The following is a 64,704-nucleotide window of genomic DNA, read 5'->3' on the forward strand; positions in this document are numbered from 1 at the left end:
TCTGTTGAAACCTAAGTTCCCCTTCTCAGAATAATGTCTCTAAATGCAAGAAATAAAATACATATGATTGCCAAGGAATCCAATTACCAATGTAGTTATCAAAATAAATTAAAAAAAAAAACCATGGATAAGACAGCTAGAGCACAGCAGAGAATCTGTGCTCAAATTCCTTGTTTCATGATTAAGTCATGAAATCCCATTGCCTAGCCTTTACTGCTCTTCTGTCTTAGAATTGATACTTCTTCATAGAAGGTAAGGGTCGGTTTTTTGTTTGTTTTTAATGCACTTCAGGTTAAGAACCCATCCTCAAGATTAAGAGAATCTGGGTTCAAATCTCACCTCTGACACCTTCTACCACCTATGAGCAGGTCATTCCATTTCTCTGAGTCTTAGATTCCTCATCTGTAAAATGAGGAATTTTAACTGTAGAACCTATGATACTCCTTGAAACTCAATCTATAATCCTATGAGATCTCAGATCCATTTGAGTATATTTTAGGTGGTTTTAAAATCATGTTTCTTCAAAGGCAAGGAGTGACCCTTATACAATACTTAGCTCTTGTTGTTCAGTCGTTTCACTTGTACCCAACTCTTTGTGACCTTAATTGATGTTGTCTTGGCAGAGATACTGTAGTGGTTTGCCATTTCCTTCTCTTACTCATTTTACAGATGAGGAAAATGAGGCAGAGTTAAATGATTTGCCTAGGGTCACACAACTAGTAAAATGTCTGAGACCAAATTTAAGCTCAGGAAGATGAGTCTTCCCCACTCTAGGCCTGGCACTCTACCCACTATGCCACCTAGTTTGTGCATAGCACTTAAATGAATATGGCATTTGAGTTGAAGAGGTTCTAGTCTTTTCTTTTACCACAAGAATGGTGTCTGGATGTGTCTGAACCTCTTCCTGTGTCTCTCTTTTTCCCCTTTTCTCTCTTGAGAAGAGCCTCCTCAAGAAACCCCCACTATGCACACAGTGCCCACCCCCCACCCCCAACACACAATTCATTTGGAGGGCAAAAGAGACAAAAGTCAATGAAGAATAGGTTGGACTTTTTGCCTTTATAAACTTTGAACCAAACTATTTACAGTGATAGCGTGGGAAGGATTCAAGCCAGTCCTGCCACCAGCAAAATACCACACCTGCTGGCTTGTTTTAGGTTACAAAGCAATAGTGTTTGGGGAAAATGGGAAAGAGATAGGATTAAAAGTAGCTTGATTTGCATGTACCCAGGGTTAGCAACAAATCTTTTCCCAGGTTTAAAGGAAATTGGGAATAGAGTCTACCCTAGACATTTGCTGTCTTAACCAGCTATTTCCTTGAGGATCACTAAGAAGTGTATTCCTGTCCTTGTTAGTCTTCAGCCCACTTAAAAGGTGTCATTTTACCAAATCTTCTACAACAATAAACGAACAGAGAGATTAGTGGAGGCAAACGTGAGAAAGAACTGAAGAAGCTACCTGGTAGATGATGTCTGTCATGTAGGTTTTTCTCTCCATTCTCCCAGGATCTTCTTCTGCACTTAAGTTACCTTAAGAGCTTAGGCTGGTTCCTGTACCTTAGCAGTCCCCTGTATTTTCTAACCATTGTGGTGTTCCCCACTCCCCCGCCCCCGGTCCTTAAAGGGTAAAAAAACATTTACTTGAGTAGGTAAACGTGAGAGCAATCTGGACTCTTATGTAAAATTCTTCATAAACCTTAGAGTGCCATATGTGTTAGTTATTACTTCATCATTCTACCCCCAGTGCCCAAATACAATTCCTTCCACTTAATAAAGGTTTGAATTGACCTCATTTCCTGAAGTCTACAACTCCAGCATCATCTCTGCCTTTCCTTAAAGTAATAATAATGTTAGAGCAATGGTGTCAAACTCAAACAGCAACAGAGACCACTAAACCATATATAAGGAACTGCATATTGACTTAGAAAACCACATATTAACATTATCTGTATCCTATTGTATTTTTATGTATTTTGTTAAATATTTCCAACTTATATTTTTGCATGGCAGCATGTTTGACACCTCTGTACTAGAGAATCATAGAAGCTAGTCTAGAGTAAATGAGTAGAGGTTATTTGTTCCAAATCCATATCTAAAAAGGGATCTCCTTTACAGTATCCTTTTTTTTAAACCCTTATCTTCAGTCTTGGAGTCAATACTGTGTATTGGCTCCAAGGCAGAAGAATGGTAAGGGTAGGCAATGGGGGTCAAGTGACTTGCCCAGGGTCACACAGCTGGGAAGTGTCTGAGGCCAGATTTGAACCTAGGACCTCCCATCTCTAGGCCTGGCTCTCAATCCACTGAGCTACCCAGCTGCCCCCTACAATATCCTTAATACCTACACTTCCCATGAAGATTCTCTGTAATGTAGAGCTTACTCTCTACCAAAGCAGCCAATTTTACTCCCAGACAGTTATTGGGATACTTTTTTTCCATGTCAGTCTAAAATCTTCCTTCTCATCACTTCTACCCATGACTTCTTTTTCCGCTTTCTGGAGCCAAGCAGAATAAGTTGAATTGCTCAGTCAATATTGACAACCCTTCAAATATTTGAAGACAAATTTAGGATGTCCTCTGTCATTTTTTCCAGGTTAAACTTCATCAGTTCTTTCTGTGGGTCTTCATATGGTCTTAAATTTTAAGCACTCTCATACTGGTTGCTTCCTTTTGATACACTCTTGCTTGTCAATAATTATCACCTGGTTCTCTTCTAACTCATCTCCCAGGCTCTCCCTTCAAGGTCAGATTGGAACTGAGCTTTTGGTTTTAACCAAGGCTGACCTTCAACCTATCTCTCTTTCGTTCCAGTGTTCTTAGCTATAGTCAGCTCAAGTCAACAGCACAACTCATCTCTGGCCAACATCTGGTTGCTGACATAGAATGGCAGTATCAGTGCTTAGACAGCCATGGTTGGTCATGTTTGGTATGGAGGGCAGATTAAAAAAAAGCTAAGTATCCTTGACTTAACCACCAGTAGTATACACTGAGACAAGAGGAGAGCTGGGCAGTGGTAACTACTGATTGGTTTGAGACCAATGAATCAAGAAACTTCAGATGATGGTCTCCAATTAGTCTTCCTTACATAAGTAAATAGAAAGATGGACATGCAAACAGGAATGGAGTTAGGCAAACAGAGCCTTTAGCTTTGCAACATTTCTGTGATGCATCTATTTTTTTCAGCCTTACTTTTTGTCTTAGAATAGATACTGAGTATAGGTTCCAAGGCATAAGAGTTGTAAGGGCTAGGCAATTGGGGTTATGTGACTTGCCCAGGGTCACACAGCTAAGAAGTGCTGAAGCTAGATTTGAACCCAGGACCTCTGCCCACTGAGCCACCTAGCTGCCCTCTCTGTGATACATCTTTATCCCTGTCTTACAAACTGAGAAATAAGGCACAGAAATATTCATCTACTTACCCTAAATTACATTGAATGTTGACAAAAAACACTAAAGACTGTCTTCAGCCCTAGGTTGTCATTAGCAACAGTAAGTCATGCTTTTGTCAGATGTGAAATTCAGTTTAAAAAAGTGTTTGTTGGGGAAATTACTGAACATCTAATATATATACATATATGCGTGTGTGTGTGTGTGTGTGTGTGTGTGTGTGTGTGTATTTCTAGCACTGGGGATGGATAAAGAGGAAGTATAAATGCTCCAGTTAACATGATCTCTCCTTTGAAACAATATAAACACATCTGGCAGTTAAAATAACAGGGTAGTTCATCAAAAAGCATTTATTAAGCACTTACTATGTGCCAGACACTGTACTCAGCAATGGGGGATACAAATACAGAGAAAGAAAGTTCTTGCCTCCAGGAAGCTTATGTTTTAATACGTTCAAAAGGTTTCAAGATTTTCTAACTATTCAGATGGAAGGTAAGGATTTTTTTAAACTGATACTAAGACAGAAAGTAAGGATTTAGGGGTGGGAGGAACCAAACAGCATGACCTAGTATATGATTAAGTTAATGTGTTGGATGGAAGTGGGATGGTATGTTGGAAAGAATCTTGGAACTTTGAGTCAGGAAACCAGGGTTCTGGTCTTGGCATTGATACCAAATATGTATATGACCTTGGTCAAACCATTTCATTTTTTCTGGGTCTCAGTTTCTTCATCTATAAAATGAAAGAGATTAAACCAATTTACAGCTTCTAACTCTTAGCTTCCCATCTTGGATTTCGAAGGAAGAAATTAGGGTGGAATAGGCTTCATTGAGGGGAGACTTTAGCGGGTCCATAGAGGATGGGTCAAAAATCAGAGAGGCAGAGAAGAGGGAAGAGACCAATAGCTAGTAATGTCTAACAAGCATGAGTTATGAAATGGCTCAGTTGCTGGACTTGGAATGCGGTGTATTATTGGGAAGGGCCAGTGAGAAGACATACGTAGCTGGAATGTAGCAAGAGATAATAAGAATACTGATTTGGTAAAGTGAATCCAGATTAGGGAGAGCCTTGAGTGCCAGACCAAGGAGTTTAATTTTACTGTAGTCTAATTAATGTATATTCTTGAGCAAGATAGTAATGGGACAAAAGCACTTTAGGGAGATTAATCTGGCTGCAGTATGTGGGACCCAGTAGAAGCTGGTAAGGGCATCAGGGAGTCATGATATGGGGAGGGCCTGGACTTCGGAAGAGACAGCAGGGGCAGAGAAAAGGAGACAAATCCCAGAGACATTTGGAAGGAGACTTGGTGCAGCAAAAACAGCACAAGGGGAAAAAATCATTGGGCCCAGAGGCCTGTATGTATGAGACAGAGGAGTTTTGTTTGCAGACTGCTCTGGGACAGGTGGGAAGCATTTTGTCCTCAATCCAAGTTGTAATGAGGCAAAGACTGTCTCAGCAGGGCCTGGTCTTTCTTTCTTTCTTTCCTTCCTCTTGGGGAAAATGCCATTTGCTTTCCTTGGCACTTCATGTCCTTGGGACCTGTTGAAGTCAAATTATGTGATGCCAGAGGCTAAGAATTTGAGTTCGCTGTTTGTCCAAAGGCTGGTAACTTGGTACAGATCAAGGCAGGCAAAATATTTAATCAGTGAGGTCATTTGGGGGAAATGAGACTTGATCAATAAAAGTGTTTGCTGTTTTCCTTGAAGGGTGGCTGGCCTCTCTCAATTGCTTCTTATTGCCCAAGGTGGACAATACCACAGACTTTAAAATATAAAGAATAGCGTCTTTTTCAAACCACAGAAACTTATTTTTAAAAATCGTTATTCTGATCTAGCCACCTTGGGGTTTTACTCAGTAGGTTCAGTGAAGGTTGTTGGGTCATGCTTTCAGATCCTTAGGGTAGCTGTCTTTAGGCCGGAGGTTTTCTAACAGATGTTTCTCTTGCCCTTCCCCCCTTCAGAAAGAGGTTTAAAATGCATCATTTTCTTGAGGGCAGGGGGATAAGGATGTGATTATATAATTACGATATACATATGTATAACTGCTTATATTAACACAAGCCTGGAAAGTACTGCTCTTTATTAAAGGGGGGGGGGTCTACTTTTAAATGAGCAATGCCAAATAGGAACATTTCAGTTTTGTACAAATTCTAGCACAGTGTGTGGCGGTAGAAAGAACACTAGATTTGGTAATCAGAAGACTTGGTTTTTAATAATGGATCAGGCATTTTTCACTTTGGTTCTGTGGGTATATGATTGAGTGGGGGTTAAATTGTTTTTTTTTTTTAAAGATCACACTATTACAAATATGAATAATGTGGAAATGGGTTTTGAGTAATAAGACATGTATAAACCAGTGGAATTGCTTGTCAGCTCGGGGGGAGGGGGGGAGGAGACAGGGGAGGGAAACAGCAGGAATCATGTAACCATGGAAAAATATTCTTTAAAAAATGAATGAATGAATTAAAAAAATAATAATGGATTTGGCACTGTGTGTGGCCTTAGGCAAATCGTTCCATTTCTCTGGGCCTTGGTTTTCCACCTCTATAAAATGGGATCAGGAGCACGTAGCTGATTTGATCTCTAAGGTTCCTTCTCAACCAACAACCACCACCACCACAGCCCCCCAGGCTTTTTTAGGTCTTTATAAGTGTCCCTTGACTCTGTCACAGGAGGACAATATTGGGGAATAATTTAGCTACTGTTTAGGTTCTCAAGTAAGGTGGTAGGCAGGAAGATGGCTGGGGAGCCGTGCTTGTAGCATTGAATGTCATGGACAGAAATCGACACTTCATTTCCACACTGAAGAAGGGAGTTCAAGGAGTATTGGGGTTGTGTCTGAGGACTTGTCTAGAAGACTATTGGACTAGAGGACATACTCAACTAGAGGTCATTTCTTGGTATATCTCCACGTAATGTTTATGTAGCTAACTAATGTTTATGTAGCTAACGAATGGCAAGACTTGCTGGTTGTTAGAGACCTGTAGAGAACTAGGTTTCCTCTTGAGGGGGGCTCCTTGATCTTTGGCTGCCATGACTAGCCTTTTCAGCAGTCAGCTCTGTGATGTTGCCTGGGAGGAGAGGTGGGTGAGGATCTGGGTGGGGGTATGTGGGGGTGGGGGTGGTATAGCTTGAGAGAATAAGCCTGAAGGATAGGATGAGGAGAAAGGACCTTTGTGTACAACAGCGTTATGCTGCCAGGGCAAGTGTGGGGCTTTGTGGCAGCTGCTAGCCTCTGTTTCTAATATTGTAGAACGCTAGGAATCCTTGGGCCCCGACACCTGTTAACTGGAGGTTCTCCTAAGCTGACCTCTCCCTGGGCTGTCACTCTAACAGAAGTGTTTGCCTCCGAGTGCCAGACCCTGCCCTCCACGCATTATTTAAGCATTCTCCTGCCCCCTGGGTAACAACAAGCTGCCTTCTTCCAGTTTGGGGGGGAAGGAATACGGGCAATGCTTTTCTTTGGGGCAGGGTGTGTTCAGCTGCTGTAAGGGAATAGGACAAGAGCAAGGTAGTACTGAAAAGGGAATTGGGGGCCATGTCCCCCAGGAAGTGACTGCTCTTGGCAGTCAGCCAGTAGGCATGGGGAGAGAAGATACCCTGACTGCGGAGGGATGCTGGGTGGGGAGGAAAGAGCCTGGGATAGCTAGCCTTTTTCCCTTAGGATTGAGGGAAATGAAACGTGAAATGAAATGCTTAATGCTGCCGCAGCTGCTTTCTAACTTCTGCTTTTTTCTTCCTAAACTCTGAGAGAGTCGGTTGGGAAAGAGGTGGAGAAGGGGATTCTGGTCCCTCGAGCCAGCGGTTCTTTGGATGCCATGGCTCACACTCAGCTAGTGTAATGCCCTTTGTCTCTTCCCTTCTTCCCTTCCCCCCTTCCCTATCTCTCCCTCCTCTTCTTTCTCCCTCCTGCCTCTGCGGGTGGCGGGTGGCGGCAGCCCTGCCCTGGGGAGCCCCCGTGGAAGTGGAGTCCTCTCTGGCGCACCCTGGTGACCTGTTGCAGCTTCGCTGTCGGCTGAGGGAGGATGTTCAAAGCATCAACTGGCTCCGGGACGGGGTGCAGCTTGTGGAGAACAACCGCACCCGCATCACAGGGGAGGAGGTAGAGGTGCGGGATGCCGTCCCCTCGGATTCCGGGCTCTACGCCTGTATGACCAACAGCCCCTCAGGCAGCGACGTCACCTACTTCTCCGTCAATGTCTCAGGTTGGTAGCAGCGCACAGCCCCGCTTCTCAGAGGGACTCATGGGAAGGTGATGTCCCCTTACCCTTTCATGGTTTCCTGCCTCCCCTCCCCATTCTGCTTCAGAGCTGCTGACCCAGTACTAACCTCTGCTGCCCGCCTGCCCACCGCCTGGCTTAGCTCTCAGGTGATGAGAGCCCCATGGAGGAGACTGAGGGGCCCAAGATCTTCCATCTTTCTTAGAACAGTGGCTGACCGGTCCTAAATAGCAAGCATCTCACCAAATCCTCACTGCCACAGTGTGCCCAGATTTCCAGGGTGCCGGCTGGCCCTCAGCTGCCATTAGACAGCTGACATCCTTCAGCCTTGGTACCCACAGTGCAGCGACCCCATCTCAATAGAGCTGTCTGAGTGACAGTAAGAGGAACCTGGCCACATCCATAGCCTCTCCTTGCCAGGCTATAAAGAGAATATCGGTGGCCATTTCCCCCTGAGCTATTTATTGCAGGAATCCATAGGACACTGTGGCATTGGCCTCTTTAAAGGTCACAGTTCTGCCACCACCAAAGTACAAGTGTGAGACTTTCACCAAAGCAGGGCTTAAGGGGGCATGATGAGAACTTCTGTGAAACATCCATGAATCTTGGGAAAATAGGCTTGTACCTCCCAAACAGCAGGCATCATTGAAGACATACATGTATCCTAAAGCCAGCTCCTCTCAGAAGCACTAGGAGGAATTGGGAAAGTATCTGACATCACCTTGGATGGTTTTTGAAAAACTGACCACCAGGCTGGAGCTAGAAGGTCTGTGCTGAAGACCCTTCTTGTTCCTGCTCAGGGTGTGCTTGTTGGGGAAGGCAACTGGCAGAGGCATTCGTACAAAGTGGGTTTTTGCTCTTAAAAAAAAGCAGCTCAGAAAGCCCAAATTGTGGCTAGAGGAAGGGGGCACTACTTACTTACTTACTGTGTTGTTGTCACAGTGGTCTTAGCTATAAGCTCCAAAAAATATTACAATCTGCCTGGCAGTCTCTATTCTGATCCAGATCATCAGGAATAGCTGTGGTCCCTGGAGTTAAGGTTGAGAATGAAGAGAGATGGTTGACATATGTCACCACATTCGTCAGAAGGCAGTTGCTATAAGTCTATGTCATTGATGATGGGGAGCTTTTCTGGGCAATTTGGGCATGAAGGCAGGGCCAAGGCATGGAGTGAATTTGAGTGAAGGGATGAGGGTGGGCATGTGAACTCCTGGTAACTATTAAACAGTTGCTATTACATTGGAAGGGTAAGTTGCATTCAGAGGTCATCTATATTTATGTCAGTCTGGAGACTATGATCTGGATAGGTATGGGGTTTAGTTCTTAGTATGATTTAGAGAGACTGAGGAGCACCCTTCTTCCTTGGAAATAACCCCAAATGCTTCTTCCTCTTCCTCCACAGATGCTCTTCCTTCCTCAGAGGATGATGATGATGATGATGACTCCTCATCAGAGGAGAAAGAGTCAGATAACACTAAGCCAAACCGTACGCGTGAGACACTGTTTTCTACTTTATTACCTGTGGAAACTAGGGGTTTGGGGAAGCTCAGGGTGTGGAGCAGGGAAGGGTTAAAGAATTGTACTCAGAGATTGTTAAGACTGATCAGAATCTGCAGGAGCCTCTGTGGAAAGGCTAGAGAGGCACTGGGTGCCCCCAAATGCAGTTAGTTGCCTCAGACCCGTGGCAGGGAAGGATGGTGGGCTTTGATGGAACAAAGCCGTGAAACAATTCTTTGACTGATCCAGTTGGGAATAGTTTACTTGGGGCCATGTGGGCAGTGCCCAGTCATTTTTCCCAGAGAGTATGCCTGGCATCAGGGTGGTTCTGGAAGATGTATCACGTAGCACTGACCCAATATTCTTGCTCCCTGTTCTGGCTGATTTCCCTTCTATTGCTCTTGGTTCACCTTTGGCCTTGGCAGCCGTGGCTCCATACTGGACATCACCAGAAAAGATGGAAAAGAAATTGCATGCCGTACCAGCAGCTAAAACAGTGAAGTTCAAATGCCCTTCAAATGGCACTCCTAACCCCACTCTGCGTTGGCTGAAGAATGGCAAAGAATTCAAACCTGACCACCGAATTGGGGGCTACAAGGTATGGCTACATGGGGGGTCGTTGGGAAGATTAACAGGGGATACAGGGACAAGAGCTTGAAAGGGGGGCTGGAAGAACAACCAACAAGCATTTATGAAGAACCTACTATGTGCCAGACACTGTGCTAAGTGCCAGGGATAAAAAAAACAGGCAAAAAACAGCCTTTGTTCTCAGAGTTCATTAACTAACAGGGAGACACCATGCAAACAACGATATATGCACAATATATATGCAGGATTTTTTTTTCCAAAACCTTACTTTCTGTCTTAGTAACAGAAGGGCAAGGATTAGGCAAATGGAGTTAAGTGACTTGAATGAGGTCACACAGCTAGGAAGTGTCTATGGCCAGAGTTGGACCCAGGTCCTCCTGACTCCAGGCCTGGGACTTTCTCCAGTGTGCTACCTAGCTGCCCCAATATGTAGGATTGGTTGGAGATAATCCCAAAGAGAAGGCTCTAACATTAAGGGAGCTCACAGAAGAAAGACTTCTTGTAAAAGGTAAGATTTTAGCTAAGACTTGAAGGAAGCTAGGAAAGTTAGAAAATGGAGAAGAGGAGAGAGAAATTCCAGACTTAGGGGACCTTTTTTTACAAGAAATAGTAAGAAGCTCAGCATCACTGGATCAGAGTATATAAGCCAATTGAAAAGAGGTAGCTAAGTAGCTCAGTGCATACAGAGAGCAGTTCTGGAAATGAGAGGTCCTGGGTTCAAATGTGGCCTCAGATACTTCCTAGCTGTGTGACGCTGGGCAAGTCACTTAACCCCATTTTCCTAGCCATTACTGCTTTTCTGCTTTTGAATTGATACTTAGTATTGATTCTAAGACAGAAAGTAAGAATTTTTAAAAAAGATAATTGAAAAGATAAGAGAAGAAGGTCTTTAAAAGCCAAAGGATATTATATTTGAGTGTTCAGGTAATAAGGGAACCACTGGAGTTTATTGAACAGGAAGAGGCAGGGAACAAGGGAACATCATCAGACCTGTATATTAGGAAGGTTGTTTTGACAGCTGAGTGGAGTATGGACCAGAATGGAGAGAGAAAGGGAGAGCAGCCAAAGGCTACTGCAATAGTCTGGACAGGAGGTGATGAGGATGAACACCTGAATGGTGGGTGACGTTTTCAGAAGAGAGAAAGGATCATATAAGAGAGATACTGCAAAGGTACAAATGATAGGATTTGGCAACTGATTGGATTTGGGAGGTGAAAGAGAGTGAGGAGCCAAGGATGATGGATGCCTAGGTTTCAAGCCTGAGTGAATGGAACAATGATGGTGCCTTCGAAGTGATTGCTTCTTTGTAGTCAGTAAGGAATAGGAAAGTTAGGAAGAGGGAATGGCTTGGTGGGAAGGAGAATGAGTTTGTATCCTCCTAAATATAACACAATACAGTATAGGTAAGTACTTAGGTTTTGTCTGAAGTTTGAAGAACATAAAACACAGGGCTAGGAATGAATTTATTTGAAAAGGTATGTCAAGGCTCTACCCTGGAGATTGAGAAGCAGAACTGGAATGGTTAAAAATTGAGGCATTTAGATTTATGTATGCTCCAAGTATAGCTGTTGGATGGGGTTCCTACCCTGACTTCCAGCAAGGCTCTTCTGAGGGTAGGGAAGAGTAAACTGGAGCATTTTACTTTTCTTACTATTGCTTAAGATGTATAGAACCTAGAATAGATCATCCCATTTCAGCAAAAACCTTTGTGTCAAGCCACAGAAAATACTTGTATTCTGTCACAAGAGTGACACAAGATTGTTTCTTCATCATGGATAGAAAACTGGACTTGAAATCAGGAAGACTAGCTGTGTGACCTGGGACAAGCCTCTTTTTGCCTCAGTTTCCTCATTTGTAAAATATGGATATTGATAGCACCTACCCTCCTGCTATTTTTGTTGGGCTCAAGTAAAATAATATATGTAAATTACTTTGCAAACCTTGAAGAATTATGAGTGATTATTATTATTCTTTCCATTCCTTTTCCCTGGGCCACAAGATTTTAAGTTGGAGGGATGAAACTATCAATGGAGTAGGCTGATTTCATGCCCTGTTTATATCTAATCTCTCAGTGGTTCACTCTTGCTTCCTTTTCAGGTCCGCTATGCCACCTGGAGCATCATAATGGACTCGGTGGTGCCATCTGATAAAGGCAACTACACTTGCATTGTAGAGAATGAATATGGCAGCATTAACCATACCTACCAGCTGGATGTTGTGGGTAAGGAGAATAACAAGAATGAGGGGCAGATTTGAGAGCTAGATTCTTTGAGGAGAAGGCCAAGAATTTAGGAGCTTGGGGGAAAATATGACTAGAAGTAGAAGAGATGGTTTCTGTGTCTACTAAGGGCTATTGTAAGCTCCTGAGGGCAGAGACTGGATCTTCTGCATCTTTGTGGCTCTCCTGTTGTCTAGTACAGTTTCCTACATATAATAAGTATTCAATAAATATTTAGTGATAGTAGTAAGCCATTATTTCCCATTTCCACTGAAGATAGTACAGACATGGGAAATAGATATGTACAGGAGACAGTATGAGATATGAGCTTGAGGTGTGAGGCAGAGGTGAGTTAAGATCATGCCTTCTGAGGGTTTTCCTAATTTCAAATTTCCAGAAATTAGCATACTGTCTAAAAAAGCATGTACTTAAAATTTTAGGAGTCTCAGAAACTGGGATTGTTTCAAGTTAATCGCCTTTTTCTGAGGGCCAGCGGGAGTGAAAATTTTTCTGACTCCTTGAACTAAGATGCATTGGGAAAGCCCTGCTCATTGCTTAGGGAGTGCTGCATTCAAATTCTAGGATCCAGGTGGAGATCAGTGAGTGAGTCAGGAATGGTGTCCAGGCTACAATTCTCTTTGCTTTCTTGTGAGCACTAAATTGCTTTCAGGCATGACCAGCATTTTCCTGTTTCTCCTTCCCTTTCTTCTCTGTAGAGCGGTCACCTCACCGGCCCATCCTGCAGGCTGGATTACCTGCCAATAAAACTGTAGCTTTGGGCAGCAATGTGGAATTTATGTGCAAGGTGTACAGTGACCCACAGCCTCACATCCAATGGCTAAAGCACATCGAGGTGAATGGAAGTAAGATTGGCCCGGACAATCTGCCATATGTGCAAATTCTAAAGGTAAAACTGGTTCCAGGACTTGGAACCACCCTTCGTGGGCATGTAGTCTAGGAAGGAGGCAATGTCTCCCAAGTAAGGACTCTTTGACCTGCTGGTTGAGTCCCTTTACCACCCTTGAGCCCAGGTCCCTTTCCCTCTAAGCATCCTCAGTCTTATTCAGAATAAAATTCTCTTTTCCTAGGGTTTACAGTGGAGGGGGGTGGGAGGGTAGACGAGTTGGGGCTCCAAGGTGGGAAGTGGATCAGGGAGAATAACTTTTCTGTGACTTGAGAGCCAGCCATTCATGAGGCATTTTGGTTCCAGCTTTAGCCTCAGCCTTTGGACAGGGTCTCCCCAGGACCTTTCCCCATTCTCTCCTTCAAACTGGTGTCACTTTCCAGGAGTTAGGGTTGAGCAAGGGCACCATCAGATAAAATATCTAGTTCGGGCTAGCAAAATACTACTTACAAATTCTCAATCACAGAAATGCCATCTCTCTTCCTCTTGCTCCCAAGGACTGATTTCCTTAAAGTCTATTATGTCCCTTCTCTGCCTCCTCCCTCCACCAAATTCCCTTCACCCCTAAAACTCTATTAATCCTAGGGAGGAAATTGCTAAAGTCTCCCTAATGGATCTTGTAATAGGAAGCCACCAGAAGTCAAAAATGTTCCTACCGTTGTCCTTGAACTAAACATCCCTCATCTTTCTGCAGCCCATCTGTTCCAGGCTTAAACCTGACCTTGCCATTGGTTCTGAAACTGGTCCTGCATATAAATGGGACTGCACTTGAGTCACAGCCATTATCTCTTTCCACTGAACCCAATCCAGTCCTAGAATGATTTATGTACATACATATACATAAACAGACAGACAGACAGATAGATAGATAATGGACAGATAGCTGGTACAGTGGATAAAGTGTCAGAACTAGCGTCAGACTCGTCTTCCTGAGTTCAAATCTGCCCTCAGACACTTATTAGTTATGTGACCCGAGACAACTGTTTGCCTCAGTTTCCTTATCTACAAAATGAACCAGAAGAGGAAATGGCAAACTACTCCAGTATCTTTGCCAAGAAAACCCCAGATGGGGTTATAAAAAGTCAGACATGCCTGAAAAAAACAACTGAATTGAAAAACACACACACACACACATACCTATATATGTGTATATAGGGAATATAGAATAAAGGAGAAATATTTTATTGGGGGGTAGCTAGTGTTTTGTTTTTGAGGGATTTTTATGTTCTTTTTTTTTAGTGAGTTTGTCTTGACCGTTGAGGGAAACTGATCTTATCATGTATAAATTAGAAAAGATGACAAATTTCATTTAATCACCCTTTTCCCTTAGCTCCTTGCACCTGCCTGGTAGCCACCAGGGGCTAAGCATGGCAGTGCACACGTGTCTGCCCAATTGACTGGTGTGTAATTGGTTTATTCCAGCATTCGGGGATTAATAGCTCAGATGCGGAAGTGCTGACCCTGTTCAATGTGACAGAGGCCCACAGCGGGGAGTATGTGTGTAAGGTTTCCAATTATATTGGTGAAGCTCGCCAGTCTGCGTGGCTCACTGTCACCAGACCTGTGGCAAAAGGTAACCGGGAGATGGGGCCATCCTATACCGGGAATTTGATTTAGGCCCAAACCGCTGGGGCAAATGGAAAAGCCAGCCCCAACCTCTCCCTGTTTTCCTATTGTGTTTCTGGTACCCAGAGCCATGGAAAAATGCCTGGCATGGGCGGCTGGTTTGGTTTGGTGTTATGTTGGTTCCTGCTGGTCCCTTTGCCTTATGTGTTGTTCCTTTGCTGTGTGTGTGTGTGTGTGTGTGTGTGTGTGTGTGTGTGAGAGAGAGAGAGAGAGAGAGAGAGAGAGAGAGAGAGAGAGAGAGAGACTTTGTAGTGTATTATGAATGATACTAAAGGCAGTGTGGTGTAAAAGAAAGAACACTGGACTTGGAGTTGGTTTGGATTCCACTTTACCAACTGTGCAACCAGGGGCAAGTCATTTAAGTCTCATTGAGCCTCAGTTTCCTGCTTTATAAAATGGGTGTGATATGCAGCCATTGGAACCTACCTCAAGAGGGCTTTCGTGAAGTTCAGAGAGCCCTTTGCTAACCTTAAAATTGTGATATAAATATCAGATTAGAGTCCAGGGGACATGCCAGAAAATGAGATCAGGTACTACCATCTCAACCCAGCCTTCATGAGCTGTGTATGAATCCAGCTACCCCCCTTTCCTCATGTGTGTGCTTTCTCACCCTGTCTCTCCATTAAACCAAACAGCCCCCCCACTGCCTACCAGGCCCCATTTCTCCATGCCACCCATTGCCAGCATGCTTGGATGGAGCAGGGGATGCCAGCATCCGGTGAAGGGTTATAACTAGCCATCTTCTCCATAGGTCTGCCAGAATTCTCCGTCTCTCTCTCTCTCTCTCTCTCTCTCTCTCTCTCTCTCTCTCTCTCTCTCTCTCTCTCTCTCTCTCTCTCTCTGTTGTTTTGCAAAAACGAGAGATACTGGGGAGCATTCTTCATCTTCCTCCTTCTGCCTACCTTTTTTCTTTCCTTCCCTTCTCCACCATCTCTTCTTCCTGGAGGTCTCATGCTCTGTGCTTGTCCATTTTGCCTCTGTTGTCTCTTTTAGACGGCCGGTGTTAATACCACTGACAAAGAGATGGAAGTGCTACATTTAAGGAATGTCTCCTTTGAGGACGCGGGGGAGTATACATGCTTGGCGGGTAACTCTATCGGACTCTCCCATCACTCTGCATGGTTGACCGTTCTGGAAGGTATATACTGTACTTCTCCTCTCGATGTCCCGCCCCTACCACGGGCACGGGGGGAGCATGCATTGCAGGTCTTGGAGAAGCCTAATGCCATGAGGAGAAAGAGGAGGGGGGGTGGTATGGAACCAACAGGCAAGGCCTTGCCCCATGCCCTACCTTGGCAGTACCCCACCATCACCAACACCCCCAGGCTCTTTCCATTTCCAAATTCTATGAGAATTTAGCCCTCTGCTGAGACAGAAGCTTTCCTGTTTCACAAGAACAGGGAATCTCCTGTCCATATGTCCATATCTGGCTCTCTCCTTGGCCAAAGCAATGCATGCTTGTGGTCTGGATTTAACCTGCAGTTGGGTGCCCTTCCAGAGTAGACTCCTTCCATTCTTATGTCTGATACTCACCCCCTCCCCCAAATCCCTAACTAAACATTCCGCTCTGGGATTGAGGATCCTCCAGACATATCCAATTTCCATTCTCTACCCCCCAAACCTAAGTGGTTTAAAGGGAAGAACCACTACATGCCAAGGACTTCCTTCTATCCCAATCTTCTCTGCATTTGATTTACCCATTTCCTATATTATACCCATTTCCTAAATTTACCCATTTCCTATATTAAACACATTGACTTCAGCAGTCTAAAGCATGGTCTTTCTCAGACAAGCTATACCCATTTTCCTATTTAACTAAGCCCCGAAGAAGCTAGGTGTGACCTGATGTTGGACAGGAAAGGAAGGAGCCTGTTCAAGGTGGTGGGATGGAACCCTGTGTCCTGGGAATGGAACCACTTGCTGCTGCCTTTGGAAGTCTATTGCATGGGGATTCTGGAAGCTTTTTATTTTTACTGTCACTGCTGCTGCTGCCGCCACTGCTGCCACTGCCGCCACCTTCTTTTATTTCATGCCATGCCAGTATCATAGGTCCAAGCAAAAATTGCCAATATCCCACTTAGAAGCAGGGAAGCGTTCACCGTTTATTGTGGCTGTCATTGTTCTGTCTGTCCTCCTTATGTCCCTCTCAGTTGATTGTTTATGTCTCTTGACCTTGAGGGAAAAAAAAAACAAACTCTTCTCTGTTATTGGCTTCACTTTGGTGAAGCTTTGTTCCAGGCTCTGTCCTAATGAACCAAGGCTGGGCATCCTGATTTTCTAGGGGAAGGTTCTCAGAGGGTGTCCATTTCAGGGGTGCAGGGGAGGTGTGGAGAGGCAGGAGTGGTAACTGTGTGTATGGGTTTGGTTTTTTTTTAATGCTCCATAATCTGTGTTCAAGATGAAAAGGAAAGAGTTGAGATAGATTGACTGATGAAAATAGTGTAAGGAGATGTTGAGGAAAGTATGAAGAGGGAAAAGAAGTAGATCTTTCCCAACTCTCCTTCCTTTGATTGTGGGAGATGGCATTATTAAGTGGAAGTCTCTCAGAACTATGGGTTGGGAAGGGGACATCCTTTCCAGAACATTTTCTAAAGTTTATTTTTTAAATCCACATACATGAGTTTGATCCAGGATTAGGGTAGTTGAGAGTGTAAACATTGTTATTTTGGTTTGATGTGATATGAAGGCAATAATAAATAGCAGGAATGGAAGATGAGGTATTAGATCTATATTCAGCAGCAGAGCCAAGACGTGTGTCTATGTCCTTTTTCCTGCCTCATCTGTTTTCTGAAGAACATTGCTAGTCAAAAAGAGCAGCCCAGTTTAGAGAGCTTCCCCCTTCCTGGGGATAGGGCATGGAGCATGAAGCAGTTATATTAGTGATAGTAGTCTCTGGGGAGTCTCAAGAGTTGGGAGGTGCCTAATCTACTCAGTGACTGGGGCCAGGGTCTGACCAGCCTCCATTCTTGCCTGTAAGTCCCCCGGGGGGGAAAAGGGAAATAGGGAAGGGCCATTTTTTTCTTATGGAGTTGGGGCCCTAGGAGGCTGGTACCCCCCCAGTGCCTGCTGACACCCTGTTCACACCGACTCAGCCCTGGAGGAGAGACCAGCAGTGATGACCTCGCCTGTCTATCTGGAGATCATCATCTATTGCACGGGGGCTTTCCTCATCTCCTGCATGGTGGGGTCTGTCATCATCTACAAGATGAAGAGCGGTACCAAAAAGAGCGACTTCCATAGCCAAATGGCTGTGCACAAGCTGGCCAAGAGCATCCCCCTGCGCAGACAGGTAACAGAAAGTAGATGGGGGGTTCACACTGTCTCCCACCTATCCCCAGCATTCTTTGTCTCCTCCACCACTCTCCAAGTCTAATCTTGTGCCCTCGACTTCCCTTACCATTTCCTAGTTTTGCCTCTCTACTTCTGCGGCCAACCCAGCTAAGGTTCCAAGTTAGTTATAACTCTGCTCTAGGAGATGGAGCTTATCTACCTACTGCTTTTCCTACTAATCTCCCTTTCAAAGTCCTAACTCCAAGCCTTTGACTCAACTTTGTACATGGATTGTGTTGTCTGGACCAGACAGTCCAGGATGACTCCAAAGGTCATGCCTAAAAAGACTTCCAGCTACATATGTGGAAGACCACAGCGGGGACAAGTCCCTAGGGGCAAATCAGAGGTGCGAGGATGCAAGCATATATACTGAGATCTCCTTTTCATCTAAAAAAAATTTTATAGAAATTTTGTAGAAGGAAAAAATATGAAATGGGCTATAACTCTGGGAAGAAGAGATGTTTTAAAGGTTAAGAATCTCTCATCTGGGCTGAAAGATCATTTTCAGGAACCTGGTGTGGTATATGTCCCCTAATGTGGTATAAAGGTAGAATTGCTACTGGGGTGATGGGACAGACTTGTATAAAATGCTATGACTGTAAGGGATCTTAGAGATTATCTAAACCCTACCTCCTCATCCTACAGATAGAAGACTGAGGCTCAGAGGGGTTAAACAATTTGCAAAACGTCATCCAAGTAGACAGGGGGTAGTTCTGGGTATAAAACGTGTTTTGGAATCCTAGAACTCTTTCCACTCTCTTATGCCATCTTGAAGGTAGATAGGTAGATAAAATATTGAAGAAGTCTGGTCATAAGAAAGAAATAACTTATTCATCCTCCAAACGCAAAACTATCCTACCTTTTACCCCCTTTCTACTTCCTAGAAGGGTGACCCCACTCTTTTTTTACAGGTGTCCGCTGATTCCAGCGCCTCTATGAACTCAGGGGTCCTGCTGGTTCGGCCATCGAGGCTTTCTTCCAGTGGGACTCCTATGCTGGCAGGTGTCTCTGAGTATGAACTTCCTGAGGATCCCCGATGGGAACTGCCCCGGGACAGGTAATTCTCCAACCTCAGCTTCCTATAAAGTTCCTTGGCTTCTTATTTTAGGACTTATTTTGAAAGGTAAAGGAAGTGTCCACAGGAGAGTTTCTCTTTTCCTTGCTCTGCACTGGATAAAACCAATGAGTAATGGCCTCTGAGGAACTGTACCATGACAGTAAACTCCATCCCACTCCACAATCTTTACTCAACAGGTTGGTTTTAGGCAAACCACTGGGAGAGGGCTGCTTCGGACAAGTAGTGTTGGCAGAGGCCATTGGGTTGGATAAAGACAAGCCCAACCGGGTGACCAAGGTGGCAGTGAAGATGCTGAAATGTAAGTGACATATTATTCTAAAGATGCTTCTTTTCATTTCCCACATTTCCCACAAGCCTCGGGCCAAGAGGAACTCTCCAGTTTAGACTGTTGTCAGATTATTTAAGATCCTTTTGTTTCCTCAGCTTTATTTCTTTTGTTTTCTTTCCTACCTTCAGCCCCATCTTGGCCACCTCCCCATGTATTCCCTATGTATATGCATAGGGAAGGAAAGCGATGTGAGGGAGGGGGAAGAAAGAAGGGAATCCTGGGGAAAAGGAGCTCCTGAAGGAGAGATAAAGACTCTTTAGCCCACTGGGCCTGGTGGGCCTAGCTCTACTCTTATAAGTAAATGTCTTGCCTGTCTTTCTGATTTATATTAAAGCGGATGCAACAGAGAAGGACCTGTCAGATCTGATCTCAGAAATGGAGATGATGAAGATGATTGGGAAACACAAGAACATTATCAACTTGTTGGGGGCCTGCACACAGGATGGTATGACCCAAAGCTCGTCAGAATAGGTTTAGGGAAGTATCTATGTGGACATATCAGCAATAAGCTTTCTGAGCCATGCTTGGGGAAATGGAGACAATATTGCCTAGCCAGGCCAGGATTCAGATTGCTGGTGTGTGTATATGGTGGAGAAATGAGTGCTATTTCTCATTTGGGCAGCAGTCATTTGTGGGGGGAGAAGGCTTGGAGAAGGCTAGATCTGCCTAGGATTTTGAGGTGGGGAGTGAGCTGGAGAGATGTGCTGTTTACATCGTTCATCTGTGAAACAAGACTGTATTTCCCCTGGTATCCTTTGTTACTTTTGCGTTAGGGTTTTGTCTCAATTTGCTTTGTGGGGTGCCCAGGACCATTCTGGGTCTTTGAAAGATGGTGCTTCATAGAGTGGCTCAAACGCCCAATGCAAAGCAGCATAGTGCTGACCTCTGTGGAATTTTTTAGGAAGAGGAACGGAGATAAACATGGGACCTAAAACCTATTCTTCTAGCGTCTTCTTCTTTATGCTTACCAGGCCCTCTGTATGTCATTGTGGAATATGCCTCCAAGGGCAACCTTCGTGAGTACCTGCAGGCCAGGCGGCCCCCTGGACTCGAATACTGTTACAACCCCAGCCATGCCCCAGAAGAGCAACTCTCTTCCAAGGACCTTGTGTCTTGTGCTTACCAGGTGGCCAGGGGCATGGAGTACCTTGCCTCCAAGAAGGTGTGGAATCTCAGGCTAAATGGACTATGTGTAAGGGTGGAGGGTGGAGAGTGGAATAACTTTCTCTAGTTCTTAATTGAGCGTATCAAGTAGCTTACCTAAGCTTCAAATATTAATTTAATCCTCAATCTTCATGAAATACACATTCATTAATTCTCTCAAATTATAATTTATTAGGTACCAACTATATACACTGTATTTGAAACTTTGAAGAGATAAAAGGGTAGCAGAAAGCACAGTTTATGGTCCCAAGTGATATGTGATATAATTGGGAACATGTGATATAATTGGGAAACAGGGTTTATGCATATATATGTGTGTGTGTGTATATAGCATATATACATATATATTTGAATTATTAGGGATCATAAAGCAGGAATGTTAGCATTGGAAGGGATCTTGGGAATCAACTAGTCCACGCCCTTCATTTTACAGATAAGGACATTCAGACCTAAAGTGATTAAATGACCTTCTTAAGTTGACTGAGTTAATTGGCAGAAGAATTAGGATTTAAACTTGTGTTCTGACTTCAAATACGACCCTATTTCCACCATATACACAAACACATGAAGACATACACAACAAAATGTAACTATACTGCCTAGATAAATCCTAAATATTTGTGGGAAGGTACCGATGAAGGCTAGGCCTCCTTGAATAAATTGCAATTGGCATCATCAACAAAATTGGCATTTTGTTTTGTTTTTACATGTTTAATTTTACAACAAAAACACACCAATAACAATTTATACACCATGAATTTTGAGAATGTGTTCAAATTTTTACATAGTCTAGTCTTTACATATTTGGTTTAAATTTTTTTCAATCAAATCCATCTTCTCTCCCCCCCCCCAATATTCATATATGGGAAAAGTATATATGGTAATCCCAATTCTAGTATCAGTTTAGTACTGAAATTTCCATATTTTTGCATTCTTTGACATTTTTAAAGCAATATCAGACCATTGAACTATTTACTACTTAAGTGGTCACAGTCTATATATAGCCAGTTTCCAGTTGTTCACCAAAATTAGGCTGTGGAATCAAGACATATAATTTCAGGTCTTGCCCTAAAACTTACCAGCTGTTAGCATTAGCAAATCATGTTGCCTCCTCTGTAAAACAGGATCAATAGTAGCACTTACCTGTTCAAATGAGATAGTATCTGCAAAATGTTCGGCAAAGTTTAAGGCACTATATATCAGCGATTATCTGTAAAGCAGTGGTAATAACTAGGCTATATAATGATAACAGATTGCCAAAGGACGGGACCAGGTGTGTGGCTTTTGTTTTATGTCGCCAGATTATGTTCCCCAAAGTAGCACCGGTTTGTAATGCTACCACTAGGGCATAACCTGTTTTCCCACGACATTGAGATTTCACACTTTTTTTTTTCTAAATTAATGGCTCTAGTGGTGGCATCCTATTGTTTTAATTTGCATTTCTTTATTAGTGAAGTTAAACATGTTTCCAAGAGGTTAATCACTGTATTCCCATTTGTCTGTTGACAACCTTTTACCACTTATTCAAGACTGTATACTGCCTTTGTAGATTCGTTATTAGCTCCCTTAAATTTTGAAGGTCAGGAATGAGTAGAGTTTTGGAGAAGCAAAGGGACGGTATGATTGAGTAGAGGGAGGAGAACATAGGATATAGGCATGTGTTATCTATATTGCCTTAGAAGGGATCATACGAATAGGAGTATGCAGAGAGCTGAGGGAAGGAGGCAGCTGATTAAGGGGTTTAGAAAGCCAATAGCTGCTAAAGCCTCCCTTCTTCTCACCCCAGAATTTTCTTTCTGCTTCCATCTTTAGTGCATCCACAGGGATCTGGCAGCCCGGAATGTCTTGGTGACTGAAGACAATGTGATGAAAATCGCAGACTTTGGTCTTGCTCGGGACATCCATCACATTGACTATTACAAAAAGACAACCAATGTAAGTGATGAAGATGCCTTTTTCCCATCTGTATCCCAAATAGTCTGTTTTTCCCCTTCTAAGTTTCTTCCTCCCCTCATCCACCTTGACAAGCTACCCTTCTACTCAGCCTTCTCTGTATACCTGTAGAACTGCAACCTTAGTTCAGTCTTCCCCTACAGGAGGTTGCTCTTCCCAGATGGTATGGAGAGAGGCACTCTGGATACTCCTGATCTCTGTACATCTCTGCTGCCTCCTCACATACCTCTGATTTCATTTAGTTATTTCATGCTCACTGTATTACATGTAGGGTCGGCTGCCTGTGAAGTGGATGGCTCCTGAGGCACTCTTTGACCGGATCTATACACACCAGAGTGACGTGTGAGTTGGAAGTAGTTGCTAGAATGTGGGATGCAGAGGTATGAGCACAGGGAGGTCTTGCCTACCCTCAGAACTAATAAGGAACCCCCTGGACCTTAAGTAGAATCTAAGCCTGCAGATGAGCCTGGCAGGGAATAATTTACATCAACTCCCTTTGGAACGGGGCAGCCATGTCAAATCTAAAAGTAAGGAATCACCTTCTAGTGCTCTCAGAAACCTCCTAAATTTGGTGTGATGGGCATGTGGTACTTTAGAGTAAACAGTCCTGGGAGGCACTGTCCACCAGTTAGTTCTATGCCTATACAAACCCACTGAATCTATGCTCATATACAGGTGGTCATTCGGGGTGCTGCTGTGGGAAATCTTCACACTGGGTGGCTCCCCTTATCCTGGTGTACCTGTAGAGGAACTTTTCAAGCTGCTGAAGGAGGGTCATCGAATGGACAAACCCAGCAATTGCACCAATGAACTGTGAGCACAAGGGCCAAAATGGGGGAGCCATGGAGGGAGAATGAAAATACCTGGGGGGATGGAGAAGCTGCTGGGTCCTAACAGGGTTCTGGGAAAGAAAGTCCTTTTCTTTCTAATCATTCCCTTCTTCCTCTTCCACCCAAACCTGCTTGGTTACCTCCCATTCCCTACCCTTGCCCCAGGTACATGATGATGAGGGACTGCTGGCATGCAATTCCCTCTCAGAGGCCTACCTTCAAGCAGCTTGTGGAGGACCTGGATCGAATTGTGGCCTTGACCTCTAACCAGGTACAACTATCCCCTCTTGGGCTACAGGAACATTGTAAGACAGCAGCCCACATGAATGGCTTCTCTCCAAGATTTAAGCTTTCTTCATAGCTCTTCAATTTTCCAAACTTTGGTATCCCTTGCCCTTCCCCTCAATTCCTTCAAATGTGTATCTTAATTTTTCCTTAGATTTGTCTTATCTTAAGGAGAGGAAAATGCCACACCTCTCTTACCCTGTACTCACTGAAATTTTTCTATACTCATCATAGGAGTACTTGGACCTGTCAGTGCCCCTGGACCAGTATTCACCAAGCTTTCCAGACACTCGCAGCTCTACTTGCTCCTCTGGAGAGGATTCAGTTTTCTCCCATGACCCTCTGCCTGAGGAGCCCTGCCTGCCCCGACATCCCACCCCGCTGGCCAATGGGGGACTTAAACGGCGCTGACATTCCTCCACAAACTGATATCCTCACCCCTAACTCCTGGTTGGGCTCATCTCCCTTCCCTTTTTCCTTCTCCCTGCCCACAGGAGTTGGCTGCCCACAATCCAAGGCCTTCCCTTTGTTGCCAACTCTATCCCACTGAGCTGATTTCCCTTCCATCAGTTAATGTCAGCCCCTTTGCTGGGAAAAAGGGAAAAAGAGGTACTTCCTGTTGGTTACTTCATTCCCCTCGGACCAGGAACTCTCCCTGCCCCAAAGGCAGCGAGGGTGGGGAATGGGAATGGAAGTTGAGGCTAATGGGGCTCTCTCTGGTCCTGTTTTTATTTTACCCTACTAGCCTCCCACATGCTGATGGCAGATGCTTCATCCTCAGGCTGCAGCATGGAGAGGTCAGTCAGTGCCTCAGGCCCCCACTGTAGGTGACCTCAGCTCCAGAAGGGTGGTACTAGTGGCTTATTAATTCCAATACTAATTTGCTTTGCTGACCAAACACACCTGGTACCAGATGGTGGGGCAAAGGCTGGGGGCAATCTGGCCCTGGGGTCCAGCCCCATCCTGGGGCTTTGTATATAGCTATGAAGAAAACACAAAGTGTATAAATCTGAGTATATATTTACATGTCTTTTTAAAAGGGTTGTTACCAGAGATATACCCATTGGGTAGGGCACTCCTAGTGGCTGGGAGATATCAGTTGCTATATATTGAAAAAAAAAGAAAAAAGAAAAAAAAAAAGGAAAAAAGTTTAAAAAAAAAGGTCATATATTTTTTTGCTACTTTTGCTGTTTTATTTTTTTAAATTATGTTCTAAATCTATTTTCAGTTTAGGTCCCTCAATAAAAATTGCTGCTGCTTCAGTTTTATATGGGTTGTATGAAAAGGGAGAGAGGAATTTTGGGAATTAACTGAGAAAAAGAGATTAATATGCACTGGGGCTGCACTGTCTATGTAAAGGGCATATGCCCAATAGTTCCTATTTACCCTTTCATTCAATTAAGTTTAATTCAACAAACATGTATTAAATACCTACTCTATGTGCAAGGTTCTCTCAGGCCCCAAGGACATCAAGAAAAATCTGTCCTATGTCTTCTTCTGAATGCTCTCAGAGGCCACCAAGGTTCTGGGATGGTCTAGGGGTAGCCCCAGTACCTAGGAGCAGACAGGATCCTTCTGCCAGTACACCAAGTGGGGTTGGGCACCAGGCCCAGGCCAGAGCAGCCCTTCACAACAGATCATTTCCTCCTAGGAAGTTGTTGATTCAGGCAAGTGCTGGCTGCTGACTTTGGGGGGGTTGAGAGGGGAGGCACAGAGAGGGGTGGATGGAGGGTAGTCTGTGTGAACAAGGCTATGCAGGCCAGCTCTCTGGCCTAAAGTTTCTGGGAATCCACAGCTTCCTAGGCTCTGGGGCTCACCACTCCTTAACCCACAAGCAGGAACGATTCTCTCAGGGCCCTACACACCAAGTCCTGAGGCTGCATCCAAGCCTCTCCCTTGGCAACATCACAGTTCGATCTCTGCCTTCCCAAGGCTTTCTATTTAAAGTCAGGCCCACTCCACGGGGATAGGGGATCCCTGCCGAGGTTTCTGTCTGCTTAGAATTGTGTTTTCTGCTGCCACCTGCTGGGCCATTTCCTGTGCAACCCCCTCTCTGCACCTCACGTGGCTCCCCGCCCAATGAAACGGAAAGGTTCGGATGTTGCCCATACCTTTGATTTCTGTGGGGAAAGTGGAAACAGCTCCTTTCCCTTTTTGTCTTTGACTTGGTCATTTTGTGGATAGCTCAATGCCTACACTTTGTGCAGTTGTTTCTCTGTTATCCTCGATTCCTCTCTGTAAAACTGTCAACCTTACTGCAATTTGGTTGTGTGTGTTTGTGTTTAAAAGAAGCATGATCTAGTGGACAAAGCCAGGACATTAATCTCAGCTCTATTACTATTTACTATGGGACTTTAGACTGGTCCCTTTCCTCAGTTTTCCCATCTGTAAAATAGTGATGATAATCTCTGCCTTGGCCCTACCTCACAGGAATGTTGTGTGAATGGATGAAAGAGAGTCTATCAAGTGCTTTATGCTCCTTGGGGAGAGGTGCTGGAGAAAATACAAGGCACTATTACTATAAAATTGATGTCCTTGCTGTTATTACTTAAATCACCTATGAATTTCCCCAGAGGACTGAGCTAGCTGTCAAATGAAAGACAGTTCTATTGAACTGATAGGAAATGAAACGGTCGCTTCATTTAGATGATCAGATGGGGTCTCCTGGGACACAGAACAAAGTTTATCTAATGAAGACATTGGATTGAAAGAGGAACCTGTCAAGGTGCTGACTATGTTTAGTCTACAGAGGGTTAAAAGATTTGAGTCTAGAATCATAACAGCACTAACTGGCATTAATCAATACTGCATTGGGGCCTTTCCAGTCTCTTCTAATTGCCACAACATAGGGACCCCTTTGTCCCTTGATGCTGCTAATGCAACCTATTGATCTCAGGTAAGGAAGATTCAGCATCAAATGAAGCAAGAAGTCGATTTCATCAATAATAATAAAGTTGTAGTGTTTACCAACGACAACCGTATGAAGTCAGCAAGCCCAAATCTCATTCACATTAAGCAAATTGCCTCTCTGAGCCAGACATCTAACTGAGCTTACAGGTGGATAACAGAGTGGGAAATCTTTTACCTTACTGTTTAACATTACATATAAGTTAATCCCATCTGTGTGACAGGAACCTTAATGACAAAATATAGAAAATATCAAATATAGAAAAAAGGTGGTAGATACAGATTCCTAAATAGAAACAGCTACTGAAAATCTCACCTACTTGAACTATCCTAATTATCTCTCCTCCCCACATCTCCCCCACTCTCACACATACACCATGGGCCAAGCCTGGCCAAATATGAGGGTTATAGGGTCCTTTTTATAGAAGATGCCTATAATCAACAATTTAAGAGTACTGGGAATGGGTAATTCTAGATAAATACTACCACAAACAACCTGGCTATATCCACCTATCAGAGGCAGTAAGAAAGGAGGGGGAATAAAAGACTTGTTTTCAGCCTTTCTCCTTCCCTGGAAATAATGGGGGTACAGAGGGTACTTAGAAACTCTGTCAAGAGAAGACTGCTTCTACTGACAGTTATAGCCATTCTGGAGCCACTTCCTTAATTAAATGATAGATGTCTTGGCTCATCAGAACCATACATTTTATTTAAAATGCAGCCAACTAGTCTAATAAGAGATTAAATATAACCTTATATTCCTTATTTCAGAAGAGTTGTGTTTAAGAATAAGGTTTGGCTGTTGCAACATGGCACATTTTAAATAAGAGTCCCATAAGTTAAATGGCTAAGGAAATGTCTTTGGTTTTCTAAGATCCAAATTATGAAACCTGTTAAGAGAAGTTGTGCTGAGAAGAGAGTCTCTTAATGCCCAGATGCAATGACAAGTTTAAAAGTGGGCTGCTGGCCAGAACCAACCAAGGACTCCCCCTTGGCTTAATCATTCCCACCCTGCCCTGGGAAAGTACAGAAAAAAAAGACTTCTATCCTACTAGGACCTATGAATCACTGGACAGGAACAGGATTGAGCAAGTTAACTAACTGGCTAATCTTTCTCCCACATTCAACCTTTAAAATGTGAGCTAAGTAAACTAAAATAAAGAAACACCTCACCATTTTAAAAATGTGAAAGTTTATTGTGAATCACCTTGCAAGGCTAGTGGCAAGACTTCATAGAATGTTGCATTAGCACAGCAGGGGATTCTTAATGCTCAAATAACTAGTTGATTAGGAGTACAATATGAAGATCATCCCCTGCTGAAAAAGAGTCAGAGGAACCAGTTTAAAGTGCAAATTATTTCTAGTTTTGAAATAATAATATAAGTTACTCATTCAGGTGATCCCAGCCAGTCTGGAGAACCAAATTTGTTTCACTTGGTTTTTAAATGGTACTCAACTAACTGCTTTCAATTTCTGGGAAATAAAAATAACTAAATGTTACCAGCAAGCCTGGCAACATTTTTCATCTCCCCAATCCTGGAATGTCTATTCCCTCCCTAGCCTCTCTAAAACTAAGAGTTATTGGTCATCTCTGTGGTGACCTTCCAGCAAAGGAAGTCACCACTAAAAGTTTTTAAGTAATAAATAAGTATCTGAACATAATATTTGTTATTGGGTAACAGACAAGGACAATTAGACCTAAACAACCTCCACGACTAACAAAAAAAAGTCTGATTTGTGAAATACTTAAATAGACCAGGGAGAAAAAAAACACCCAACCCAAACAAACAGTTAAGCCTCAAACCCTAATTATGTTTCCTAGCAAAATGATGGCTAATGAAAGCCATATGTGTAAGCATAGTAGCAGCTCCTTCCCAGCCCATCATGTAGCCATTTCAGGCCCAAAAGTGGATATCAGACAGAATGGCTACTCAGCAGCCAAGTCTTGCTGGCTGCCAGTGTATTTTAACTCCTCACCACTCTCTAAGAGGTTTTCTTTTCTCTCCATCAATGCAGCACCTTTCCCCTGTCTTATAAGTTACTTGGTTTTGAGGGCTTTGCCCCCATTGTAAAAAGACTATGAGTAAGGAGCATCAGCATTTCAATTTGAATATCCTTAAAGTAAAAGTGCATATCAAACCACTAACAAATCAAAGATTACCTGAAAAAGTAGGGCTCTAACAGGTAAAGTCCTGCTCACTGGTTGCTGTGATTCCAAAGGTCCCAGCCAGAATGCAATGCTATAGGAAGGGATGGTCTTAAAGAATCAAAGCAGGAGTCATTCCATATAAAAGATTTTTCCTCTAGGGTGCTGAACAAATTGCAGCTATTTAAAGACATGACCAATGCAAATGCTACACATTTAGCCAATAATAAACAGGTGTCTTTACACATTTACAGTTTGTGGAGTTAATTTACAGTGGGAGAGGACAGTAGCAAGAAAGTGGACTGTCTGAAGGGCTGTGAGCTTCAATTCACTGCTAACATCACCTGGGGTAGGTTTCAAGGCCTCGAGGAGTACTGCTACAATGGTAACATGTCTATTCCAGAGATGATATAGACAATCCAGTCTGGAGATCCTTTACCTACTGAGGTAGGGAGATGGAGTGGGTGAATGGATTACAGCAGCAGCATCTTCAAGTGGCCTTAGACTCCATTTGCACTAGCCTTGCTCTTTTGGGATGAAGTTTGTGATTTAGCCTGAAAAGTCTAGATCAAAATAAAACAACATTAGGAACTAGGCTATGGTTTTAATGTGAATTCCTCTAAGAGACACAGGTTAGTTTCCTTAGGTCAAGTCATACCAAACTATTCTGATTTTGTAAGCTAATACAACAAGCATCTAGGCAATTGCTATGTGTTAAGCTGTGGGGGTAGGGGGAGTGGAAACAGCTATGAATGGGAATATGAAGGCAAAAATTCTGAGGAAGCTCACATTCTAAGAATACTAAAACAGACTTACTACCTGGGGTATCTGTGTGCTTGAATTACCATTACCTGAACCTTTTCTCTCTATTTGTCCAGCCCAGAAATATACTGACCTTCAAGGAAAGGGCTGCTATACTGTCTTCTCTTTGCTCCTGTCACTAGCTTCTGTCCTATCTTCACTGTTAGTCCTGTGCTATGGTCCCTACTTCCTATTACCTACTATTATTTTAACTGGGGAGTTTAATCATTGGTGGAAAAGAGGATACCCAAGTGACTTTTTACACTAAAGGTCTCTGGAAAATGGCAGGTGTGGGGGGAGCACTTATGTGACATTTAGGTTGTTTTCCTAATATTTCTTAGCATAAAGGTCCTGTGTAACATTCACCACATGTGGAAATAATTTCTAAGTGGCAGAAGAAAATAATGATGTGTCTGTACTGTAATTAGTCTTAGACTTCATATATTTAAAAGTTTTATACTTGATTGCACTGGTGGATAGTTTACTTAAAAAGGTCAAAAATGTAGTGGTTACAAGATGACTACACTTCAACCTACAACATCCTGTTTAGAAGTAAAGAAGGATTATGCAGTGTTTCAGAGTTGTTCTAAGCCTAGACTTTACGTACCCTTAAAGATAAACAAAAACACAAACAAATAAGCCCTTTCTCTCTGCTAAAAATGCTTACAGTTCCTTTGGAAGAAGAAGAAATAGGTCCTTCAGGTAATGAAACAGGTGGTGGTGGTATAATAGGCGGCAATTTTTTTAATTCTTCAACCTGAAACAACAGAATCAAAGGTTGTGTAAATTAATTTAACAATTTGATTCAGAATACAAATGTCTAGAAGATGCTGGGTTCAGTCCTATACATATTTGTGACTACCAGAAAGTTATGAAAGCCATTTTTCTTATTCTAGCGGTATCCAAAAGATAAAGCCTGGAGGCAAATTAAATACAGCTGAAATGTACTGCTTTCATATGAATGAACCAAACACTTGATTAACTCTTCTTTATTAAAGAAAATGACTGTTGGGTTATGATTTCAATTTATTCAAAAGGCTTTTATGTAAAGTAAAAACCCTGCCAAATTGTCTAACCTTTGTTCCCTGAAGTTGAGGTGCTGAGTCCACCAGGACCTCTTTAGATTCAGGTAAAGAAGCTGGTGTTTCTACAGGAGCTTCTGCCTTTGGAACCTAAAGAAAAGTAAGTTTGGTGTTAGTATTTTATGCTCACTATAAAAAGTCTATTGTCCTCCTAGAAGTCTAGAGAACACCTCAGCAATAGTCAAAGCTTTTTAGCACTATTAAAGCACCAAATTCCTCCAACTACACCCTTTGCCAGCATGAGAAATGAGGCAGAGGAATATAAATTTAACTGCAGGTTTTTATACACTCAGTCAAATCATATACCAATATTACAATTCTTAAGCATAAAAAGGACATTAACAATTCCAGTTCTATACCTGTTTCCAAAAGAAACCTTTCTTAATCAAAATTTCAGTATTTTTGGTCTATATGGGCCAAAGAGAAACTTGGAGAGCTTTCTGTTTTTGTTTTTTTTTAACAAATTGAGAAGAATAAGAAAATATGTATAAAGCACTTAGTACAGTACCTGGCACATAGTAGATACTGTATAAATATTTATTCTCTCCCCTACCTTATTTGACAGCTTATGGTCGCTATGGTCAGTTAAGATACATAATAGCCAATGCAAGTCATCTGAATATTTTAAACAACATTATTCTAGTACACAGTCTTTCCCTTCAATAGTTAAGCAGGGGGAAAAAAACATGCTATTTTCAAGAATACCAATAAATGAAATAGAAGAATACATTTTTATATCCACCCTACTAATACTGATTATTTGACAAAGTTGCCTGATTTATTAAAAGGGCAGATGGAAGTTAGCAGAAACTCCTGCTGCATGAGAACTAGAAGACAAAAGGAGACAATGGGTCTCTCCATTCCAATTCATTAAAAAACTATATGCCAAGGGGCACTGGGTAGCTCAGTGGAGTGAGAGTCAGGCCTAGAGACAGGAGGTCCTAGGTTCAAACCCGGCCTCAGCCACTTCCCAGCTGTGTGACCCTGGGCAAGTCACTTGACCCCCATTGCCCACCCTTACCAATCTTCCACCTATGAGACAATACACCGAAGAACAAGGGTTTAAAAAAAACAAAACTATATGCCAGCAAATACTAAATGTCTTATAAACCATATTCTGGGAAAAGATTAATCAAACTGGTGTTCATGATCATATTCTGGGAAACTTACATTTGAGATGCTGTATAAATCCAAGGTAATGGTAATATTAGCTTGTTGCCATAGTCCTCCAAGGGCAAAAACTATTATTTTATAACTAAGGGAAGCTAATGCTGAAGACGGACAAGAAAACACCTATGTTGGATTATACCAGGGATGTAAGTAAGTTTGGCTCAATATTAGAAATCATAGAAATACGATAGACCTTAATAATTTAAAAATCACATGATATTCACAAATATAGAAAAAATTCACAAAATGCAACACTCTTTTCTCCTAAAAACACTAAAAAAACATAGTAACAAATGAATTTTCTTGACTATAATAAATAGTATCTACCTAAAACCCAGAGTCAACATTATATATAATGAAGAAATACTAGAGGCAGAGCCAAGGTGGAGGTGTAGTAGCAAGGAAATCCTAAAGCTGCTCTGAATCTCCTTCCAAACTGATGATTAAAAAGCATCTCAAAAGGACAGAAGTCAAAGTAGGACAAGCAAAGGGGTTCTCCCACTGAATACAACATGAAAGATAAGCAGAGAAAAGGGATTTCCACATTATAAGAGGGCAAAACTTCACAAGGGAAAGCGCAGGCTGACTACCCCCACCCCGACCCCACCAAATGCAGAGCCAGGACTTCTCCAAATTCTATGAGGCAGGATACACTAAAGAAAAAGCACCGAAAGACCTACTCCTGGAGGCTCCAGGCCCTGGCAGTGAGACTCAAAGCTTGATAGCACTGGGCTCACTCAGAGGCAGTAGTGGTGAAAGCTCAGAGGTGGTAGCAACAGTGGCAGGGAAGATAGCCTCAGAGCAAAACTCTGAAAAGTGTGTTATACCAACCAACCAGAAACCACCACAGACCTACACCTAGAAATCCTAGGCCCTGGAGGTGAAGATCAGAGCTCTATAGTACTGGACTCACTCAGGTCTCTAACAAGGAAGGGAAGATAGCCCCAAGGCAAAGCCCTGTGAGACAAGCTAAGACAGAAATGACCAACAACATGCAGGACTTCCAATCCTCAAGTGGGAAAATGAGTAAACAACAGCAAAAAAAGCTCTTGCCCCTAGAAAATTTCTTCAGAGAAAAAGAGCAAAAAAGAGATGCAAAAGGAGAGGGTGAAAAACAAACAAACACATGTAAACTCTCAAAAAAAAAAAAGGAAACTGGTCACAAGCTCAGGAAGAACTCAAAAAGGAGTTCAAGAAACAAGTAAGGCAGATAGAAGAAAAGTGGGAAAAAGAAATTAAAGTAATGGGGGAAAAAATAACAGCTTAAAAGGCAAAACTGGCCAAATGTAAAGAGAGACACAAGACTCAAATGAAGTAACAAGCAGGGTAAAAAACAGTATTGACCTGATGGAAGAACAGGCAAAGAGATCCAATGATGGAAAGAGTGCCATGAAAAGTAGAATAGACCAAATCAAAAAGGAGAATCAAAAGATAATGGATGAAAATCAGTCTTTAAAGACTAGAATTGGGCAGGTAGAAGCTAATGATTTCACAAAACATCAAAAAATAAAACAAAATTAAAAGAATGAAAAAATAGAAGAAAACATGAAATTTCTCATTGAAAAAATAATTGACCTAGAAAATAGATCCAGGAGAGACAATTTGAGAATTATTGGACTACCATCATATTTCAAGAAATTATCCAAGAAAACTACCTGATATTCTTGAACAAGAGGGCAAAATAGACATTGAAAGAATCCACAGATTATCCCGCTACATTAAATCCCCAAATGACAACTTCCAGGAATGTTATAGACAAGTTCAAGAGCTTTCAGGCCAAGGAAAAAATACTGCAAGAGGCAGAAAGATACAATTATGATATCATGGTGCCCCAGTCAGGATTACACAGGATCTGGCAGCCTCCACACTGAAGTACCACAAAGCTTGGAATACGATATTTCAGAAGGCAAGAAACTGGGTCTACAACCAAGAATCACCTACCCATCAAAACTGACTATATACTTTCTGGGGAAAGTATAGGCATTTAATAAAATAGAAGATTTCCAAGCATTCCTGAAGAAAAGACAAGAATTAAACAGAAAAGTTGATGTCCAAAAACAAAATTCAAGAGAACCATAAAAAGGTAAATAAGAGAAAAAATTTAAGGGCGTCAATAAGGTCAAATTGATATTGTGGTCACCAATTTAAAAATATTATAGCTCAGGCCAAAATTACTTTTAGTAACTTTATTTACAAAAATGTGGAAAGAATGAAAGTAGAGGAATACAAGAAGAGGGTAGAGAATATGTCTAGCCTATCAGGGCTTATTAACCCTTGACTGAACAAAGGACCCAGAGTTCCACCTTCAGGGGAAGGCCTCTCTGGAACTAATCTCTTCAGAAGCCAGGAAAGGAAGGCCAGCTACTCACTCACCCAAGAAACAGTCCAAGAGCCAAGGTACAAGTCCAGTCACCTCCAAGAGGCAGGTCACCAGCGAATGCTCCAAACTGAAGATTCAAGCCAAAGACAACTTGAAGACTCAAGCTGAAGATGACAATGACAACCTCCTGAAGGACTGCTTACAGAAGATTTTCTCCAGCTGAAGAAGTTCAAGGCTTTTATAGTGATTTCTTGTCCCTTACCCTCTTCATATGGGCCAATCACAGCTTCCAAATTGCCTAGCACTGCCCAAGGGGGTAGTGTCTGTGGGATCCCCTTCTTATCTCTGAAGGTATTAACTCTTATCATAGGCCTCTGAAGGTGTCAACTTTTTACCACAGGCTTCTGAACATATCAACTTTTATCATAGAATTCACAAGTTTCTGACTGATTGAATTATCACCCACTTTAGCAAATGACTTATGAGCACTCTTATTTAGTGTTAAGTAGGGGTGCTTTGAGTTCTGGAGTTATCACTCATTTTAGCAAGTGACTTGCGAATTCTCTTACTTATTCAAGTAACTAACTTGTGAATTCTCTTACTTGATGTCTAACAAAGTGTTAAGTAGGGGTGTTTTCAGTTTTGGTTGATCAATTTTAAAAGTTGCTGATGCTAGACAAAGAAAGTCCGATTCACACTTTACAGAAGGTAATTGCGACCTAATAAAAAGCAGTATAGACAATGAAGAAATATTAGTATTCAACATATATGCATCAAATGATATAGCATCCAGATTTTTAAAGGAGAAACTATTAGAGCTTAAGGAGGAAATAGATAGTAAAACTATACTAGAAGTGGACCTCAACCTTCCCCTATCAGAACAAGATAAATCAAACCAAAAAATAAATAAGAAAGAAGAGAAGTGAACGAAATTTTTGAAAAATTAGAGTTAATAGATATTTAGAGAAAAGTGAATAGGGATAAAAAGGAATATACCTTATTTTCAGCTGCACATGGTACATAAACAAGGATTGACCATGTACTTGAGCATAAAAACATCACAAATAAATGCAGAAAAGCAGAAACAACAAATGCAACTCTTTCAGATCATAATGCAATAATAATTCTATCAAACATTTAAAGAACAACTAATCCCAATACTACATAAACTGACAAAATAAGCAAAGAAGGAGTTTTACCAAATTCCTTTCATGACACAAATATGGTACCGATACCAAAGCCAGACAGACCAAAAATAGAGAAGGACAACTACAAACCAATCTCCTTAATGAACACAGATGCAAAAATCTTAAATGGAATACTAGCAAAGAGACTCCAACAAGTAATCACAAGGGATTATTCATTATGATCAGGTGGGATTTATACCAGGAATGCAAGGCTGGTTCAATGTTGGGAAAACCATCCATATAATTGACCATATCAACAACCAAACTAATAGAAATTACATGATTCTCTCAATAGATGCAGAAAAATCCTTTAACAAAATACAACACCCATTCATATGGAAAACACTAAGAAATAAAGGAATAAAAGGGACTTTCTTCAAAATAATAAACAGTATTTATTTAAAATCATCAGCAAGTATCATCTAAAATGGGGATAAGTTAGAAGCCTTCCCAATAAGCTCAGGAGTGAAGCAAGGATGCCAATTATCACCACTACTATTTAATATTGTACTAGAAATACTAGCAGTAGCAATTAGAGAAGATAAAGAAATTGAAGGGATTGAAGTAGGCATTGCGGAAACTAAACTATCACTCTTTGCAGATTATATGATGGCGTACCTAGAGAATCCAAGAAAATCAACTAAAAAGCTAGTAGAAATATTAATAACTTCAGGAAAGTTGTAGGGTACAAAATAAACTCACATAAATAATCAGCATTTCTATATATTTCCAACAAAACTCACCAGCAAGAGTTAGAAAGAGAAACTCCATTTAAAATCACTCTAGACAATATAAAATATTTGGGAATCTATTTGCCAAGACAAATTCAGGAATTATATGAAAACAACTATAAAACTCTTATCACACAAATAAAACTAGATCTAAACAATTAGAAAAACATTAATTGCTCGAGTAGGATGAGTTAATATAATAAAAATGACAATTCTACCTAAATTAATTTATTTATTTTGTGCCATACCTATCAAACTACCAAAGTTTTTTTTTTTTTGCTTTAAATTTATTTATTTATTTAGAATTTTTCCCCATGGTTACATGATTCATGTTCTTTCCCTCCACTCTTCCTTCCTCCCTCCCAGAGCTGACAAGCAATTCCACTGGGTTATACATGTATCATTGTTCAAAACTATTTCCATATTATTCATATTATCAGTAGAGAGATCTTTTAACATCAAAACCCCAATCATATCCACATTGAATCATATGATCCATCATATGTTTTTCTTCTGCATTTCTACTCCCACAGTTCTTTCTCTGGATGTGAATTGTGTTCTTTATCATAAGTCCCTCAGAATTGTCCTGGATCATTGCATTGCTGCTAGTAGAGAAGTCCATTACATTTGATTGTACCACAGTGTATCAGTCTCTGTGTATAATGTTCTCCTGGTTCTGCTCTTTTCATTCTGTATCACTTCCTAGAGGTTGTTCCAGTCCTCCAATTCATTATTCCTTTCAGCACAATAGTATTCCATCACCAACAGATACCACAATTTGTTCAACCATTCCCCAATCGATGGACACCCTGTCATTTTCCAATTTTCTGTCACTACAAAGAGTGAAGCTATAAATATTTTTGTACCAGTATTTTTTCTTATTATCTGTTTGGGGTACAAACCCAGCAGTGGTATGGTTTGCCCATCACTGCACTACAAGATTTGTACTTCAAAGAGATAACAAAAAAGACTGGTACAAAAATATTTGTAGTTGCGCTTTTTGTGGTGGCAAAAAATTTGGAAAATGAGGGTATGCCCTTCAATTGGGGAAAGGCTGAATAAATTGTGGCATATGATGGTGATGGAATACTATTGTGCTATAAAGAATGATGAACTGCTTGATTTCTATATGAACTGGAAAGACCTCCATGAACTGATACAGAGTGAAATGAGCAGAACAAAGAGAACATTGTACACAGAAACCGAAACATTGTGGAACAATCAAATGTAATCGAATTTGCTACTAGTAGCAATATGATGATCCAGAACAATCCCAAGGGACATATGAGAAAGAACACGAACCACATCCAGAGAAAGAACTGTGGGAACAGAAATACAGAAGAAAAACATATGATTTATCACTTGCTTATATGGGCACATGATTTGGGGTTTTGGTTTTAAAATATTGCTCTGTTACAAAAATGAATAATATGGAAATAGGTATCAAGTGTTAACACATGTATAACCCAGTGGAATTGCTTGTCAGCTCTAGGAGGGGGGACGGAAGAGGGGAAGGAGAGAAAATGAATCTTGTAACCATGAAAAAATATTTTTTTTAAAAATGCTAGAAGCCTTTCCAATGAGAAAACAAAAATGTCTATTATCATCACTATTCTCTGAATATGGTACCAGAAATGCTTGCTATAGCAAGAAGACAGAAAAAAAAAACCAAACTGAGGGAATAAGTATAAGCAGTGGAAAATATTCAGTCTTTGCAGATGATATGAAGGTCCAGATTCAGCTAAAAAATTAATTGAAACAATAACTCCAGCAAAAAAAGGCTATATAATTAATACACATAAATTGTCAACTTTTTGCATATTACAAAAAAGAAAGAGATAAAAAGAGAAATTCATTCAAAATAATTATAGAAGATATAAAATAATTAGAATCTATCTACCAAGATGCACAGTGGAAATATATGACTACCACTATAAAATACTCTTTAGAGACATAAAGACTTAAGAAATCTGTAATAGTAATTGCTCATAGTTGGACTGTCAACATAACAAGAATGATAATATCATCTAAATTTACTTATTTAGTGCCATACTAAACTACAAGGTTACTTTTTAGAACTAAAAAATAAAATTTACCTGGAGAAACAAGCTCAAGAATCTCAAGGGAAATAATGGGAGGAAAAAGTAGGAAGAGAGGAGTTCTTGTAGTACTAGATCTCAAATTATACTGCAAAAGCAATAATCCAAAGTATTTAATAATAAAAATAGAAAAGTTGGTCAGTGGAAAAGATTAAATAAACAATACACAGGAACAAATATAATGGTAGAATTTGGTCAATAAACCCAAAGACCCTAATTACTGGGATAAGGATTCATTCCTAGACAAAACTGGTGGGTTTAGGTCAACCCTGCACACTATGTATTACATTAAGATATAAGTGAATACATGACAAACATAAAAAATCACATTATAAACAAATTAAAAGTATCTAACTATAGCTTCCTAGCTACATATAGGTGAAGAATTCTCAACAAGATAGCGAGAGAATTATAAGAGGTAATAATCTAATAAATATAAGAGATAATTAGACATAAAATACAATTTTGGTTATAAAGTCTGAATATCTACTCAGTAAAAACAAAGAAAACTAAAGACAATTTTCTCTAATAAATATTGCTGCAAAATTTTTAAATTAAAAAAAGTGTAAGAAGATTATAGCAATATATCACAAAGATCATACACTATAAACAAGCTTGTTTTGTCCTAGGAAAACAAGACTAGCTTTATAAGCATAATTGATCATATTAATAATAAAAATCATATATGAAAAGATGCAGAAAAAGCTCTTGCCAAAAAACAACACCCATTCCTAATAAAAACACATGAAAGCATAGGGAAAAGGGAGCTTTTTAAAAATAAGGAATATCTATCTAAAATCAAGAGCAAGCATCTAAAATGGGGATAAATTAGAAGCCTTTCCATTACGATCAGGGGTAAAGCATGGATGTCCATTGTAGCTATTATCATTCAATATTGTACTAGAAATGCTAGCTATAGCAATAAAAAAAATATCAAAAGCACAGGCAATGAAGAAACAAAACTATTACTTTTTGTAGACAATATGATGCTATACTTGGAAAACCCTGAAGAGTCAAATAAAAAACTAGTTGAAACCTTTAACACCTTGAGCAAAGTTTCAGGATATAAAATAAACCCAAATTGCCGGGAGCCACTCAGAGAAGGGTCAACTATCTGGATCCCATTAAAGTCAATAAAACTGGCAAGGCCTTGTACTGACTTGGTTGGCCTGAAAAGCTGGGCCATAAGATGGATGGCTTATCCAAAAAAATCTGACCCCCCTCTCTGTGACTCCTTTTTGATCAACACCTTTTATTATTGAAAGCATTGTAATCTAGTTTTTTAGGATAGCCTCAAATCCCATAGAAAACTCCTAAGTACCCTATAGTAAACCAGCTTTTAATGAGTTAACAGCACTTTACCTCAGCCTAGAATAGCAGAAATTAGCAGAAGCTGCTTGTATCTTTTCCTTTCTATTTCTATTTCTATTTCTCAAGGACACTGCAGGGCAGGTCCAGCCAAATTCCACTCTCACTTAGGTACTTTCTAATGACAAAATACGTCCCACAATCTTAAAGGCTCATTCTTTAACATATCTTTTAAGTATGAAAGCTTTTACTAAAATAAAACTTAGATAAAGTAAGACTCCTTTAACCTTGGACCTTGTCTCATCCAGACATAATCTACATGAGAGAAATTTTTTGTAAGCTATATACCAATCGTGAGGTAATTCTTTAACCTTGGGTGTTTCTATACAGCTGTGATTTCAATTGTGCTTTGTAGAAAAAAACTGTTCTTGGAAAAATATATAAAATAAACCTCATGCCCAAGGGCTGAGAAAGCAGTCATGAGCTAACATATTAGACTGACAGTTCCCAGTTTCTGCTTTGTTCTTTCTCACCTAAACCATACACCTTTCCAGACCCCTGGAGCTGCTGGACAGCTTACAGCACCAAATCATTAGCATTTCTATATATTACCAATAAATACTTTTTCCCTCATTCCCCTCTCCTCCCCTCTCCCTGAGAGGATAAGCAATCTGATATAGATTTTACATGTGTAATCATGTAAATCATTTAATCACATAAATCATGTAAAACAAATCATGTAAGTCATGTACTGTATAACATTTTTCCATATTAGTCATTTTGTAGAAGAAATCTCAATTTTTTTTAAAAGAAGAAAGAAAGTCAAATATAAAGGGTTCCATCTGCATTCAGACTCCATCAGTTCTTTCTCAGAGGGCAGAAGACATTTTCTATCATGAGTATCTGGGATTGTCTTGGAACACTGTTAAGAATAATTAGGCCATTCACAGTTGTTTATGAAAAATTTTGCTTTTGTCACTGTATACAATGCTCACTTCATTTTGTATTGGTTTATGTATGTCTTTCTGGATTTTTCCAAAATCATCCTGCTTATTTCTTATACCACAACAATATTCTATAACTATCATATACCACAACTTGTCCAGCCATTCCCCAACTGATGGACAACCCCTCAGTTTCCAATTCTTTGCTACTACAAAAGAGCTGCAATAAATATTTTTGTACAAATAGGTCCTCTCCTCCCCCCTTTTTTTTGTCTCTTTGAAATTCAGACCTAGTAATGGTATTGATGGATCAAAGTGTATGCAAGCAGGTTCACTTTTAAAAAAAATAAACCTGAAAAAACATGGTAAGGCTTATATAAAATCATGAGAAGTGAAAGAAATAGAACCAAGAGAACAGAACATTAATATACAGCTATAGAAATAATGCTTGAAAAATAACTTGTAGGGATAGTTAGATGGCTCAATGGTTAGAAAGCCAGGCCAGGAAGCAGAAGATTTTTGGTTCAAACCTGGCCTCAGACACTTCCTAGTTCTATGACCCTGGGCAAGTCACTTAACACCAGTTGTCTAGCCTTTACTGCTCTTCTTCCTTGGAATCAATACTTAGTATTAATTATAAGAAAGATGATAAAGGTTCCCCCCCCAAAAAAAGAATAAATTGTGAATTTCCAACTCCAGAGAAATAATAGAAACCCAAAGACATAATTCATTTTATACATATGTGTGTGGATAGATAGATAGATAGATAGATAGATAGATAGATAGTTAGATAGATAGATAGATAGATAGATAGTCAAATGATGCCTTCTCTAGTATGGGGAGGGGAAGGAAGGAAGGAGATACCTGGAAATTTTCATGCAACCAACCAACAAAGAAATTCTTTAAAAAATTAAAATTTAAAGGAGGGAGAAGGGAGGGAAAGTTGAACAACAACAACAAAAATCCAGTGCAACCAAAATGAGGAGGAAAGCAGGAAATTGGGGTGGGGGTAGTTTTACAATATATTTCTCTGACAAAGTTCCCATTTTTCTAATATTTAGAGAACTGACCTAAATTTTAAAAAATAAGAGCCATTTCCTAATTGATTCCCAAAGAGCCATTGATAAAGGGCCCAAAAATGTAAACAGGCAGTTTTCAGAAAAAGAAATCAAAACTATCAAAAATCATATAAAAATGTTCTAAATAACTAATAATTAGAGAAATTCCAATTAACAACTCTAAGGTGCCACCTCATACCCTGCAGATTGGCTACGATGACAGTAAAGGAAAATTACAAATGCTGGAGGCAACATTGAAAAACAGGAATGCTAATGTACTGGTAGAGCTATGAACTAGTCCAACCATTCTGGAGAACAATTTGGAACTAGGTCCATAGAGCTATAAAACTATGTATACCCACTGACTACAGTAATTCTGCTATAGCCCAAGAGATTAAAAAAAAAAAAACAAGGAAAAGGGCCCATATATATAAAAATATTTATAACAACTCTTCTTGGAGTGACAAAGAATTGGAAAACTGAGAGACACCCATCAATTAGAGAATGGCTGACCAAGTTATGGTATATGATCGTGTTGAGAAATGGCTATGCTAAAAGAAATTATAAAGGGGATGGTATCAGAAAAAATTAGGAAAACTTTATATAAACTGATTAAAGGTAAAGTAATCAGAACCAGGATAACACTGTAATCAGAACCAGGAGCAAAACTGTAAAGATAATCATCTGTGAAAGACTTAGCTACTCTGATCAATATAATGGTACATGAAAAATCTAAAGGACTCATGAAGAAAGATGCTATCCACCTACAGAAAGACAACTGACACACTCAGAGTGCAGACTGAAACATATTTTTTCTTTTTATTTTTCCAGAACATGACTAACATGGAAATGTGTTTTGTACAACTTCAAATAGAGTATTGTATTTCTTGCCTTCTCAATGGGTGGTGGAGGGGTTAGAAGGAGAGAGAAAATTTGAAATTGATATTAAAAATAAGATTTTCTTTTGAAGAAAAAAATCTTCCACACAAACAAAATCAATACTTTTCAAATGAAAAGGAAAATAGTTTAACTGGTAGAAAAAGAAATCTTTAGAGCAAGTTTTTCTGATAAAGATTTAACATCCAAATACAAAGTGAAATGATTCAACTATACAAAACCAAAAGCCATTTTTTTTAAACACTTACCTTCCCTCTTGGAGTCAATACTGTGTATTGGCTCCAAGGCAGAAGAGTGGTAAAGGCTAGGCAATGGGGGTTAAGTGACTTGCCCAGGGTCACACAGCTGGGAAGTGTCTAAGGCCAGATTTGAACCTAGGACCTCCCGTCTCTAGGTCTGGCTCTCAATCCACTGAACCACCCAGCTGCCCCAATAGATAAGTGTTCAAAAGATATGAATAGGCAGTTCTCAAGAGAAAAAATTTAAGCTATCAATTACCATATGAAAAATGCTCTAAACCACTAATAATAAGATAGTAAATTAAAGCAACACTAAGATTCCCTCTCATATTCATCAGACCAGCAAAGATGACAAAAAAAGCAAAATTGTTGTGGAGCTGTCAGAGGAAAGGAATACTAATGCACTGCTGTTAAAACTATGAATTGGTCTAGTCATGCTGTAAAGCAAGTTGACACTATCCCCAAAATGTCACTAAAATGTGTATACTCTTTGATTCACTTGTGCTACCATTGAACACGTACCCCCCCAAAATCAAAGAAAAGTGGAAAAGGACCTACATAAAAATACTTATAGTAGAACTTTTTGTGGTAGCAAAGAACTGGAAACAAGTATTCATCTGTGAGGAATGGTTGAACAAATCATGGTATATGAATTAATGCAGTGGTTCCCAAACTTTTTTGGCCTACTGACCCCTTTCCAGAAAAAATATTACTTAGCCCCCTGGAAATTAATTTTTTTAATTGTCATAGCAATTAATAGGAAAGAGAAATGCACCTGTGGCCATCACCGCTCCCTGGATCGCTGCAGCACCCAGCAGGGGGTGGTAGCGCCCACTTTGGGAATTACTGAATTAATATATATTATTATGCCACAAGAAATGGCAAAATAAATGGATTCAGAGAAATTTGGAAAGACATGTATGAATTGATGCAGAATGCACAGAACCAGAATAATTTATACAATGATTACAACATTGTAATAGAAAAAACCTTTAAAGACTTAAGAACTATAATCAATGTAACAATGGCCAACAGTTAATTCAAAATACCAGTGATAAAGCACGATAACAAATTCTTGAAAGAGATGATGGATTCAAGATGCAGAAAGAGGCATTTTCAGCCATGGCCAATATGTGAATTTGTTTTATTTGAATGTTTATTTGTAAAAAGTAAGGGATGATTTTTTTTTCCTTGTTTCTTGAGGGGAGGCAAGAGGATATGGGGAAATGACAGGCTAATAATTCTGATACAAAAGAAAAGAAAAGAAAAGAAGAAAAGAGAAGAGAAGAGAAGAGAAGAGAAGAGAAGAGAAGAGAAGAGAAAAGAAAAGAAAAGAAAAGAAAAGAAAAGAAAAGAAAAGAAAAGAAAAGAAAAGAAAAGAAAAGAAAAGAAAAGAAAAGAAAAGAAAAGAAGCAAAAAAAAAAGAGGGTCACTGAAATATTTTTAAAGGATTCATATTTTTTCAGAGGAGTTATTCCCTCCAAAGAGGCACATTCCAAACCAGCCAGCCCAGTCATATCATAAGCAACTCTTGCTCATGTACTCTTAAATTAAAAGTTTGACCACACACAGGTCCACTAAACATTAGAGGTCCCTCTTTATTGTTTCTAGACATCAAGATAGACTCTAATTATCCAACTTCCATTCCTTGCTCTTGTTATATAACTAGTCCATCTTCCTACCATACCTCATGCAATCTTTTATTCCTATTCCTTGGAGTTCTTCATTGGTTTTATGTTGCAGCCTGTTAATATTGCCATGTACCTCTCCATTGCCCTCTGTGTGATACTAATTTTTAGTTCCTTAAAAGCAGTGGTTTTCTAATAAAGATTTAACAACACTGGCAATATGTTAATACAAAAATGATGGACCTTAACTTTCATAGGAATCTTGGAATCAATAAATGAGCTCTGTAATCTCTTGAAAACAATATAGCCCACTCTCCTCCTCCAACTCGGAGCCCAACTTTTTATCCATCTGTATTGTCTTTCCCTGATATACGTACTGTTTGAAAAGCTCTAAAGGATGTCAATCCAAATGTAACGTTGAAATCTGGGCAATAGATATTCTTCATCCACTTGGTTTTCTTATGTGGATGGACTGGCCAAACTGCTTTGAGTGATTACAAGAGTCTGGAGACTCTAAAATGCGCTGGGCTTCAGTGTAATCAACACAATGTCATTCAGAAACAGAAAATATGGAGGCCCTCACTCCCCACAGAAATCATTCTTTGACCTGGAATCTCCCCTAGATTTCTTCTATCATAATAGTAAATACCACTATTATGAAGTATATAGAAATGAAATAAGAATGGAAATATTCATGCTATCCTAAAAAGAGTAAATTAGTACTTCAATGAAATTAAGTGAAAGAAAGGGAAACTTAAAACTAAGAAATATCCTAATAGAACTATAAATAAAAGATGAAAAAGAAAGTAATGACAAGCCCTTGGCTAGAGATTATTTAAAATAGGCCAAACCCCAAAGAGTACTTATTTAATAACCACAGCTAACTGCACTGGGTACAGGTAGGAACAAGTATGCTTATGGGTAAGTCTTGGTTATGACAAAAAACCAGATCCCCTATAAATCAAATTACTCACCTCAACATTTGGAGGAAACTCAATAGGCTTTGGCTTCACATCTATCAGATAGAAGGTTCGGGATAACAACAACAGAGAAGGAGGAACATTCTCTTTCAGATGGAGGTCATGCCACTGAAGGATGGGAAAAGAACAAAACAAAAGTAAAAGCTCTGAAAAGGGTTCAGGGAAGCTGCTCCTTCCCTCTATTAGATTTTCTTTCAGAAATTCTGCTCAAAAAATCCAGTGACCTCCTCAGCCCTCAGGCCCTATAGGCACTTTGTATTTCTGATATACTGCAATCCTTCATTCCTTCTTTAGCAATCACAGAATTAACTGTAAAGGACTGTAGAGACCTAGTCAAATCCATTCATTTTACAGATGAAGAAACTGAAACTTAGAGAGGTTAATATAGCCTGCTCACAGTCACACAGATAGTTAAGGGAGTTAGAACCAGGATTAGAATCCAGGTAACCTGAATTCCACCGTCTATGTTCTTTCTTCTATATCAAGCTACCTCTCTAACTAGTGAAAAAAATGAAGTCACTAATATAGTAGATGAAAGATGATAAATGGCTGAGGAAACAAAGGTTGGAGCTTCCAAGCATATCAATTTATTAAGCAATGCATGTCAATTGTCCATCAAATTGGGACCAGTAGCCTGCCTCAGCTTTTGCAATGAATGTGATTTCTAATTGGAGGAAAGATTAGGGACTTTCCAAGTTGAAAGGGGGAAGAGTAAGCAAGTACACTTCCCTGAAATTAAAAAAGCATTCCATTCCCCCCAAGTGAAAGTGAGCAAAGCAACATGGAAACAATAATTGACTGATCAGTAGGGGACAAGTTTTCAGACAAGACACATGAGTTGCTTGAGATAATTGTGAGAAAACAATTTGGGATATGATTGGGTTTCTGATCAGTATAACCTATGTCAGTGATGGAAGACCTATGGCACAACTGCCAAAGATGACATGCAGAGCACTGTCTGTGAGTATGCAGCTGCCTCTCCTCCCAGAGTTTGTTACTAGAAAGACAGAGGGACTCGGGCAGAGCTGCTCCCCTCCCCCTCTCCACCACTGAGAACATTCTTTCATATCTCCTGCCCCTCTACCCAGCAGCCTAGGGGAGCACACAAGGGTTAAGGCCGTCTGCTCACAGGTGGCAGAGCTGGAGGGGAACATAGCCCTCAGGCCACTCCCCAGCCCATCTCCACATTTGCTGAGGACATTTCTCACTTCTCCCACCCCTCCAACCAGCAGCCCTCCCCCACTTGTCTGGCACTGGGGAGGGGCATGGCACTGGGTCTGGTGGGTGGGGTGGGGGCAGGGTGGGAGTGGGGCCTGGCACTCCACCCCTAAATGGTTCACCATCAATGACCTAGGTCCTTAATTAAGTCTCTAAGCAGTAGGTAAAGGTGTTCCAGCTTTCAACCACACAGGGCTAGGTTCAAACAGTGTAACAAAGTCCTCTCACAATTCTCATGACTGAATAAAGTTTTCTCACAGGACAGAAATTGGACAAGACCTATAACTGAAATGAAAGGGAACTGAGCTAACTCCATAACTGAGTCACAAGATGAAATCAAGGTAGTCCACTCATTTTCTACCACTTGCTGCTCCAGACCTCTCAATTCCCTCATTAAAAGAGGCCACTGTCAGAATAAGACTACAAGTGGTTAGAATGTAACTTCCTTCAACCTGTCAAAGTACTAAATAAATTATTTAAAATATGATCAGCACCTACAGAATTGCTTATCACCTAAAAAAAGGAATGAACTAGTGCTAGGAAAGTTTAGGAAGGCAGACTCTGGGAGCAATCTGTCCTGGATATGGGTAAAAAAATTGAAAAATGTCCACTGTCTCTATGTCCTAGTGCCACTATCATACATCTTTAAATTTCATTTTGATCTTGTAGCTAGGTCTGACCCGAAAGAAAGGAAGCTGTACACGTGTAATCAATGAACAAGCACTTGTTAAGTGCTTACTAGGTGCTGGGCTTTGTGTTAGGATGCAAAGACAAAAGCAAAAAAACTTTCAATGAGCTTATATTTTTTCCAGGGAGATATGTACATATCTAGTTACATGCAAGATAGATACAAAGTGATTCAGTTTGGGAGGGTAGCAGCAGCTGAAGAGATCATGTAGAAGAAGGGGCAGATCCTTGAGCCTGGAAAGAAATCCCATAGAATTTTAAATAACAGAGCTTAAGGGGGAAATTGCAGGTCTGGGGGATGGCCAGTGCAAAGGCAGAGAGACAGAAACCAGACCTGTTTGTGAGGAAGAGCAAATGAGGGCAAGCTAGCTGGACCAGAGAGTGAGTGGTGGGGATAATGTATAATAAGGTTAGAAAAGTAGATTGCACCATGTTGTAAAGGTCTTTCAGGGTTAAACAGAAAAGTTTATATTTGCTTCTTAGTCATAGTAAGACATTGGAATTTACTGAGTAGAGATATGTGACATTTTCATGTTTTCGCTTAGGAAAATTCACTTTAATAGCCCCTTTACTTCTCCCCACCAAATTCCATAAACTGGGAGTCTGCTGAAGAAACTAAAATTCTTATTAATCAGGGAGAATGGATCAAGACTTAAGCCCTTTATTAAAGTATAAATATGCTACATAAGATGAGCTTCCTTCTCATTACAGATTCTGCTCCTTCTTTTAATCAAGTTGGGAAGAGAACAACAAACAGCTAATAACTCAGCCCCACACTACTTCTTCATGGGGAGTTGAAAAAATAGGAAATATAATTTGTTTGAAAACTGAAGCTTATGTTACAGTGGAAAAAGCACTGGCTCTCAATAAGTACCTGGGTTCAAATAACACTTCTGATGTTTACTGTCTGTGAAAACTTGAATGTCATTTATCATAGATTCTCATTTTCCTCATGTATAAAATGAGGGATTCAAACTAGATGGCTTCTGAGGTCACCTTTCAGCTCTAAAGTTATGATCCTCTGACCCTAGCCACATTGGTGAAGATGAGGCACGTGGGCAGAGCCATCGCGTGGGGAGCAGCAGTTCCCTCCTTCCCAGCATCTAAGGACATTTTTTTGCATGCCCCACCCCTTTGTATAGCCACCCCAAAGCAAGTACTTTCTCCCTCAACTCTCTCCAATAATGGGGGGTGGGGATGGCTCACGGACAGCTTGACTTTGCTCCCTGGGCACTCGAACTCAGTAAAGGTTCACTGCAGGGCAACCATATCTGTGACTATATAATGAGAAATCTCTGAAAAGAGCCCCAAAAAGCAGCTACTTGCCTGTGAGAGCTGTGCTCTCAACTGCTTCTCAGAGAGCCCTAGTGACCTCATTCCTCGGGTTCTACAGGCACTTTGTAGTTCAGTTACACTCAGGGCATTCACTCCTTCTTTGGCAATTGCCTAAAAGGAAGAGAAGGGTTGACAGAAGTCTTTGGGTTCCAAGCTCACCTAGGCAGAACTGTCCAAAGGGTATGACAAAATGGGTTATTGCCCCCATGCTTGTACTTTGTGGGAGTCAATTACAGTGGTAAATAGGGGAGTGGGGTAGAGGACTTAAGAGGAAGAGGGAAGAGTATCCTCCCCTTTCCCAGGAAATTAAAAGATCTGAGGCATTCAAATGAATCCATCACTAAGTTAAAAATTCCCCTCCCCATACACAGTAATTGAGGTAGTATGATATCTTCTATTGACACCTCTTTGTCTTATTGGAAATCTATGGCTATTTTGTTTTATTTTTTTTATAAAATTTTATTTTTTTCAATTGCATGTAGAAACAATTTTTAGCAATTGTTTTCTGACATTTTGAGATTTCGATTCTCTACTTCCCTACCTCACCCTTTCCCCGAGGTGGTTAAGAGTCAGAAACAGGTTATACCAGTGCTTTCATGCAGTACTTATTTCCATATTCCCCATGTTGTGACTGAAGACACATATCACATATATAATTAAAAAAAAAACTCATGAAGGAAATAAAGTAAAGGATGGTATGCTTTGACTTGCAATGAGATTCCAACAGTTCTTTCTTTGGCTGTGGATAGTGGCATTTTATTGTGAATACCTTGGAGTTATCTTGGAACCTTGTTTTTGCTGATAAGTTTAGCCTTCATGGTGATCAGTGTATAATATTTCTGTTACTATATATATGTTCTCTTGGTTCTGCTCACATTACTTTGTATCAGTTCATATAAATATTTCCAGGTTTTTCTGATCTCATTCTGTTCATCATTTCTTATGGCACAATAGTTTTCAATTTCAACTGTATATCAGAACTTGTTCATCCATTCATTCCTCAACTATTGGAGATCTCCTCAGTTTCCAATTCTTTGTCATTACAAAAAGAATTGCTAAAAATATTTTGGCACAGTTATGTCCTTTTCCCCTATTTGATCTCTTTGACATCCAGTCCCAGTAGTGGTAATTTCTTCATCTATGAACTGCCCATTCATGTCCTTGTTACCATTTATCAGTTGGGAAATACTTCGTATTCTTATAAATTTGGCTCAGTTCTCTATATATTTGAGAAATGAGGCCTTTTTCAGAGACCCTTGCTATAAATTTTTTCCCAATTTGTTTTCTTTCTAATCTTTCTTTTCTTTTAAACCCTAACTTTCCATCTTAGAATTAATACTAAGTATTGCTTCCAAGGCAGAAGAGTGGTAAGGGATAGGCAATGGAGATTAAGTGATTTGCCCAGTGTAAACACCGATAGGAAATGTTTGAGACCATATTTGAACCCAGAACCTCCCATTTCTAGGCCTGGCTTTCAATCCACTGAACTACCTAGATGCCCGCTCCCTCCTAATCTTAGTTGTATTGGTTTTATTTGTATAGAAACTTTGTAATTTAATATAATCAAAATTATCCATTTCATTTTTTGTAAAGTTCCTCTATATCTTGGTTGGTCATAAATTCTTCCCTATTCTATAAATTTATGTGTACATTTTCCCATGTTCCCCTAATTTGTTTATATGATAGTCATCTTTGTTTATAGATTGAGTATCTAATTTGACTTTATCTTGGTGTATGGTGTGAGATGTTAGTCTATGTCTAGTTTCTGCCATATTTTTTTCCAGTTTTCACAGCAGTTTTTGTCAAATAATGAGTTTTTCCCCCAATAGCTTGGATCTTTGGATATATCACACACTGGGTTACTATGGTTATTAACTACTACGTGTTGATTTCCCAATCTATTCCATTGATTCCCTATTCTATTTCTTAGCCAGTACCAGATTGTTTTGATGCTTACCACTTTCTTTCATATTTTTTCAATAATTCCCTAATTCCCTTGATATTCTTGGCATTTTGTTATTTTTTCTAGTTTTAGAAAATAATTTTTGAATACTTTTATTGGTATGGAACTGAATAGGTAAATTAAATTAGGTATGATTGTCATTTTTATTATATTGGTTCAGCCTACCCATGAGCAATTAATATTTTTCCAATTGTTTAAGTCTGATTTTGTGTGAAAAATTTGTGCTTTGTAATTGTGCTCATATGATTGCTGGGTTTGTTTCTGTAAATATACTCTTAGGTATTTTATATTGTCTATTTTCTAGTTATTTTAAATAGAATTTCCTTTTCTATCTCTTGCTTTTGAACTTTGCTGGTGGTAAACAGAAATGCTGATGATTTATGTTCATTTTGTAGCCTGCAACTTTGCTAAAGCTGTTAATTATTTTTATGAGTTTTCTGATTGATTCTCTGGGGTTCTCTATGTGTGCTATCATATCATCTGCAAAGAATGATAGTTTTGTTTCCTCATTAACTTATCTAATTCCTTCAATTTCTTTTCTAAACTGTGCTGGGAAGATGTTTGGTGTTTCTGGGAAACCTGCCTCTTCTGATCACCTGCCCTTTAGAGCACTATGAACATTTCTTTCCTCTTTTTTTTTAAACTCTTAACATCCATCTAAAATAGAAAATACTGTGTTTTGGTTCCAAGGCAGAAGAGCAGTAAGGGCTAAGCAATGGGGGTTAAATGAATTGCTTAGGGTCTAGGAAGTATTTGAGGTCAAATTTGAACCCAGGACCTCCAGTCTCTAGGCCTGCCTCTCAATCCACTAAGCCACCTACCTTCTCCCTTCCACCTTTTTGAAGTAGCCTGCTTAGTTCTTGTAATCAAGGCAGTGCCTTCCCCAGTGTATTCAAATGTTTTGGTTTTCATTCCCCTAAAACAACCAAATTATGTTCAGCTACTCTTCCTAGGGTACCAAATCCACAAGTAGAAAACTGATTTTGTTAATAGCAGCCTAGTGGTATGATATCAGGATCCCAAATTCTTCCTTTTCCTCTAAGCAGGCCTCTACCTGCTCTAAGTTAGTGTTAGCTGAGATACTGGAATTAGTGATAGCCTGCAATACACTTTAGGAGAGAGTTCAGGAAAGGACAAGCAGCTATGATTTTTAAGTGAAAGTCAAAGGAGTGAAGGGAAGATGGGCAGGTGTCTTCATTCACCTTGGCAGAAAACCTGCCATTAGACAAACACTAGTTGCAAACACTTCATTATTAGGCCAGCCCAAGATAAGAAAATTCCTTGCTAACTCCCTGAAACTATAATTAGGTTCTTACTTCATCATCTGCTTTTATAGACTTCAGTTTCATCAGAAGCTGAAAACGGAGCAGGTTGTTGGTTCCAAGGGCCTGAAGTTCTAGGAGTTTGCACAGAGCAACCAGCTGAGGTCGGTCTAAATGTTCCAGAGTTAGCTCATCCTCAAATAGTTTAGAAAATCGAACTATCTCCTTTGTGCTAGGTGTGTGGCCTGTCTGGACCTAGGCAATGGAAAAAGGAGGCATTAAAATAATACTGCTTACGTGAGCCTCCCCCATTGTACTCTCTGTTTTAATGTAACACTTCCTAGGAGAATCTCCAAGCACTTCCTGACATATCTGATGGCATTATGTTCATTTTACAAATTAAACTCCACCTCCTCATCAATAGGAAGAAAGAAAGAAACTTGCTTGAAGTAAGTGGAAGAATCATGAGTAACCTCTGAGTTTAATTCTACTGATAAAACTAAAAGCTTATGAGTATCAATTGCCTGGCATATAGGTTACAGAAACACCAACATTTCCACTAGTGAGTGAAGATACCATGGACTCTGTACTGAGTTATAAAGGGAATATGCTATAAAACGTTTATTAAAGATCTATTAACCTGGTTCGTATTTTTGCTACATTCTGGAATTTATTCATTAGCATACCAAATGATGACCAATAAATTTCATTTGTTCGTATGAACATGTATACATGTATATTTCTTTCACTTCATCATATTAATGTTTTCTATACATCCATCTCCATTTTCATATCCCTCCCCACTGAAGTTATTTGTATAAAAGGCTGACACCTGCTTTACATAAGATGAAAACTGTGTAGAGGCTTCTCCCAACCTGGCTCTGTTCCTCCTCGCCATCTCTGTAATAGTTTCTTGGAGAAATTTTGCTAGTTCTGACTTTGCAGCCATTCTTTTTCTTTGTTTTTCTTCCTTAATGGTAGAAATGGGAAAGAAAAAAATTAATCTTTTCCACACTGATCGGCTCTTAACAAATAAGGTTGGGAAAATGGAGACTATCAGTTCTATTGCTACCTCCAATTAATACATTTATGTTTTTTAGAAGTTTAATTTAAAAAGTTATTAGGGAAAACCAGTGCAAACAAAAAGTAAAATTTCATTTTATAATTTGTCACCTTAATTTTACAAAGTTCTATTTCAATGTATCTTTATTAAGTACTATTTGATGCCCAACACTATACCTATTTAATCCAAAAGGCACCCTTAACAAATGAATGCCATGGGTTAGACTTATAATAGTTGGCCCAGTGGATAGAGGGCCAGGTCTAGAGATATGAGGTGCTGGGTTCAAATCTGGTCTTGAATAATTCCTAGCTGTGTGACCTTAGGCCAGTCATTTGACTCCCAACTGCCTTACCCTTACTATCCTTACTATCCTTCTGCCTGATACAAAGTATCAATTTTAAGACATTAGGTAAGGGAAGGTCTTAAAATTTATTTTTTTTAAACCCTTACCTTCCATCTTGGAGTCAATACTGTGTATTGGCTCCAAGGCAGAAGAGTGATAAGAGCTAGGCAATGGGAGTTAAGTGATTTGCCCAGGGTCACACAGCTGGGAAATTTAAAAAAAATAATAAAGAATGAATTGTAATAGATGGGAAATTACAGAGACTGATTTTAGTTCAATTGGATGAAAAACCTTTTAACAATAAGAGCTCATCCAAAGTACAATGGGTTACCTCATAAAAGAGAGTAATCTACTCATCGCTTAAGATATTCAAGTAGAAGCTGGAGAACCATTTGTTGAAGATACAACTGAAGGGAAACCTAAATTGGTTATGGATAAACTACATGACTCTAGTCCCTTTTTAATTATGAAATGCCATGATTCTGTTTAGCACAGAATCCATCAAGGTAGTCATTAGTACCTCTAGATCTGACAAAACCAACCAAGGTTTCTGTTGGACAAATCCCTATTCTGATAAGTCCCAGTTTTTGTCTTTTATTTCCCATATTGTAACCAAATACTGAAGCTGATTGAGCAGAGTAAGAATCATGAGCATTAATATGGAAAAAGGAATCATATAAAGGAAGAAATCTATGGCTTCCCAAACTCATTCCTTAATGTCTATATTTAGCTCTGAATACATATGGTTTTGTTCCTTTTCACTGGTTAGTTGGCTTTAAAGCTTAACTCAGAATCTCTATAATACTTTAATTATATATATGAATCTGATAGGTGAGTGACCTCTAAAGTCCCTTCTACCTCTAGATCTATGGTTCTATGACTCTTCCAAGAATGTGAAACAAATGTAGCTGGTGCAGCATTTCTTAGAGCAAAGGACTCTCAAGTCCTGTGAGACAGCAGCATGTTCAGTTTTCAGGCCTCAAGATAGAAAGCCCAGGGGAGTTCACAACAGACTCTGTCAACAGAGATTATATCTGGAAAGTACAAGCACAAAGATGAGGGCAAAAAACCAGCCAGGAAATAAGTGGAAATGTAATGGAAGTTTAAGAGTTTACAAGCTGTTTAGGGAAAAGATAGCAATAGGGAGAGAATGTCATTCTTTATTAACCATATTTTGAGGCAGCTATTACCCAGTTCAAGAACTTTGATTTTGCAGAAACTTTGCTCCCCAAGAATTTGTCTACTGTGGGGGAAAATTGAACACTATTAATAAATTAAATGAAGGAAAGTGAGTTAAATCTCCCCTCAACAAGCTTCTTTAACACATCGTTTTAATTACAGTAGGACTATGAACTGAAATACATATTAGCTAAGATTGGAAAATGTAACCATTCTCTAATACAAAAAAAAGATAAAGGATTTATTCCAATTTGGATAGTTTTTAATTAGTTGTTCTTTTTGGAAAACTTTAGTTCCATTTAGTTCAGTATGTCACATTGTTTGAGTTAGAGTTGGTATTCAGTGAATTAAGGTAGCTCATTCTAGTTTTGGTTTGTGATTTCAGAGGTTAATTCGTGGTAGACCAAAGATTTCTGGAGGTTAGAATTAATAATGCCCTTCAATTTAATCCTATGCATTATGCCTCAAAAAAAAAAATAAAACTAACAATTTCTAACTCATCTCCTATTTACACAACCTCTCTTCCATGAAAAACTTCTATATGTATTTATTGTCTGAAACACGTGGCTTTGGGTTTTATTGTCATTAGGAAATTAACAGTCCTGTATAATAATCTGGGTGATTGGTACAGCTACACAGTTATTTTCTCTCCCTCAAGTCAGGATGATTTTTTTTTTAAAGCAAGATCTTACCTCAGTTTTATAAGGGAAAAGCAAGTCTGAGGTTGTTTCTAAGAAAATTAACGGGGGGCAGAATAAATATCAATTACCTTCCACAGCAATTCCATCAACTTTGCTGTGGCCTCTGATACATTACTGGAAGGCTACATTATCCACAACAGATTATGACTATGTTATGGGACAATCCCCCTATATGCCAGCAAGTATATGTGTCAAGCTAAGTTCCCAAATAAATCTACAAGGAGATTTCACCTCTGACTTTCATGCAATCATCCCCAAAAAGGTCTATGACAAACACAATAAAAGTTCCTTGTACATACAATGAAGGAGTCACCTAAGCAACAACTCAACTTATTCATTCTTTTTAACTGATATGATAAAACTTGAATGTTGTTTTATTTTTTTTAAGGGAAAAACAAGTTAAAGCACGAATATACATACCTTTTTTGATTCACTTTCAAAAGTTGATGGCAACATGTCTGGAAAGAGTTTCAGAAACACTGGTAATAGTAATTCCATGAAGGGCACAATTATGAACACGATAAATGGAACCAGGCGGAAGAGATCAGCACAAGTTCTCAGCAGCTAAAGAATTAAAAGCATATGTAATGTTCATTCTTTTTAGGACATATCAAAAAGTTGCTTTGGGTTCCTAATGTGTTAAAACCCAAGACAGATTTTCTGTTGCTGCTTCCAAAATGGACAGGATGTTCCCCTACCCTAAGGCTCTGTATGGATATTTATTATATATTGTCAGGGAAATTTTCCATATTAATCAAAACATGTTAATGGGAATTCTCTGCTTTCATCTAAGACAGAAACCTGTACTCTAATAATGCAATATGCTTTAACATTGGCTTTGAAAACATGTTTATATCTGAGATACTATTAGAAGGGCAATTAATATCTGAAGCCCCTCAACACCTCAGAAAGGTTGGAGAGCAAATGTTTGCCTTTTATCTAGCTAAATAACTGGAAGTAGAGTAGTGACTTGTCCAAATGTATATACCAAGTCAGTAAGGAACTCAGGAGTCCCAGTTTTTCTTTTTGCCAGAAAAAGAAAAAAAAAGGAGGAGGAGGAGGAGAAAAAGAAGAAATTCCTTTAGTACTTTGAAATTTTAAAATGTTAGTTGTACTCAAAATTTAGTTCCCAAATAGTTAGTTTCAACTTCACCTTTCCTCTTGCCTACCCTTCGTCTCTCTCGTCTGGTCAGCACCTGTCCATGTAATAGTTTCCATATAATCCTGGCAGCAACTTTGGTGTCGATCCAAAGCAAGTAGAATCCATTGTAATAATGTTTAAATTCATCCACAATTTTCTGTCTCAAAGATCGCTTAACCTCCTCAGTCTTAATTCCTGTTTCTTTTGGGGTTTGGGGTGCTGTTACTGATTTTTCCATGGTTTGTTTAGCCTTATTTGGGGAATCTTGAAACCAGCACGTGGATGCATGTAGTTTTCGCATTGCCTTAGTTCGTAAATGAGGCACTTTGCTGCTTGATTGAATAGGATACAAGAATTTTTTGCTTCCATAGTTTCTCACATAGTTTTGATTTAAATGGGAATCTGCCAGTTGAAGAAATGAAACTGATGGGGAATATCGAGGGTAGCTAGGGAGGACAAAAAGGTGAGGACCTCTAGAAAAAAAGGAACACTGCTAAGTTAAGCATATACTTTTACAAATTTAACAAAGTTTTTAAAAAAGATTTTATATTCTTTAGACATAGTTTATATATCCACTTGAAATGAGGATTTTAACCCCATATTTTGAGACCAAATAATGTAAAATAATTGGTTATTATTCTAATTTGTGGCAGCATACTCTGAAGCTGAAATAAATAATCCATTAGAAATGTTAATTTAAAAAATTTTAACCTAAATAAGAGAAATTATGATTGGGAAAAAATTTTCACATCAGATATTTCTGATAAAGATCTGATTTCCAAAATATATAGGGAATCTATACAAACATATAAATAGATTTATAGCTGGCAGGGCCCAATGAAGTCATCTAGTTGAATACCCTTATCTTGTAGAAAAGGAATCTGAAGTCCGAAGAGGTTATATGACTTGCCCAAAATCACTCAAAGAGTAAGCAACAGTGCTGGGATTCAAATCTAGTTCTTCTGACTCCAAGTCCTGCTTTCTTTCCTCTGCACTATGCTGAATAAGACTGAAAATCATTCCCAAATAAAAAGTCTAAAGCAATCAAGGAATAGGAACAATTTCTAAAAGAAATATAAATGATCAATAGCAAAGTGAAAACATGTTCCAAATCACTACGATAAGAAATATACACATTAAAATAACTCATGTTTGACTTCATGCCCATCATATTGACAAAAATGATTTAAAAAATGATTACAAAACACAGAAGGACGGGGTATGGGAAAACAAGCACACTAATAAACTGTTGATGAAAACAATTTGGAACTATGCTAGATAAAAGACTAAATTGTCTATACATTTTGACCTAGCATACTACTAGTATGCATAAGGAAGACACAGAGGGCAAGGTACCATATATACCAAAATATTTTTTAAATGAGAAACAAATTTGAGAGCTCATCAATTTAAGACTACATGAACAAATTATGGTATACAAATGGAATATTACTGAGCTGTAAGAAACAACATGGATGAGAAATTCAGAGAAACAAAGGCAAATTGGTATGATGATACAGAACAAAATAAGCAGAATCCAGATAATATATCCTATGATCACAATAATGTCAAAGAAAAGAACACTAAAGGACAACAGAACTTATCATCATCCAATGACCAATTTTGACTTCAAAGGAATTATGATGAGATTTATCTCAATCTCTTAGTTGACAGTTGATAGACTACAAATACAGAATGAGGAATATACTGTAAAGCATGGTCAGTGTATTTATTCATTTTGCTTAACTGTATTACTTGGTTATAAGGGAAGTTTCTCTGAGGAAAATATTAAAAAATGACAGCAATGTAAAAATTAAAACTTTTTAAAGATATGAATATATGTCAATTTCTAGGAATAAATTGCTGTTGTAGCCATTAAAAACTCTCAAAATGGCTAATAAAAATCTTAATGGCAATACATTTTCTAAAAGGAAATAAATTTTAAAAGTTTTACAGTCATCTTATAACCAACCCCACTGTCAAAAAACAGGTAAATTTTAGTGTTGGTAGCAATTCTGCTGATAATATAAACAATTGTTTCAGTGAAACACTTTAGTTGCTCTCTAGTGATTAACCAATCACACGCAAGTATTAATTACTTTGTAATTATAAATGTAAGTGCAAGGAATTTCCTCAGGTAACAAGTACCTATAGAAAGCCCTTCACTGGAGAGCTTCATAAACATGAATCAGAATAAGCTATGACATATGATACATTCCAGCTATGTAACATCCCAAATCACAAGTTAGACCAGTATTCCTGGTTGCTTAAAAATAAAAATGAAACTATTACTGACAAACTTCTCTGGGATAGCTAGCAGCCCTCCTTTGCTCCTATTTATTTAGTTTTTATTTATAAGGACAAAATACTGAGAAGCAGCTTAGTTTAGAGCAAAGATTTCTATATTTTAAGTCAAGAATCCTGAATATAAATCTGACACTTGTTGGACAACTATGAGCAAGTCACTTAACCTCAGTGGGCCAATTTTCCTAATCTATAAAGTAGGAATAACACTTACCATAAAGAATTGTTATGAGGAAAGAAACTAAACCCTAAAGTGCCATTGAAATATGAAATGTTTTAACTGGTCATTTTGCTATTCCCAGGATCTAGAACAGTGACAGGCAACCTTTTGAGCTTGGTGTGTCAAAATTCGCCAAAAAACCAAGCATAACTCGGGTGGTATGTCACTTCGAGAAAAAAAACATAATTTTTCGATATTTATAGTTTAAAACAAAAATGCACAGAGTGTCTACACTACACTTCAGCAAATGTTTCATCCTCGGCATGTGGCCCCATACTTCTCTGTATGTAGCTGCATGCAGCGGCTTGTCATCGAAAATGGCTATGCACATGTCATGGGTTTGCCATCACTGATCTAGAAGTACCATATAGCATTTGCTATATATCCACAACCATAAATTACAAAGATCACTGAAAGATCCTTTACAACTACAGCATACCTATAATATGCAATTCTTCATATAATACATAACAATGTCTAAAGCTTGGAAGGACTTAACTGACCACTAGTCCAGTTCTCTCATTTTGATGTTTTTGAGCATTTATTTAAAAAGAAATAGCTTTATTTGAGTGGCCTTAAGTACATATATCAATGTTCTAAAATATGAAAATGAAAATATTGGGAAAATCCTATGAAATGGGGATTGGGAGCACCAGTTTTAGCTTTGTCACGAAGCTGCTATTTTAACCTCAGGCAGAACTTCATCTCAGAGTCCGAGTATATAAAATGGAGCTCAAGGATCTCTACGTTTGCCCCCAATTCTCAAAATCAATTAAATATTTCCTTAAGAAAATGATATGCACTCAAAAGAGTAAAAACTTCCAAGTCTTACCTTGTTCTAGCAATAGCAAAAAGTATATTACGGCTGTAGAAAGCCATTTTTATGTTGGTCTCAACTGGTCAACAAAGGGACCTAAACAAAGGAGTAGGATATGGTTTAGAATTTAAGAAGTCGTCAATTATAAAGATGAGATTTAATTAAGCAATTATTACAAGGTTAGAAAAACTTGCACATTCTTTTCAAAATATCAAAACTCTGACAAGTTCAATATTCCTAACTATCATAATATACTTGCCTCAGGCCTCAACAGGGACGTTTTGAAATACTAACAGAGCCTGTAGAAGGCAGTTCTGGAAAAGCACTGGGTATACAGGTTAGGAAATCTAAATTCAAGTCCCTATTCTGTCACTTGTTATCAATGTGGCCTTAAAAAAGTCACCTATCTCTTTGATGCTGTTTTCTCATCTCCAAAATGAGTTGAGAGGATTAAAGGTACTTTATAAACCTTAAATAAAAAGCAACATAAATGTCAACTGTTAATATCTAAGATAATCATGATGATTAATGTTTTGGTGAACAATGTTTTGATTTCTTGTTAGTGGGCTCCTATAGTAACCAACTGGATCAATTCAAAATTTCCTAAGTGAGCAATGCACACATTTCCTCTTAGGTTTTATATATATATGTATGTATGTATATGTATACATATATGTATGTAAAGTAAAATTCCCTGGTTTTATTCAATTTAATAAACATTTATTGCCTATTATGTGCACTGTGATAAGCACTAGACTTATCAGTTTGACCATTTGCTTACTGTCACCCTTCTATCAGGAATCACAAGTGGCATTCTTTTTATTTATGCAGTTCTTAAGATCTACACAGTTCCTTGTAAGCCTAGTTTCTGCTCTGGTGATTAGACCATTAAGCAAAACCAAGGCAGAGTTTGTTGCATTTTGATTACAGCAGTTTCAATTAAGCCTGCCTTGAGCTACTGACGTTTTTTTCAACACTGTACCATCCATGTATACACACTCCCAGCAAGGCCAGGGGCTTGGAATCCAGCCAGAGAATGAAATGTATCCTCTTTAAGAGCTACTTCTGGCTAGCACCCTCTCAACCCCACGACTGGCAGCTTTCCACAGAGATTCATTCAAATGCTCATTCTAAGATCAGTGTGAGCCAGGAGACGCTTAGTCAGATTTGACTGGAAGAGGTGGGGAAGGTCGAGTCAGTTCCAGGGTTCTGGGGTCAGTTAAGCTGCACCGCTGGTAGAGCCCGACGGACAGTGCCGGGGCGAGGGGGTTATGATGGGGCGAGGGGCTGGATTGGGCCAGCTATTGCTGTTACCAAGTCCTCCTCCCCAGGGAATGTTTAGATACGGAGAGCGGAAGAGGGAGACGAAGGGGCACTTCATCCATCCTCCAGTTTAATCCAAATGCTCAGTGGGTTACCTCCAGTTCTGGAAGCGTCATGACCCTGGTGCAACTGAGATCCACAGTCAGCCCCTCAATCAGTGGTGGGTGGGCGTGGTTCCTCGAATAGATGGTTTTTGTGCGTGAGAAGGGTTCTGAGTTTTGCCCGGGAGGTGAAGGATGAAGGCAGGGAAGGGCAGACGTGGCAGGGGGTAGGAACACGGGTAAAATGGAGGTTTGGATTCACGGCTAAGGAGAGAGCGAGCACAATTGGCTGCAGGGCCGGAGTCAGACGAGCCAAACGAAGACGAAGAGAACTGGGTGCCGGCTTCGGGAAGGTGGGCGGGCGAAGGAAGGCCAGCCCTGGCAGGTCGGTTCAATCCCCTCCAAGGCACTGCCTGCTGCCTTCCCCGCCCCTACCTCTTACGTCCGGCACCCCGAGCAGCGGCCTCACTCTGCCCACAGACTTCCCAGCCCTCCCTGCCCTAGAGGGGCCTGAGGCTAAAAGCTACGCGAAGATGCTCCGCCCGGACAATCCCGCCTCCTCCGCCATCTCTAAGGTTCTACCCCGACTTCTCCCCGAGGCCGTTGTGATGATTGACAGTTTCAATGACCAATGGGCGCGCAGAATCTGCTAAGAGGTGGGAGTGGGTGGGACTCTGGGCTTTAGACGCCTTGTAGAGGAGTCTGGTCTAGTTCCCACCCAGTGAATGATATCCGGTTTTAGGTTGCTGGGGGCGGTGAGGAAGCGGGGAGGATAACCGGTTCGCGAGGCTGTGGAGGCGTCAGAACACCCACTGCCAGCCCCCAGGCCTAGTCCGTGGAAACGCGGAGATGAATCCTGCCCCTCAACCTTCCCTTAGCGAATCTTATGCACAGTCGCCATGGCAACCCCCGTGGCGTCGGACATGACATCACTTTTATAAATCTTATTTCTGGTCATTCAGGCACATGGGGAAATGTGCCCCCTTTTCCAGGTTCCAAGGCTGTTTGTTAGAGAGGCCTTGCCTCTGAAGAAAGGTATTTTGTAAGATCTTAGTCCACAAGACATCCTTGTACTCCTAGAACGCTGCTTATTTCTGTTCTAGCCTCACTTCCCTCCCTTTATAATCTTGATGCTGTAGTCATTTCAACCAGCCCCTGTCTACCCATAATCCTTTAATCCTTTTTTTAAACGAAGTTTACAATCTGCTGATTCTCAACCCTGGGTCCAGGGTTTCACTCCTATCTACAATGTTGCTAGAGGAAATCATGAAATGATACTGATTAGATCAACCATAAATTCATGCTAACTGCAACTGAGTCCTCAGTGCAATAAACCTTTTATTAATTTCTTAATTATTCTCTCTTACAGGTCCCCCAATGATTGTTCTGAACTTCTCTTTCTGCCCTACCTTCACTCTTGCATCAGCAGGAAACTCTGGATTTGTATTATACTAAGATGATGGAAAGCGTCCATCACAAGTTCCTTCATCTCTCACCTTTCACACTCCAAAATCTGACTACACTCATCTTTTTCTCTGTTCATCTCAAAGCATAAACTCTGGCCCTTTTATCCAAAGTTAACTAACTCCTCCATTTGGGCCCTTTATCCCATCTACTGATTCATTCATTCATTCAATCAATGATCATTTGTTAAGCATGTAGTGTCTACCAGCACTATGCCAAGCTTTGGAGATTCAAAGACAAAAACAGAGTTACTCAGTACAGTCCTAATCCCCAGAGGCAGCATAGTGTATAGCTGATAGTTCAGGAGGCAAGGAGCCAGAAGACCAGGGTTCCAACTTTCTTGCTATGTGACCTTAAAACTTCTGCCCTTTATTTTCTTCCTTTGTAAAATGGAAATGAAGACATCTATCCTGTCTACTTTACAAAGTATGTTGTGAGACTTTCATAAGATTTCATGAAGAAAATTCCATGAAATAAATCACTGAAAAGTACAACATATGGTAAGCTATCATCATCACTATCATTTATAAATATATATATATACATATACATATATGTATATATGTATGATATTATCATCTTCATTTTACAGATGAGGAAAAGAGACCCAAGGAGGTTAAATGACTTACCCTGTGATACAATAAGATTTGAACTCAGGACTTTCTGAACTCCTTCTGAACTGAACTCCAAGCCTAAAGCTTGGCAATTGCTGCAGGACCCAATATTTTATTGAAAATCTTACCTTTTTCAGATAATGGATTCTACTAAATATTCATTTGTTTTGAGCTTTGGCACTGAGATATTAACCTGAACCGAATTAGTCCTCCCTCTGCACTCAGGTTGTATTGTACCTATAACAGCCTGAACAGACAGGTATCATTCCTACTTTCCAATGCCCTACCACCCTATAATTATGCAAACGAAATAGAATCATAAAATCTTGAAGCTAAAAGGAATTTCAAGGAATTTGCAGTGCTTCCTAAATATAAAAATTTCAGGATACTATATAAAACGTACTTATATAAGTATGTGATGATGGTGGTGATAATAGCTTACCATTGTGTGGTGCTTTTCAGTGATTCGAATTATTTCATGAAATTCTCTCCATAAAATCTTATGATTTTCCCACATCTACTCTAATCCACAAATGATTATGTACCCCTCTACAAATATTTCTGAGTGGTCATCTAACCTTATCCTGAAGACCTCTAGTAATAGGGACCTCACTATTCCTAAGGCAGTCCATTTCATATGACATAACTTTAATTAGTAAAAAGTTATTTCCAGGGAGAGCTATGTGGCTCAATACATAGAGAGCTGGGGCTAGGGATGGGAGGTCCTGGGTTCAAATTTGAACTCAGATACTTCCTAGCTTGTATGACCCTGGGCAAGTCACTTAACCCTGAATGCCTAGCCCTTACCACTCTTTTGTCTTAGAACTAATAGTACTAATTTCTCTTACTCCCACCTCCTACAACCAAGTAAAAGAAGCCTTAGGTCTTCTCTTTTCAAACCTAGCAACTCAGATTCTCTCAACCAACTCTTGTATGGCATGGCTTCAAGTTCTAATACCATCCTAATTGCCTTCCTCTAGACATGTTCCAACTAGTCAACATTTCTCCTAAAATGTACAGCCAAAAACAAAACATAATACTCCAGATATGACCTGACCAAGCCAGAATATAATAACAGAGGCATTTCCTTCGTTATTCTGGATTAAATGCTCTCATTAATGCAGCCCAAGAGTACATTAGCATTTTTGACTGCCACATCCCACTGTTGACTCATATTAAGCTTGCAGTCCACTATAACTGGTTGGATTTGAGGGTCCATCTCCTTAAGGATTTGGCTTCATTATAAAAGTAGCTTATAGGGGCAGCTGGACAGCTGAGAGGATTGAGAGTCAGGCCTAGAGATGGGAAGTCTTAGGTTCAAATCCGGCCTCAGACACTTCCCAGCTGTGTGACCCCGGGCAAGTCACTTGATCCCCATTGCCCACCCTTACCACTCTTCCACCTAGGAGCCAATACACAGAAGTTAAGAGTTTAAAAAATTTAAAAAAAAAAGAATAAAAGTAGCTTATAGCTAGCATTTATATAATGCTTTAAAGTTTGCAAATTTTATCTCATTTCATCTTCACAACAAACAGTTGAGAGGGAGATGCTATTATCTCCCCATTTGGCAAAAGAAGAAACTGAGACAAACAGGTTAAGTGACTTGCCCAGAATCTTGCAGCTAGTAAATGTCGAAGGCTGAATTTAACCTCAAGTTTTCCTGACTCTAGGTCCAATGTTCTGTCCACTATAGGTCCATTCATCATTCTGTCTCTTTTATTTTTCTCCCTTTTCTCCTTTCCTGATACAGAATTGAGCAGTTTTGTACAATTTTAAGAAAACCTGCTCTTGACCTTCCCAGGCCAAAAATATTTTTTCCTTTTTGGTTCCTTCTTTTCTTGTCTAAAATTCTAGACCTACTTGGTCTATACCTTCACTTTTAAGATCCATTTATTAGCACCTTGTAGTCAGCCTTCTTTCCCCTTTCATCTACTGAACATTCTTTCAAAGGTCACCAACTATCTCAACTACTAACTTCCCGGTTTTTTTCTCAGTTCTTATTTGAGGACTTTCTGCATTATTGACAATATTGACTGCTCTTTCCTTTGCTTCTGTGACACTGCTTTCTCTTCTCTCTCTCTCTCTCTCTCTCTCTCTCTCTCTCTCTCTCTCTCTCTCTCTCTCTCTCT

The 64,704-nt window shown here is 39.8% G+C and overlaps 2 protein-coding genes across 10 annotated transcripts in view; one reads left to right on the plus strand and one right to left on the minus strand.

Moving 5' to 3' along the window:
* FGFR1 (fibroblast growth factor receptor 1) overlaps nucleotides 1-23,952 on the plus strand; it is a 70,618-nt gene extending 46,666 nt beyond the window's left edge. Inside the window, exons 2-18 of one of the 9 annotated variants that reach the window (XM_044663556.1) lie at nucleotides 2,224-2,242; nucleotides 7,304-7,587; nucleotides 9,005-9,088; nucleotides 9,525-9,697; nucleotides 11,785-11,908; nucleotides 12,622-12,812; nucleotides 15,429-15,573; nucleotides 17,528-17,745; nucleotides 18,677-18,822; nucleotides 19,020-19,141; nucleotides 19,506-19,616; nucleotides 20,143-20,333; nucleotides 22,148-22,270; nucleotides 22,560-22,630; nucleotides 22,964-23,101; nucleotides 23,284-23,389; nucleotides 23,638-23,952. In XM_044663556.1, coding sequence (XP_044519491.1) covers nucleotides 2,224-2,242; nucleotides 7,304-7,587; nucleotides 9,005-9,088; nucleotides 9,525-9,697; nucleotides 11,785-11,908; nucleotides 12,622-12,812; nucleotides 15,429-15,573; nucleotides 17,528-17,745; nucleotides 18,677-18,822; nucleotides 19,020-19,141; nucleotides 19,506-19,616; nucleotides 20,143-20,333; nucleotides 22,148-22,270; nucleotides 22,560-22,630; nucleotides 22,964-23,101; nucleotides 23,284-23,389; nucleotides 23,638-23,814 — 2,423 coding nt within the window. In that variant the 3' untranslated portion in view covers nucleotides 23,815-23,952. Of the gene's footprint in view, nucleotides 1-2,223; nucleotides 2,243-7,303; nucleotides 7,588-8,695; nucleotides 8,705-9,004; nucleotides 9,095-9,524; nucleotides 9,698-11,784; nucleotides 11,909-12,621; nucleotides 12,813-14,231; nucleotides 14,383-15,428; nucleotides 15,574-17,527; nucleotides 17,746-18,676; nucleotides 18,823-19,019; nucleotides 19,142-19,505; nucleotides 19,617-20,142; nucleotides 20,334-22,147; nucleotides 22,271-22,559; nucleotides 22,631-22,963; nucleotides 23,102-23,283; nucleotides 23,390-23,637 lie in introns of all 9 variants that reach the window. The other 8 variants (XM_044663559.1, XM_044663564.1, XM_044663558.1 and 5 more) reach the window with 8 other exon arrangements.
* A 5,557-nt stretch (nucleotides 23,953-29,509) lies between these two features.
* On the minus strand, nucleotides 29,510-59,195 carry LETM2 (leucine zipper and EF-hand containing transmembrane protein 2). Its single transcript, XM_044660851.1, is given in 10 exon segments — nucleotides 29,510-29,911; nucleotides 29,913-30,014; nucleotides 30,334-30,429; nucleotides 44,895-45,008; nucleotides 48,132-48,251; nucleotides 51,420-51,620; nucleotides 52,198-52,335; nucleotides 55,072-55,215; nucleotides 55,821-56,265; nucleotides 59,149-59,195. Coding segments are annotated over 10 exon segments (1,452 nt in total). The 3' UTR covers nucleotides 29,510-29,866.
* Between the last annotated feature and the right edge of the window lie 5,509 nt (nucleotides 59,196-64,704).

Source organism: Gracilinanus agilis, chromosome 2 (assembly GCF_016433145.1).
Source record: "Gracilinanus agilis isolate LMUSP501 chromosome 2, AgileGrace, whole genome shotgun sequence".
Classification (NCBI taxonomy): Eukaryota; Metazoa; Chordata; class Mammalia; order Didelphimorphia; family Didelphidae; genus Gracilinanus; species Gracilinanus agilis.